Here is a 72,089-nt window from a genome sequence, read left to right as displayed (position 1 = left end):
CGATGGTCGCCAGTGGGAGCCTGCTGAGCGCGTTAGCGCAATTTTCGATGCCTGGCCGGTGCCGTATGGTGTAGTCATACGCAGCCAGCGTGAGAGCCCATCGCTGTATGCGAGCTGACGCATTGGCATTGACAGCCTTGCTTTCGGACAACAGGGATGTTAACGATTTGTGGTCTGTTTCTAACTCGAACCTTCTGCCGAAAAGGTACTGGTGTATCTTTTTCACTCCATAGACACATGCGAGTGCTTCCTTTTCAATCATCCCGTAGCCCCTTTCTGCTTGGGGGAGCGACCTGGAAGCATAAGCCACAGGTTGGAGTTGGCCCTCATCATTACTCTGCTGCAACACGCACCCAACCCCATAGGATGATGCATCGCATGTCAAAACCAATTTCTTACAGGGGTCGTACAGGGTCAATAACTTATTAGAACAAAGCAGGTTCCGTGCCCGATTGAAAGCCCATTCCTGACAGTCCCCCCAAAACCAATTGCAACCCTTACGCAGGAGCACATGTAGCGGCTCCAGCAATGTACTTAAGTTTGGTAGACAGTTCCCAAAATAGTTCAAGAGTCCCAGAAATGAACGCAACTCTGATGTGTTGCTGGGCCTGGGTGGACGAGGATCGCCTCCGTTTTGGATTCGGTAGGCCGGATCCCAACTGTGGCAAAGCTCCTGCCCAAAAACTCGACCTCTGGGGCCAAAAACACACACTTGGACTTCTTTAGTCACAAGCCTACCCGGTCCAGTCGGCGTAGCACCTCCTCCAGGTTGTGGAGGTGTTCCTCAGTGTCTCGACCCGTGATTAGGATGTCATCTTGGAATACGATTGTTCCAGGGATGGATTTAAGCGAGCTTTCCATGTTCCTCTGGAAGATAGCGGCCACTGAACGAATGCCAAATGGACACCTGTTGTAAACAAATAGCCCCTTGTGCGTAGTGATGGTGGTCAGAATCTTGGATTCGTCAGCCAGTTTCTGAGTCATGTAGGCTGAGGTGAGGTCCAACTTGGTGAACAGTTTGTCAGCTGCCAGCGTGGCAAAAAGATCCTCCGCTCTCAGAAGCGGGTATTGTTCCTGTAGTGACACTCGGTTGATGGTGACCTTGTAGTTGCCACAAATCCTGACCAAGCCATCGACTTTAAAGACAGGAACGATGGGGCTTGCCCAGTCACTGAATTCAACAGGCAAAATTATGCCCTCTCTTAGCAGCCTGTGCAACTCACTCTCAATTCTCTCACACATCACATATGGCACGGCTCTGGCTTTGTGGTGCACCGGTCTGACGTCCGGGGTGATGTGTATCATTACTTTGGTGCCCTTAAAAGTTCCGACACCTGGTTGAAAAAGTGGCTCGAATTTCTGTAGGACACGTGAGCATGAACTTCGGTCCACAGATGAAATGGCGTGCACATCCCCCCATTTCTAGTTCATCTCAGCTAACCAGCTCCTCCCCAAGAGCACGAGACCATTCCCCGGGACAATCCAGAGTGGCAGCCGGTTCTCCGATCCATTGTGTGTGACCACCAAGTTTGCACTGCCTAGTACTGGGATGATCTCTCTGGTGTACATCCGTAACTTCGTGTCAATGCGTTCCAATTTGGGCCTGTTAGCTTTGTGTGGCCATAGTTTTTCAAATTGTTGGGCACTCATAAGTGACTGCCTGGCTCCTGTGTCCAGCTGCATGCATACTGGGATGCCATTTAATAGAACTTTCATCATCATAGGTGGCGTTTTATTATACGAGCTGTGGACGTCTGCCACATGAACCCTCTGGACTTCAGCATCCATGGCTTGGCCCCAAGCATCACCCTGCCTTGCAGACCCTCATCTGGTTCCTCTGCCTCGTAAACTAGCCTCGCTACGGGCTTTCTGTACATTCTGGCCAGATGTCCCTTGAAGTTACAGCTTCTACAGATAAATTGTTGAAACTTACAGGTTTTGGCAGTATGTCTGTCACCGCACCTTCAGCATGAGCTGAGATTGTTGTGAACAAATGAACTGTTAACAGGCATTCCTCTCTGATTGTCTCTTTGATTACTCCTGAGCACTCTGTTGCTGAGTGTCAATGGCCCAATCCCGGGACGCATTGTCCCTTGTGATGGCGTGAATTGCCGATCCCCCTGCCATTGTCTCTGTTGCTGGCCCACCCTCGAGTCTGTTGCTGCCTGGGCAGTGTCAAATTACCCTTGCCTGCCTGCGGGATTCTGAGTCTCGTTTACAATGTTAGCTCCCTGGTCCATCGCCACTTTGGAACCAGGGATGCACGCGTAAATTATCTTGGTCTCCTCTTCCCCTGCCATGAAGGTCTGAGCTATCAACGTTGCCCTTTCCAAAGTCAAGTCCTTGGTCTCAATAAGCTTCCTGAAAATCCCGACATGACCAATGCCCTCAATGAAGAAATCATTTAACATCTCCCCCCTGCAGGCGTCTGTGAACTTAGAGGCTAGCCAAATGCCGAAGGTCCGCAACGAAGTCCGATATGCTTTGTCCCTCCTGACGCCGGTGTGTATAGAACTGGTGCCAGGCCATGTGTATACTGCTCGCTGGTTTGAGGTGCTCACCGATCAGAGTGCTGAGCTCTTCAAAGGATTTGTCCACCGGCTTCTCGAGTGCGAGCAGGTCTTTCATCAACGCATACATCTTGGATCCACAGCTGGTCAGCAGATGCGCCCTCCGCTTGCCAGCCGCTTCCTCTCCCAGCCAGTCCTTCGTGACAAAGCTCTGCTGGAGCCTCTCAATGAAGTCGTTCCAGTCCTCACCGACACAGTACCGTTCCTCTGTGCTACCGGTGGCCATCCTCGTGGGTCATTGATTCCTGTTTCTCGTTGCCAAATGTAGTGTCCTTACACCTTGCTACAGAATCACATGAGGCATGCACTGCAGAAAAGGTCACTACGTGACCTGAACCTTTAATCCCAGGACCAAGAAGTGCTGACCCTGCATGGGACCTCCCTTTATATACCTGGATGACCAGGTGAGGAGTGTCTCCCACAAGTTCACCCTCTGTGGTCAAGGTATGCATTACTCAGGTGTATACAGTGTACAGTGTTGTTACATAAAGGTTACAGTTATGTGAACTTTACAAACATGACACTTGTTTGGAAGACCCGTGTAAACGTTTAGTACTAGCTTGTGATGCATCTTCGTACGGGGTCGGTTGTGTGTTACAACAAGCCAATGTGCCAGGCAAACTGTAACCGGTTGCATATGCGTCCAGAATTCTATCTAAGGCTGAAAGAGCCTACAGTATGGTTGAGAAAGAAACATTAGCATGCGTATACAGGGGTAAGAAAATGCACCAATATCTATTTGGGCTCCAGTTCGAGCTCGAAACCGACCACAAACCGCTCATTTCGCTGATCTCAGAAAGCAAAGGTATTAACACCAATGCTTCGTCCCACATCCAAAGATGGGCACTAACGTTATCTGCGTATGACTTATGTAATCCGCCACAGACCAGGCACTGAGAACTGTGCTGATGCCCTCAGTCGGCTACCATTGCCCACCATCAGGGTGGAAATGGCGCAACCCGCAGACTTGCTTCTTGTAATGGATGCTTTTGAGAGCCAGGGGATCACCTGTCACAGCTATCCAGATCAGGACCTAGACTAGCCAGGACCCTGTACCATCACTAGTAAATAACTGCATCCTTAATGGGAGCTGGTCGGCTGTTCCCAGGGAAAGGCAAGATGAAATTATGCCGTTTTACCGACGCAAGGATGAAATGCCCATCCAACTGGATTGTCTCCTATGGGGAAATCATGTGATTTTGCCAAAAAAAGGAAGGGAAACGTTTATACGCGACCTACACAGTACCCACCCAGGCATAGTTATGGTGAAGGCTATCGCCAGGTCGCACATTTGGTGGCTCGGCATCGAATCAGAATTGGAGTCATGCGTACACCAATGTAACACTTGCTTACAGTTGAGCAATGCACCAAGGGAAGCCCCACTGAGTCTGTGGTCATGGCCCTCCAAACCGTGGTCCAGGATCCATGTAGATTTCACTGGCCCCTTTCCAGGAAAGATGTTCCTAATAGCAGTGGACGCCTACTCTAAATGGATTGAAAGTGTAATAATGCCATCATGTATGTCCACTGCCACTATTGAAAGCCTCCGGGCCATGTTCGCCACCCATGGTTTGCCCGATGTCCTTGTTAGCGACAATGGACCATGTTTCACCAGCTCGGAATTCAACGAGTTCATGACCCGCAATGGCATCAAACATGTTATGTCTGCCCCGTTTAAGCCCGCATCCAACAGTCAAGCGGAATGGGCAGTCCAAACTATCAAGCAGAGCTTGAAACGCATAACGGACAGTTCCCTGCAGACCCGGTTATCTTGGGTTCTGCTCAGCTACCGGACGCGACCCCACTTGCTTACCAGGGTCGCCTTGGCAGATTTGTTAATGAAGAGAGCACTCAAAACCAGGCTCTCCTTAGTCCACCCGGATCTCAATAACCATGTAGAAATCTGGCGTCACCGGCATAATATGTATCACGATCACGCGGCTGTATCGCGTGACATTGAGGTTAATGACCCTGTATTTGTTCTTAATTATGCTCATGATCCCAAATGGGTTGCTGGCACTGTTTTAGCCAAGGAGGGGAATAGAGTGTTTGTTGTCAAACTTCTGAATGGACAAATGTGCAGAAAGCATTTAGATCAGACCAAACTGCGATTCACTGACAACCAAGAACAGTTTGAAGAGGACATTACCATCATTGATCCACCAACACACACCCAACCAGCAATTGACCTCAGGGTCAATCATGAGGATGAACCCACCATGCCCGTCAGTCCAATCAGACCAGCAGCGCTGCAGTGCAGCAATGATCCGACCAACTCACCCATGCCAGGATTTCAACTCAGGCGATCAACCCGGGAATGAAAAGCCCCGGATCGCCTCAACTTGTAAATAACTTGTATCTAAGACCTCGGGGGCGGGGGGGGGGGGGGAGGGGCTAGTGATGTTATGTATGTAAACTTTGTAATAGTGTAAGACTTGCCATCAGGGAGCGCACCTGTTGGAGACCCAAGGGTCACCTGCACACCTCGTGCAAGCAAGTATAAAAGGTTTTCTGCCATGCTGCTTCTTCACTCTGGAGTTAAATTAAAGAGACCAAGGACACATCAGTTTAAGCTTACAGCACACAGTCTTGTGGAATTATTCTGAACATAATACTTAGTCTTCAATGTTATGTTAATTGTTTCCTCCGTGTTCTTTCCCATTATCAGCCTATTGACAAAAGTGGCCTTCTAACTCTCAATGCCTGATTCAGGTTGCTGTAATGACCAACCTGATATGAATTGATTCAAAATATGGTTTGATGTAGAGTAAAGATCTACCAACTGAGAAGTAAAGAAAAAAAACTAAAAATCAGAAGGCACCATTTTTGATAAAAATTTTAAACTTTCCATGATGTGCTCCTGACCACCATAAGAATGTGTTCACTGTAGTGGGGGGCAGAGTGGGGGGACTGGTGTAAGCAGGCATTACTTGAAAGTTGTGTCCACAATTTTACATTGCTCCCTATGCTTCTGGCCATTAGGTGTTACCTGTATGTCAGGGATGTGAACCGTTGCTCATAGAACACAGTTCAGTTCTTGGTCCCATAGAATATTAATTTCGAATGAGTTGATGCCTCCATCAAAGCAGAAGTGCAAATATTGTTATCACACGACTTGCCCATAAAATTTTAGGGGGCAAAGTTACTCCTTGACCTGATTAGAGGTGGTAACCTTCCGGGGCCAGGACTTTTATCACTTGGCCCAGAAGTCCCACCCTCAACGCGGAATTGGACAATATGAACCCTCAAAAGAAGCGGAGTGCCGGCTCCCGTGCTCTGCTTCCTTGAAGGGCGCGCACGAGGCAGCAGCGTGGTGCTGTATCCAGCACAACGCTGAGCAGGCCAGTGCTACAATGTCCCTCCCCTTCAATTACACAGGAGGGCTGCTCTGCACTCTTTTTTTTTCAAAAATATACTTTATTCATATAACATTTTCACAAAATAGCTCAGTACCGTGCGGTCAGCAATTCCATACAATTCGTTTGGATGCTGACAGCAGTTCCATACAATGCACTAGCAGTTTAGTACAATCCGTAAATCACATTACATGTAATACTGTGAAAATGAGAGTATTACATGGAGCAGATGAGAACAGGTTTACATTAGATTCCATGATACATTTCAATATCGATCACGAGTCACATTGCATGTAGCACTATGCAGATGAATGCAGGACATGGACCGGATGGGGATACATTTATATATTCTTTACAAGTTACTAAACAGTGCAGAGACTTTCATTATACATGGCACAACACAGGTGTTTTTCAGTCCATGATGCTCTATGTATACAAGCAGATTAACAAGTACAGCCGAGGGGGTCTGATTCCATACCCTGGGTTTACTGTGGCGGAAGGGCCTTAAACTGTGGATCTTGCCCATCATGCCTTTAGTGCGTCCCTCAGCACGTACTCCTGGACCTTGGATTGCGCTAGTCTGCAACACTCGGCCGTGGATATCTCCTTGCTCTGGATGACCAGCAAATTTCGGGAAGACCAAAGTGCATCTTTCATCGAGTTGATGGCTCTCCAGCAGCAGATGATGTCTGTCTCGGTGTGCGTCCCTGGGAACAGTCCACAGAGCACAGAGTCCTGTGTTACAAAGCTGCTTGGGATGAACCTCGACAGCAACCATTGCATCTCCTTCCAGACCTGCCTTGCAAAGGGGCAGTCCCAAAGGAGATGGATGACAATCTCGTCCACACCGCAGCCAACTCGGGGGCAGAGTGCCGTGTCTCTGAAACCCTGGCTATGCATGAAGGATCTGACGGGTAGGGCCCTTCTCACCGCCAACCAAACTACGTCTTGGTGCTTGTATGAAAGTTCTAGCGATGAGACATCCTGCCAAACGAGTTCGACAGTCTGCTCGGGGAACTGTCCGACAGGATCCATTATCTCCTTCTTTTGTAGGGCATCCAGGACCTTGCGTGCCGACCACTGGTTTATGGCCTTGTGGTCAAAGGTGTTTTTCTTGAAAAACTTTTCCACGAAGGACAGGTGCTGAAGCATGGTCCAACTGGTTGGAGCATTCCGCGGCAGCCTGGCCAGACCCATCCTTCGCAACACCGGGGACAGATAGAATCTCACCACGTAGTGACACTTGGTGTTTGCGTACGAAGGGTCTATGCACAGCTTGATGCAGCCGCACACAAAGGTGGCCATCAGGATGAGGGCCACGTTCGGAACATCCTTTCCCCCCTTGTCCAGAGATTTGTACATCTTATCTCTGCAGCCACGGTCCATTTTTGATCTCCAGACGAAATGGAAGACGGCTCGGGTGACTACCACGGCACAGGAGAGGGGTATGGGCCAGACCTGCGCCACGTACAACAACACTGAGAGCACCTCACTCCTGATGACCAGGTTCTTTTCTGCAATGGAGAGTGAGCGCAGCTTCCACCCCCCCAATTTATGTTTCGTGTTAGCCACGGTTGAGCCACCTACCGCATTTTATTTTTACTCTAGACAGGGATGTACAATTGTTGAAGATCATCCATGTGATCTGTAAATGTTTGCCATTGCCTATCCACCATCAACCCTTTAAGAATCATTCGCCAGTCTATTCTAGCCAATTCATGTCTCATACCATCAAAGTTACCTTTTCTTACGTTCAAGACCCCAGTCTCTGAATTAACTGTGTTACTCTCCATCTTAATAAAGAATTTTACCATATTATGGTCACTCTTCCCCAAGGAGCCTCGCACAACAAGATTGCTAATTAGTCCTTTCTCATTACACATCACCATGTCTAGGATGGCCAGCCCTCTAGTTGGTTCCTCGATATATTGGTCTAGAAAGCCATCCCTAATACACTCTAGGAAATTCTCCTCCACCGCATTGCTACCAGTTTGGTTCGCCCAATCTATATGTCGATTAAAGTCGTCAATGATAAATGCTGTACCTTTATTGCACGCATCCCTAGTTTCTTGTTTGATGCTGTCCCCAACCTCACTACTACTGTTTGGTGTTCTGTACACAACTCCCACTAGCGTTTTCTGCCCTTTGCTATTCCGTAGCTCCACCCATACCGATTCCACATCATTCAAGCTATTGCGTTAATTTTCTCTTTAACCAGCAACGCCACCCCACCTCCTTTTCCTTTCTGTCTATTCTTCCTGAATGTTGAATACCCCTGGATGTTGAGTTCCCAGCCTTGCTCACACTGGAGCCATGTCTTTGTGATGCCAATTATATCACATTCTTTACTTGCTGCTTGCGCAGTTATTTCATCCAACTTATTACGAATACTCCTTGCATTGAGGCACAGAGCCTTCAGGCTTGTCTTTTTAACACACTTTGCCCATTTAGAATTTTGCTGTAATGTGGCCCTTTTTGCTTTTTGCCTTGGGTTTTTCTGCCTTCCACTTTTACTTTTCTCCTTTCTATCTTTTGCTTCTGCCCCCATTCTATTTCCCTCTGTCTCCCTGCATAGGTTCCCATCCCCCTACCATATAAGTTTAACCCCTCCCCAACAGCACTAGCAAATACTCCCCCTAGGACATTGATTCCGGTCCTGCCCAGGTGCGGCCCGTCCAGTTTGCACTGGTCCCACCTCCTCCAGAACCGTTTCCAATGTCCCAGGAATTTGAATCCCTCCCTTCTGCACCACTCCTCAAGCCACGTATTCATCTGAGCTTTCCTGCTATTCCTACTCTGATTAGCACATGGCACTGGTAGCAATCCTGAGATTACTACCTTTGAGGTCCTACTTTTTAATTTAGCTGCTAGTCCCTAAAGTCGTCTTGTAGGACCTCATTCAATTTTTTACCTATATCGTTGGTATCTATGTGCACCACAACAACTGGCTGTTCACCCTCCCCCTTCAAAATGTCCTGTAGCTGCTCCGAGACATCCTTGACCCTTGCACCAGGGAGGCAACATACCATCCTGGAGTGTCGATTGCAACTGCAGAAATGTCTACCTATTCCCCTTATGATGGAATCCCCTACCACTATATCTCTCCCACTCTTTTTCCTGCCCTCCTGTGCAGCAGAGCAACCCACGGTGCCATGAACTTGGCTGCTGCTGCTCTCCCCTAATGAGTCATTTCCCCCCCCTCCCCCCACCATCTCTGTTGGAGACCTAAGGGTTACCTGCACACTGCAGGTAACCCAGTATGTAAAGGAGCTCACAGCTTGGCGGCCTCACTCAAGGAGCTGCAAATAAAGGACTACAGGTCTACACAATTTCAGTATCATATCCTACCTCATGGAGTCATTGCTAAAGGTACCTACATACAATACACAATCAATAAATAACAAAAAAAAATGGAAGGAACCCTGCACCTAAAGCACCAAAATCAATCAGTATATAATAAATAAAAAATAGAACTCCTGCTTTAGGGAACGCAGCGGGCCGCCGATGAGGGAGTCCATTCGGCCAGGGCTAGGGACAGCGATCTTCGGCCCACACAGCCTGCAGCGCGTGTTTGCAGAAACGGCCTGCCAGGAGCTACTGCACATGCGCGCAGACTCTAGCTCGCATGTGCAGGGATCCCGGCACTGTTTTCAGCGCTGGCACCTAGCTCTACCCCCCCTCTTTGTTCTGCACCATGCCAGCTCCACAGACTGCCTAAGAATCGGCCATGGTCGCAAGTACATTTTTTGGTGCTGTTTCTGATGTAAAATGTCGGCGGGAGTCTCAGAGGTACGCCGAAAAAACCAGAGGGCCAAATTTGGGTCCTATGTTCTGTAATATCTTTACTGCGTGGCATGACCCAAGGCTAAACAATGAATTAATTGCAGTCATTGCATATTGCATTAAATTGTAGCTATGTGCTATCGCTATCTTTTTTATTTTGATATAACCTTCTTTTAACATTCAGCTAAAACAAGCTAAAATAACAAATATATCTATTTGAAGCTAAATCAAAACATGCACCATAAAAGTTTTGTCAACTATTAAAAGTACAATTGATACAATGAGAATCATAGAATGGTACAGGACAGAAGGAGGCCATTCAGCCCATCGTGCCTGTACTGGCTCTTTGAAAGAGCTATCCAATCAGCCATGTCAATTTTTCAACTTCAAGTATTTATCCCATTCCCTTTTGAAAATTATTATCGAATCTGCTTCCACTTCCCTTTTAGGCAGTGCCTTCTCATCATGACCATTCACTGAGAAAGACCATAATGGGTAAATTACCCCACGAACAAACAGTTTCAACTATGAAAGGAAAGTCCTCTATCTACTAGTGAGATGTGAAATCTCACTGGGGCAGGCTCAGTCCAGTTCCAAACAGGCATGTTCCTACAACACAAAACTGATTATAATTAGCAATGTCACTCAGAAAGGCCTATTGGTGCAGGAATTGGAAAAGGTGCCATACTGGTCAAGGCGGGGGCAGGCGGGAGCACGGCACTCACCTGCACTTGGAGTGGAAAGCGCATTGTTGGGGTTACGTAATGGGAGCTTCAATTTGTAGTTAGCTGCACTTGTCGCTGAAAGTGATCATACCCCAACACTAACAGCCCTCACTTTGATGAGATTAACAAAAAAAAACATTTAAACAAAGGAAAATTATTTGTTTTGCAATGGTGAACTTCATCTGTTTCCGTCTTCTCGCTCCAATTACAGTTTCCATTGTTTTGAGTCATAACATAGGCCACACACGGAGAATGAAACAAAGTGCTTCATCGGATCAGATACGATAATTTCAGACGGTGCTGTTGTATTGTTGCCGAGCTGTGTTTTCAACTCCTTCATTTTTAGATTAGAAATACGTACAGACACAGAAGTGTAAGATTCACTTAATCCAATTAAAGCATTTCATAACACAAAAGCAAAATACTGTGGATGCTGGAATCTGAAATAACAACAGCAAATGCTGGAAATACTCAGTAGGTCAGGCAACATCTGTGGAGAGAGAAACAGAGTTAACGTTTCAAGTCGGTGACCCTTTGTCAGAACTGGGAAAAGTTAGAGATGTAACCGGTTCTTAAGCAATTGTAGTGGCAGGGAAAGTGGGGAGGGGAGGAAAGAACAAAAAAGGTCTGTGATAGGGTGAAAGGCAGAAGACATTAACAGACAAAAGGGATAATGGTGCAAAATGAGATGGTAATGGGACAAGTTAAGAAACAAAAGGTGAGTTTAGATAGGGTGTAAATGGAGATGACAGCATCATCATCAGCTGCAGTGGGAAAGAGAAAAAAAATAAAAACATTTAAAAATTGGTGCAGAGGTTGTGGTTTGAAATTGTTGAACTCGATGTTGAGTCCAGAAGTCTGCAAAGTGCCTAAACAATATATGAGGTGCTGTTCCTCGAGCTTACGTTGAGCTTCATTGGAACAGTGTAAGAGGCCGAGGACAGAGAGATCAGAGTGGGAGTGGAGCGGAGAATTAAAGTGACAGGCAACGGGAAGCTCGGGGTCACGCTTGTGGACTGAACAACTGCGTTTGGTCTCCCCAATGTAGAGGAGACCACATTGTGAGCAGCGAATACAGTATACTAAATTGAAAGAAGTACAAGTTAATCGCTGTTTCACCTGGATGGAGTGTTTGGGGCCCTGGATAGTGGGAAGGGAGGAGGTAAAAGGGCAGGTGTTGCATCTCCTCCACTTGCAAGGAAAAGGTGCCGTGGGAAGGGGAGGGGGTGTTGGGGTTAATTGAGGAGTGGACTGGGTTGTCGCGGAGGGAGCAGTCCCTTTGGAATGCTGAAAGGGGAGAAGAGGGGAAGATGTGTTTGGTGGTGGGATCACGCTGGAGGTGGCGGAAATGGTGGAGGATTATCCATTGAACGTGGAGGCTGGTGTGGTGAAAGGTGAAGACAAGGGGAACCCTATCATGGTTTTGGGAGGGAAGGGAAGGAGTGAGAGCAGAAGTGCGGGAAGTAAAACAGACATGGTCGAGGGCCATGTCAACCACGGTAGAGGGGAATCCTCAGTTGAGGAAAAATGAAGACATATCGGAAGCACTAGTATGGGAGCTGGCGTCGTCAGAGCAGATGCGATGGAGATGGCGAAACTGGGAGAATGGAATGGAGTTCTTACAGGATGCGGATTGCGAGGAAGTGTAATCCAGGTAGCTGTGGGAGTCAGTGGGCTTATAGTGAATGTTTGTCAACAGCCTTTCCCCAGAAAATGGAGACAGAGAAGTCAAGGAAAGGAAGGGAAGATGAGGGAAGGGTGAAAATTGGTGCAAAGTGAATTAAATTTTCTAGTTCAGGGTGAGAGCAGGAAACAGCACCGATATAGTCATCAATGCACCAGAAAAAGAGGTGAGGGAGGGGAACAGAGTAGGACTGGAACAAATAATGTTCCACATATCTCATGAAAAGGCAGACATAGCTAGGACCCATGCAGGTTCCCACAGCCATACCTTTAATTTAAAGGAACTGAGTGGAATTAAAGGAGAAGTTGTTCAATGTGAGAACAAGTTCCGCCAGACGGAGGAGAGCGGTGGTGGATGGGGACTGGTTGGGCCTCTGCTCAAGGAAGAAGCGGAGCACCCTCAGGCCATCCTGGTGGGGGATGGAAGTGGAGAGGGATTGGTCAGTTATATAAAGCTTTCCATAAACTTGTAGAAGTGCAAAACTACCAACTCTCTATCAAAACATTTACCCACCTTGGAATTAAAATCAATAAATCTGATTTATGATCAAAAAACAAATGAACTGCGAATGTGTGGCACATTTCCAATTGTATATTTTGTATTTGCAAAAAAAATCTGCTAATCAAGGTTGAGTATATGCTGGAAAATGGATTACTATCTCAACTATACAACAACAACTTACATTTATATCCCGCCTTTAATGTAGTAAAACATCCCAAGGCGCTTCACAGTAATGTTAAAAAAAAGAATAAAAGACTTGCATTTATATAGCCGCTTTCACAAACACTGGATGTCTCAAAGTGCTTTACAGCCAATGAAGTACTTTTGAAGTGTAGTCTCTGTTGTAATGTTATCAAACAAAATTTGACACCAAGCTACATAAGGAGATATCAGGGCAGATGCCCAAAAGCTTGGTCAACGAGAGAGATTTTAAGAAGCGTCTTAAAGGAGGAAAGAGGCAAGGAGGTTTCGAGAGGGAATTCCAGAGTTTAGGGCCTCGGCAACTGAATTTTAGTACCTTCTATCAGTAGCTATAGCACAGACAGCTTCAGAATAAAAGTTCCTCCACTTGGCTCCTGCATAAACTTTCACATTTTCCGCACTAACTGGCCTTGGGACTTCTTCAGTTGAGACTGCTAATTTGCACCTAATGATGGGCAATTTTTAAAATATGGGCTGTTTGACAGGGGCCCCTTCCCCTTGACGGATAGTCATTCAAAAATATCTCAGCCAATCTGACCTTGTTCCCAATAGTGAAGTATTAATGCAGTCAGCCTTTAGGAGACCTGACAATCACATGCAATTCAGCCTGTGTTTCAGTTGGCTCCTACTTGTGGGAGATTATATTGGATGCTCAAATAGATCAGGATCTTACCCTGATTAATTGACTGGCAATGTCAAAACCAGTTATTGTAAGCGATTCTTTTGCCTCTGCATTCTGTTCGGCTGGCATAAGTCTTTATTCCCGTGTGTAAAATACTGATAAGGAATAATAAGCTGTTGCATTGAGCTTCAGGTCACTGTTATTTCTTTAATGTTGTAGTTAAGGAAGGCTGCCATTTCTTAAAACCTCAAGCTATTGATAATTCATAGCTGGACTCTTGCAAGGATAACAGGCTCAATGTAATGTGAGCAAAACAGCAACATTCACAAGTATCTGTCTTCAGGACATTGGAATGAAGATTTCAAACCAATTTTATCTATGACCTTTCGGTCTTTAACTCCAATTGCCTAACACTTCAAGATAGCAAATCTGCTTGTTTGATACTATTCCAGAAATTGAAAATACTGAACTGAAATGGACATTTAAGTGCACCACAAAAAGACAATTACAAAGTCAAAAGTCTTTATTTCAGGTTGTCACTGAAGAACAACAAAAGCTTGCACTTATGCAGCACTTTTAACGTAGTAACTCATCCTGAGGCGTTTCACAGGAGCATAATCAGACAAAAATACTTGACACCGAGCCAAAGAAGGACACACTAGAACAGGTGACCAAAAGCTTCATCAAAGTGGTAGGTTTTAAGGAGTATCTTAAAAGAGGAGAGAGAGGTGGAAGGTTTGGGGAGGGAATTCCAGAGCTGACAGACTAGATAGCTGAAGGCAAGGCTGCCAGAAAAGGCATCATTTTCGCACTACTGGTCTTATTTGGAAACTCTCAGCAAAGATACCTGTCACAGTTTGGGATTCAGTGACCATGCCTTAAAATGTATTGAGCAGAAACTTGGCTAAAAGTGGTTACCTGCTCCTGACAGTCCCATCTTGAGTTGTCACTTCAGTGGCAGTGTTAAATGCGGGATGAAGAGTTCCCAAGCAATGACCCATTTGTTAGCGAAATCTGGAGACACCTAGCACCTTGGTGAAGGTGCTGTGAGTGTATTGTGGTGGAAGAGCGCTGAGAGATTGTGGCGGAGGTGCGGCGAATGTTTGTGGCAGAGGAGCAGCGAGAGATCGTGGCGGAGGTGCAGCAAGTGAGGGTACGGGACCCAGGAGAGCTGAGGGCCCAGGGGCAGCTCGTGCCTGCCCACCCTGCATACGTGTGCGCACTAGGTCCATGCAGCAGAGCAGGTCTCCAGTCGTCCTGGTTAACCCTTGCCACTGGATAAAGGCCTAGCTCTGTCAAGCCCGTGTGGTGGCTGATGTGCAACGGTCACCACACATTAAAAAAATCTACGCACAGGCATCTTCCACCCACTCAATTGGAGTTCAGGGCTGGACCATCGGGTCCTTCATTGAAACATCTCTGAACTCATGTGGAAGCACATCATCCTCGTTCGAGGGACAGCCTATGATGATGATGATGAACACTTTGGGCTTGAAAAATGTATTTGATTGCTGCTTCTCTTTGTAGAGAGGCTTCTTAAAAATGAATGCAGACACCAGAATTCAGCAACGCAGTTCAAAGGCAGAGAAAGGGAGAAAAGCAGCAGAAAAGCCGTGAGGGAGAAATAACCTTGGCACTGTCGGCAGAGTGAATCTATCTTTCTATGTGACGGAAGAATCCTCCCAAATTAGCAAGTTCTTCATTTTGTAAGGGTAGGTAAACAGATGTTGAGTTGATTGTATCAAGTGGCTTTCATCACACTCACGTTCTGCATTTTGTTTCAACCATAGAATAAAGCCCGTTATGAACCGATGCAAATGACACCTCGCTGAGTCTTAATTTGGTCCACCTTTGGAGAGATTAAAGGATTACACGTGCTTAAGATGCAGAGAACTGGTCCACATCACAGGGGAGTTTTAATGTTGCACTCCCAGGGCCCACTCCCGCACCAGCAGTTACATTTCTACAACGCCTTTCATGACCTCAAGATGTCCCAAAGCCAATGAAGTACTTTTGAAGTCTAGTCACTGTTGTAATGTAGAAAACGTGGCAGCCAATTTGTGCACAGCAAGCTTCCACAAATAGCAATGTGATAATGACCAGATAATCTGTTTCTGTTATGTTGATTAAGGGGTAAATATTGGTCAGGACACCAGGGATAACTTCCCTTCTCTTCTTCGAAACAGTGGTGTGAGATCTTTTATGTCTGTCTGAGAGAGCAGATGGGGCCTCGGTTTAACATCTCATCTGAAAGATGGATAATAAAACAAACATAATGCAAATGACAAAATTCAATCATTGCAAGTAAGTAACTTACAAATCAAAAGTGGAAAACCTTTAACAATTAGCAATATTCTGTCAAACTGAAGTTCAGTTATCAAGATATCCTTTGGGTCAATCTGGAGCAACCCAGGAATATAAGGAATACTGTGAAATACAGCAGGTGCAAAGAACAGGCAACTAACTGAAGGACCTGAGGAAGAAAGGAGGAACACGGCTGCATGCAGAATGAAATGGGTGAGACTATGACAAGGAAATGGCTAAAAATCACAAACAAAAGATAATGGCCCAGGTTTTCCTGTCAGAGTAACAGTGGGGTTAATGACGCTCTCTGTTATTTATGCGCAGATCGCACAGCAATTTCAGGCGATGGCTGATGCGAGGTTGCTGTCCGAGATGCATTGTTTTGCCATTCGCTTCACTGTCTGACTCACCATTGAAATGCATTGAGCGCCGTGAAGTTCTTATACTTGCGTGGTAGGTACAAAATAAACATGCCACAGAAAGTTATAACTTGTCCATTTCAGTCTAAGAACCCTTTTTAATGGTGTGATAAGTGTTAATTACTGCCAAAATTACTGCTCTGACACTGAACATGAGCTTTTACAAGTGTGGTGTCTCATTGCTTTAATTTAATTTAGCTTTTAATTGTTGTTGGAGATTTGAAAAGAAATGGAATTCATTTTTCTTTTAATTTTCGTTTCTGTCACTTTTATTCTCTCACTCTTAATCCGATCTTTCTTTCCCTCTCTTTATTTTGCTTTCTGTACCTGATTTGATATTCAATTCACTATTGTAACTTTCACTTCCTGGTTCAGACTGTGCACGGTGCATTTCACAATCCTTCAATCTGATTGGTTAAGGAGATAAACAGTTGCTTGACCTGTTCACACAGGTCCCAGATGAGGGCACCGGGCCATTTCCATCTCCCACGTACTGCAACTTGCAGTGCAGGGTCTCACAGAAATTAAACAGGCAAGGACAAGTCTAACTTACAGTGGGCCCTGTTCATTGACTGGCTACAGCAAATTCTGGGCCAATGCTTTGAAGAGAAAGAACAATTGATATGTTTGGAACCACATAATGGTACTTCAATTATCAACAGCTGTACAGTTGAACTTAAAGACCTTTAAAGGCTGTCACCTCCATCTAGAAAAGCATTGTGAACTCAGCTGGTTGAGATGTTAACTTTGGAACTGAGCCATACAATCCTGGAGGTATTGATGGACAATGCAGATTCAGGAGTGGCAGCTTTCAATGTTTACTGAGGCCCTACTGCAGCCGAAGCAGAAGCAGATCCCCGTCTGTGATCAGTGAAGTTGTGATTGGCAGTACAATTGGCCAATAGGCTGAAGGGGTGGGAAAAAAAAGAGGTTTCTGACTCTTGATTGCTGTTCAGTGAGTCCTGAATTTCTTTTAGCAGGTCAGGATTTGATCAGACACAGTTGTGACATCCCTTTGGACCAAAAACCAGTTGCTGGTCCTGTCTAGGGCACATGGGTGAAATACTGAAATGGGGCAGCTCCAGTGGCACCATACCCCAGTGATAGTCAACGCTCACACAGGAAAGGAGGTGAGAAAATTGTGTAGAAAGAAAAAACAGAAGGAAAAATTACTCAAGCAAATGACAGTGGTAAAAAGCTATGATTGCTTTCCTGACATTCCTGGAATACAAACAGATTGTCCAATAAAATTTTCACGATGCCATGTAATGTGCAAATTATTCTTCTGTGACAGCCACGTCAGAGAGAATATTTCCTTTTCCCATCACATAAGTTGAAGCACAACAACAAAGCTCGATGTGGAGATAAAAGATGTGAACGGCTCAGAGAATCTTAAAGTAGGGCAGAATGTGTTAAAAATCAAGGCAACTTCAAAACTGGTAACTTATCCACATCTTGCAGACATTGCATAAAAGGAGCCCATCTCCTGTGGTGTTCCCTGCAGTGAGTTGGAGGTTATGTTCAAAGTTTGTGAGATGTGGAGAAGGAATGAAATAGGTCTCATGCGGTGAAGTATTTCTTGATTGGCTTAAATCTCCCATGAATCCATTGGAAAAGTGCAACAGATTTTCTTTGTGTTGTGGACATCGTTTGACACATACACTATTTTCAAGACTTTTAACACATCTTCCAACCCATTATTCACGAATAGTCCGGGTTCTGGAGTATGCAGTCCAATGTTTACCTATAGTCCTGCTGCAGCCTAAGTGGGACAATAGTTTGCCTATGGCTGTAATGCAACATATTTATTGAAGCATTATATCCCATGACGAACGCAAGTTAAAAATAGCACTCACTCTCCTGATACTAAAAGGTCCTGGGATACTGGGCCTCACTGATGCATTTGTAATACTATTATAGCTTGCAAGCAAATTTATTTGCTGTTCAGTCCCTGAAATGTATTAGCTTTTTACATTATAAAATATTTTGTTCTAACTTCCACAGAGAATTTTCAGTATTTCCTTATGGTGTTTTTCATTTCCTCTTCCTTCCTCAAAAGCTTCCTCCTTTTTCTCAGTGATTGACATGACTATTAAAGGTTTTTTAATTTCCTTCTCTACTTTCTCATTGGGGAATTGTCCTTGCTGAGGCTTGTTTGGTGCCACTGTAAGATTTGGATCACAGGTCACACACAGATTACCCACAGGGTCTTAGAAGTTGTAGGGTATTTTAAGAACATAAGAACATAATGAATAGGAACAGGAATAGACCATATGACCCTCGAGCCTGCTCTGCCATTCAATAGGAACATTGCTGATCTGATCTTGACCTCAACTCCACTTTCCTGCCTGCTCCCCATAACCCTTGACTCCCTTGTAGTTCAAGAATCTGTCTACCTCAGCCTTGAATATATTCAATGACTCAGCTTCCACAGCTCTCTGAGGTAATGAATTCCAAAGATTCACGACCCTCTGAGAGAAGAAATTCCTCCTCAACTCCGTCATAAATTAGTGACCCCTTATTCTTAAACAATGCCCTCTGGTTCTAGATTCCCGCACGAGGGGAAACATGCTCTCAGCATCCACCTTGTCAAACCCCCTCAGAATCTTATATGTTTCAATAAGATCACCTCTCATTATTTTAGACTCCAATGAGTAGAGGCCCAACCTTTCCTCATAAGACAACCCCTTCATCTCAGGAAACATCCTAGTGAACTTTCTCCGAATTGCCTCCAATGCAAGTATATGCCTCCTTAAATAAGAAGACTAAAACTGTACACAATACTCTAGGTGTGGTCTCACCAATGCCCTGTACAGTTGTAGCAAGATGTTGCTACTTTTATAGTCCATCTCCCTTGCAACAAAGGCCATTTTATTAGGGAGCAGCAATTATAAGCAAAATCAGACACAATGCGGGATTAAAATAGATATAGTAGACATACAACCTGTGACCGATGAGAACGATCTATAGCCCTGGAATGAAATTGGCGGACATTGAGGCAGAACGGTGGTCTCAGAATGGATCCCTGCAGCCTGTAGCAGCGCTCTCTTCTGTTTGGTCATTACCCGACCTGATGGAGGTGTTTGGCTGAAGCCAACATGAGGTCCACTTCAGACAAGATTTCCCTCCCATCTCTGCCTGTTTTTCTCTCTCGGTTGCCCGTTTTTATTACTTATTCCGGTGGACTGCTGGATACCTTGCATCAATAATTTTTACCCATTTCATGGTCCAATTACAGGGGAGTGAGTAGTGCTGGCAGTTCCCTCCTGTCCTCATGAGGTCAGCTTTTTCCTTATTTCTGTTCTAAATGTCTTGTTGTTCTTCTACAGCCAGTTTGCTTACTCTATGGCTCCTTGCTACCTCCGTTATCAGTTTAGTCATGTCTGCTGGGAGATCTGCTTTTTGTATCCTTACCTCGTAATAACCTTAGCCCTCTGTGTAATTATTATTTGATGTGGCTGCAATTTCTCTGGTGCCATCAACTGCTCCCATCTGCTGAGTTGGTATACCTACTTTGTTTATAGAATTATTATTTATTTTATAATTCGCAGTTTCTTCGGATTCATGATTTCTTACAGCACTGACAGTTCTCCAATGGCCAGCATGTTGAGTCGGTTATAATTCATCATCATCGTCATAGGCAGTCCCTCGGAATCGAGGAAGACTTGCTTCCACTCTTAGCATGAGTTCTTAGGTGGCTGTACAGTCCAATACGAGAACGACAGTCTCTGTCACAGGTTGGACAGATAGTCATTGAGGGAAAGGGTGGGCAGGGAGCCTGGTTTGCCGCACGCTTCTTCCGCTGCCTGCGTTTGATTTCTGCATTCTCTCGGTGCCTTTCGAGGTTGGAGTAAAAACCCTCTTTGGTCTCATCTGTTGCATCGAGTGTTGGGGTATAAGCACTGATGACTGTGGTGCACTGGTTCCGGGATAGGGTGAGTTAAAGCGTCATGAGGCGTTCGTTAGTCCCCAGGGGGAGTCTTTGAGGCGGTCGACCAGCTCGTTTTTGATGGCGAAGCCGACTCCGTAGGGGTGGCGTTCCTCCTCTGGTTTCCTTTTCCAGAAGAAGGTGTAACCTCCACCTTGTTCCTTGAGCTGGCCTTCGCCTGCCCACTGGGCCTTGCTCAGGGCTGCGATGTCGATATCAAAGCATCTAAGTTCCTGGGCAACTATGGTGGTGCAGCGTTCTGGTCTGTCGCTGTTGGGGTTGTCCATGAGGGTTCTGCTGTTCCAGGTCCCGAACTTCATGTTAGTGGAATGGAAGATGCCTGTGCGTGATTTTGTTTAATGTGGGGTGATCGTTGCACGGTCCAGGACAACTGGAGACCAGGCACTGCTATATGGGCCTAATTGCCTACGGCGAGGTGTTGGCCGCAGGCTCGGCGCTGGGTAGTGCCTTTGATGGTAGGTGGTCCAAGGTTTGTTTGAGGGCAGGCATTGGGAGGGCCAGCGGTGCACTGGGGTTCAGAAGGGGGGTGCAGGGGGGTCACAGCCATTGTACTCACCAGGTGCTGCGGTTATAATTCACTGTGGTTCTGACCTGGCTGACTAACTCTGGTTGTGGCGATGTCAAGGCATCTCATAAACAATCTTTGGGCAGGACAAAGAAATTAGTTCCCCTCAGTCCCTTCAGCTCAGAATTTTTATCTGAACTTTATAAAACATGGAAAAAAATTGGAGGTGGTGGTTTATCTGACATTGCCCATACCCAGCCGTACATTTTCAAGAACAAATGAGCAAAATCCAAGGATGAAGACCAGGTGCCAGGTCTCCTGATGTTGCTCCAGTCTGTAATGTATGCACCTATGAGGATGCTCACAGGTTTGCGTGGCTGTTGAGTTGCGAGTGGCTTAGCCAGTCATGTGATGTTCACAAGACTCAATAAAACCCCAGCCAGTTGGGTTCAGGGCATCCACGATGAAGCAAGTGGTTGCGAGCCTAGTGGATGAACTGGTAATGTGTGGTGTGATTGTTAAATTGTTGCTAATAAACCAACTAGTTCTTAATATCAATTTGTTGCTATGAATTCTTAAGCAAAGAACTCGTGAAGCAAATACATTACACAGACATTCTGGGATTTTCCCGTGGAGGGAGGGATGGAGTTATAGCGATACGGGGGTGGGGGTGGGGGGGGGTGCATTTCCGAGAGACTTCTCTGGTTCCTCCACTGTAACGTCGAAGGAAACCTTGTTAATGAACAATGATTTCCATTGAAAGTTCGGCAACGGAGCGGGGGTAAGCCCCGTGGAATATTCACTCTCGTGGATACGCGACTGAGTATGAGCTGTCTGCAACACAATACTGAAAAGCAGAGAAGTTATGTTAAACTTGTATAGAACTGTAGTTAGACCACACTTAGAATATTGTGCACAGCACTGATTCTCCATTTTACAAAAAGGACATAGAGGCACTGGAGAAGGTGCAAAACAGATTTATATTGATGACACCAGAACTGAGAGGTTATACCTATCAGGAAAGAACATAAGAACATAAGAAATAAGATCAGGAGTAGGCCCTTCGAGCCTGCTCCACCATTCAATAAGATCATGGCTGATCTGGTCATGGACTCAGCTCCACTTCCCCACCCGCTCCCCATACCCCTTATCCCCTTATCATTTAAGAAACTGTCTATTCCTTTCTTAAATTTATTCAATGTCCCAGCTTCCACAGCTCTCTGAGGCAGTGAATTCTACAGATTTACTACCCTCTGAGAGAAGAAATTCCTCCTTATCTCTGTTTTAAATGGGTGGCCCCTTATTCTAAGATTATGCCCTCTAATTCTAGTCTCCCCTATCAGTGGAAACATCCTCTCTGTATCCACCTTGACAAGCCCCCTCATAATCTTATACGTTTCGAGAAAATCACCTTCATTCTTCTGAATTCCAATGAGTCGAGGCCCAACCTACCCAACCTTTCCTCATAAGTCAACCCCCTCTTCCCCGGAATCAACCTAATGAACCTTCTCTGAACTGCCCCCAAAGCAAGTATATCCTTTTGTAAATATGGAAACCAAAACTGCACACAGTATACCAGGTGTGGCCTCACCAATACCTTGCATAGATGGACCAAGACTTCACTGCCTTTATACTCCATCCCTTTGCAATAAAGACCAAGATTCCATTGGCTTTCCTCACACTTGCTGTACCTGCATACTATCCTTTTGTGTTTCATGCACAAGTACCCGCATGTCCCGCTGTACTGCAGCACTTTGCAATCTTTCTCCATTTAAATAATAACTTGCTCTTTGATTTTTCCTGCCAAAGTGGATGACCTCACACTTTCCAACATTATATTCCACTTGCCAAATGTTTGCCCACTCACTTAGCCTGTCTATGTCCTTTTGCAGATTTTTTGTGTCCTCCTCACACATTGCTTTTCCTCCCATCTTTGTATCATCAGCAAACTTGGCTACATTGCACTTAGTCCGTTCTTCCAATTCGTTAATATAGATTGTAAATAGTTGGGGTCCCAGCACTGATCCCTGCGGCACCCCATTAGTTACTGGTTGCCAACCAGAGAATTAACCATTTATCCTGACTCTCTGTTGTTTTGTTTGTTAGCTAATCCTCTATCCATGCTAATATATTACCCCCAACCCCATGAACTTTTATCTTGTGCAGTAACCTTTTATTTAGCACCTTGTCAAATGCCTTCTGGAAATCCAAATACACCACATCCACTGGTTCCCCTCTATCCACACTGTTCGTTACTTCCTCAAAGAACTTGAGCAAATTTGTCAAATACGACTTCCCTTTCATAAATGCATGCTGACTCTGCCTGACCGAATTTTGCTTTTCCAAATGTCCTGCTACTGCTTCTTTAATAATGGACTCCAACATTTTCCCAACCACAGATATTAGGCTAACTGGTCTATAGTTTCCTGCTTTTTGTCTGCCTCCTTTTTTAAATAGGGGCATTACATTTGCAGTTTTCCAATCTGCTGGGACCTCCCCAGAATCCAGGGAATTTTGGTAAAAAGACTGAACAGGCTGCGGATCTTATCTCTAGAAAAGAGAAGGCTGAGGGGGTGATGTGATAGGGGTCTTTAAAATTATGAAGGGGTTCGATAGGGTAGACAAAGGGAGGATGTTTCCATTTGTGGGGAGTCCAAAATGGGGTCATAAATATAAAAGTCAATAATAAATGTAATAGGGAATTCAGGAGAATCTTCTTTACTGAGAGAGTGGATAGAATATGGAACTCGCTACCACAGGGAATAGTTGAGACGAATAGCATAGATGTAGTTCAGGGGAAGTTAGATAAGCACATGAGGGAGAAGGGAATAGAAGGATATGTTGATAGGGTGAGATGAAGTAGGGTGGCAGGAGGCTCGTGTGCATAGAACAGTTGGGCCAAATGGCCTGTTGTGCGGTGTAAATTCCATGTAACAGTTCTGCAGGCTAGATAAACTGCTTCTTTCTTCTAGTTTCCAACCCCGGCAGTGTTGTAGTCTGGAAAGAAACTCCCAGATGGTTGATACTGTCTTTATGTTACTGTACACAATGCAGGAGTACAAACTGGGACTGGAGAAACTGAGTTTACTGTCATAATCGATTATCCCCATTCTCGCGTGTCATTAATCTTTTCCATGCTGCCACAGACACAGTCAATGCGGTTGCCCTCTGGGTTGCTTTTATTACACGGTGCAGAGACTTCTATCTCCTCAGGACAATTCCTTTTTAATTTCCACAGTCGCCTCGTAATCTCTTGGGTTATTTCTGAAAGGTTTTACCGGTTCCCTGGGCCAGCTCCTGCCATCTGTTTTCATCAAACTATACCAGCTCCATGGGCAACTAATTGGTCATCTTTGTTTCACACACTTAAGGTTTATATCCTCTACAATGCACAGCATATAAGATGAAAGCCTCAGAGGGCTCCAAGTCTGGTGTTCAATCCTAAGAATTTTGTTGACTGTACAAACCATTTGACTTCACTTTCTCTTTCTCTTTATGATGCTACTGGAGCCTTTCCTTTGGAAGTAAAACCCCATAAAGAAAGTCTTGCATTTATATCGTGTCTTTCATGACCTCAGGGCTTCCCAAAATACTTTACAGCCATAAAATACTTTTGAAGTATAGCCACTGTTCTAATTTAGGGATATTTGCACACAGCAAGTTCCTACAAACAGCAACGTAATAGTGACCAGATAACCTATTTTAATGATGCTGGTTGAGGGGTAAATATTGACCAAAGCACTCCCTCGCTCTTCTTCAATTATCGAGCCATGGGATCTTTTATGACCATCTGCGAGGGCAGACAGGGCTTTAGTTTGTTTCATCTGAATGATGGCAATTCTGAAAGTGCAAGACTCTCTTAAAAGTAGAAGGAAAATAATAATTGATTTAAACTTATTTTATTTTTGTCAACTAAATTGAAATTAGGATTAAATTTGTTAGGATGAATAAACTAAAATTATCTTGATCCATTGGTCAGCTTGATCCTCTCCCTCTTCATCATAGCCTTCCTTGGCATCATCAAGAGGGTTGTAAACATGTGGAATTCTCTGCCCCAGAGAGCTGCGGAGGCTGGGTCATTGAATATATTCAAGGCGGAGATAGACAGATTTTTGAGCAACAAGTGAATTAAGAGTTATGGGGAACAGGTAGGGAAGTGGAGCTGAGTCCATGATCAGATCAGCCATGATCTTATTAAATGGCGGAGCAGGCTCGAGGGGCCAAATGGCCTACTCCTGCTCCTAATTCTCATCATTCTCATAACCCACAAAGAATAATTTCCTTCTACCCTGCTCCTCATCTTTTCATTGTTTGCCCCCTATTTCTGTGATGGATGGTGCAAGTTAAGAATGGGTGATCACAACCCATTGGAATAAAGGAGACAGGGAAATGTCATGCTGAGTGTGTAGTTGTACTCCTAATAACCCTTTGCCAGCACTGTGTCACTGGCCTCACCCTGTCCGTGGCTGTAATAGAGAGCCTATCCATTAGCTCCGTGGCCTATTGCTTGAAGGGGTGAGATCTTTGGTGTTGGGGATGGCCAATATTGGGGATGCATCTTGTCTCTCGCAGGCATTGTGCACAAGTTTCTCCTCCAGCAAGACTGAGTGACTTAGGTGAAAGCTAACAATTGAGAGGTGTCTCCCAGGTCGAAGAGCCCTGATGTAAAAGACCTGGTGGTATCATTCTATTAAAGTGAAGGAAGGGGTTTTATGGTTCTGCATGCATATAGATACTGTTAAAAAAGGTGAGTGCACATAATATAAGATGCCAAGTTAGTGTCCTCCTTAACCAAAGTGCACTGAGAAGGGTTAGTTGTACAGCTCTTAATTTAAGTGGGTGTAGAGCATATTGGGTATCCAGGGAGAAAAAGTAACAATGGTTGGTGTGTTACCTTGTTCACTCTGCTCAGGTCATTGAACTTTTTGCAACATTTCACTGTAATGGGGGGTGAGATATTTGGCACTTCGTGCCACTGCCACCTCCCTCCACATGGCTCCAATGGGGACCCAGCAGTCTGTCTCCCCTCTGCTCAGTCTCCTCGAGGAGCGGTTTGGAGATCGATCTCACTGAAGCCGTGAGCTCTCCCTTTGTTCCTCCTTGCAATGCTCTTGTCCCTTCTTTGTCTGTCTGTGCCGAAACCTCCAGTGGAAGATATTATTTGAAAAGAGGGACAAAATCACACAAGAGTGCAACTACCCGATAGTGAACCCAGTTATCCAAACGCTTCCCTGCCAACCTGCTGCTGCAATCTTTATCGGAACATGGCGTTGTAAAGGCAGCACTCTCATTTCCAAGCGGCCACCAGCAAATTGCATCCATTCTACGCTGGCTTTGCACTGGCAAACGGGCAATAAATATTTAAATGAGGTGGCCCAATAAATCTTGGCAAACTCGGATCTACAGGGCATCGGCGGGTGCAAGTGAAGACTCGCTGATGCAAACCCGGTCCATTTCACCATGTGTGAGTTGTGGCTCCTGTGCTGTAATTTTACTGACTGAACTCATCCGGTGCAATTATTCTTGTGAGCTTGATTCAAAATCTCTTTATTGTTGAAAAGCATGCCTTTTTGTATCATGTATTCAGTAATAAAATGTGTTTACTGATAAAATATGTCACTGTTGGTCATGGGGAAGATTATCATTTTGAACAGTAGAGCATGCATATTCATGATGATATGCATTTGGGCATTTTGTGCAGGAACTCACTGCTACACATATTTTATTTACCAAAATGAGTCCTTCAATAACTCTTCAAAAGTCAGCACTGTTCTTCCTCTCCTTACTCTTATTATTGTAGAATATTTATGACCGTGTCAGAAAGTAGCCCCCAAGAGCCTTGCGGCTCATTTCTAATTCTGCAAATTCCCAAATTTGTACAGGAAGTAATATGAAAAATCACATCAGCTTTTAAAAAACTGACATCCAGGTTACTTCTATCTCTTGTGTGCTTGCGTGTCCCCGCATTTTAGTATGTTTGGGAAACAAAACCTCCATTATTCAAGAATCTTTGACATGTCGGTTGCAACTGCTTTGTGCTACTAAATCATTACGATGTGTTTATGTCTTATTTTAGACCCCAGTGGCACAGTTGGTAAATGCACTGCCTAGTGTAGAACCAGACAGACCAATGAAATCCTGATCTGATTCCCAATCTGTGCTGAGTTAACAGATCTCAGCTGGAGTGATGTTGTGGACCCTACATTGCTACAGTGACTACACTCCAAAAGTACTCCATTGGCTGTAAAGCGCTTTGAGACGTCCAGTGGTTGTGAAAGGCGCTATATAAATCCAAGTCTTTCTTTCTTTCTTTACAACTTAAGGCAAGGGAGAGAAAAAAATCAGCCGGGTTTATGATCCAGTTGCATTTTAGGCGAGGACAGGTACAGGTACTTAAGGGGATCTTTCTCAATCACTCTCCCTCCCTTCCCCCTCTTAAAGGTCTATTTCTGTTTTTGTTTATCTCTCATTCTCACTCCCCCATCCACTCAAACAATGTACTTTCTCCTCCCTTCAACTGGGCCTTTAAGGGGGTCTCTCTCTTTCTCCACTGTGTCAGCTGTGGCTCAGTGGGTAGCACATTTGCTTCTGAGTCAGAAGATTGTGGGTTCAAGTCCCACTCCATGATTTGAGCATATAAATCTACGCTGACACTTCAATGCAGTGTTGAGGAAGTACTGCACTGTCAGAGTTGCTATCTTTCGGATGAGGTGTTAAACTGAGGCCCTGTCTGATCTCTCAGGTGGATGTAAAAGATCCCATGGAACTATTTTGAAGAAGAACAGGGGAGTTGTTCCCAGTGTCCTGGCCAAACTTTATCCCTCAACTGCCTTAACAAAAACAGATTATCTAGTCATTATCTTATTGCTGTTTGTGGGAGCTTGCTGTGCACAAATTGGCTGGCGCGTTTCCCACATTACAACAGTGACTACACTCTAAAAGTACTCCATTGGCTGTAAAGCCCTTTGAGACATCCGGTGGTCGTGAAGGCACCATATAAATGCATGTCTTTATTGTCTTTCTTTCTTTCTCCCCCATCAAAGTTTCTCACTCTTACACTTCATTTCCCCTCCCAAGAAAGACTGTCTCATTGTCCCTTTCCTCCCTGTACTCCTCTTCTTCATTCCCCAAGCCACAGCTAAACTGAAATAAATAAAGTCAAAAGTCTTTTCATTGAACATGGAGTCGTGAGCATATCGCAGTGGTTGTTGGTTATATGAACAGAGAAACATGTTGCTTTTCACATGTCTGTTCATTTTGGGGCCTGTTACATGGGCCTTCTATTGTGAAGATTGAGCTGGTCTGGTGGGAAACATAAAGTATGGTCAAGAAGATGCACTCAAAGGCTAGGATGTTGAGAGGTCTGGTGGAGTGCATTGTGTTGTTTACGGGGTGAGGGGAGAAAGTTGTTGTTAATGACTTACTCTATAAATTCTGTTTGTTACATCATCATAGAATCATACAGCACCGAAGGATGCCGATTGGCTCATTTTGCCTATGCTGGCTCTTTGAAAGAGTCACTCCTCTGCTTTCCCCACAGCCCTGCAAATGTTTCCTTTTCAAGTATATATCCAATTAGATGATAAATTTGATTTTTAGCGGCAGATAGCAGAGTGGGTCTGGAACTGTTATGGCGTCGGTATCTTGGAGAGTAATTTTTTCAGGAAATGATTGGGTAAAATGCAGTAGTATGAATTTATATTTTGCTGGATTGTGATTGGATAGAAAGGTTTCACACAATGTGATTATTTTCTACATTTGTAGTATACCAATCAATTGGAAAAACGAACACCACAAAAATTTAAAGGGGAGGAAGAAAAATAATCTGCCATGCTCAACATGGATAACATACATCAGAGATTTTAAGCTAAAGATGCATAATTGTAACCACTAGCTAAATGTACCATTGATTTCTAAAGAGTTTTAACAAAAACATGTGTTTTGGTGATATGTGGATGTAACATTGTGGGTCAGGAGAAAGGAAACAACATCCTCTGATCAGTTGGTCATTTTGTAGTGACACTTGACACTGTGAAACATTGAGGTGAATATCGTTTGATTTGTGGCAGAAGTTGAATGAAGATCGACATATTTGAATCTTTCAGGACCAAAATAATTCTTCCCCTTTTATGAAAGCTTTGAAAGTCTGAAATAACTGGAAAGTTAGATTGTTTGTCAGTAGCCATGAGCTATGATAGCATGGTGGTTATGTTACTGGACTAATAATCCAGAGGCTGGGACTAATAATGAACACCTCGGCAGCTGGGGAATTTTGAACTCAGTTAATTAAATAAAGTTGGAATAAGAAGCTAGTGTGAGTAATGGTGACCATGTAACTAGCGGATTGGGGAAGGAAATCTGCCTTCCTTATCTGCTCTGGCCTACATGGGACTCCAGGCTCACACCAATGTGGTTGAGGATCCAAAATTGGCTCAGAGGCAGGAAGCAAAGGGTAATGTTTAAAGGGTGTTTTTGTGACTGGAAGGCTGTGTCCAGTGGAGTTCCACAGGGCTCAGTGCTGGGTCCCTTGCTTTTTATGGTATATATCAATGACTGGGAATTGAATGTTGGGGGTATGATTAAGAAATTTGCAGATGACACTAAAATAGGCTGTGATGTTGATAATGAAGAAGAAAGCTGTAGACTGCAGGAAGATATCAATGTACTGGTCAGGTGGGCGGAAGATTGGCAAATTGAATTCAATCCGGAGAGGTTTGAGGTAATGCATTTGAGGAGGTCTAACAAGGCAAGGGAAAACACATTAAATGGTACGATACTGAAAAGTGTCGGGGAACAAAGGGACCTTGGAGTGCAGGTCCACAGATCCCTGAAGGTAGCAGGCCAAGGTAGATAGGGTGGTAGGAGGCAGATGGAATTTATTAGTCGAGGCATGGAATACAAGAGCAAGGAGGTTATGCTTGAAGTGTATAAAACACTGGTTAGGCCGCAGCTGGAGTACTGTTTGCAGTTCTGGTCACCACATTACAGGAAAGATGTGATTGCACTGGAACGGGTGCAGAGGAGATTTACAAGAATGTTGCCTGGACTGGAGAATTTGGGCTATGAGGAAAGATTGGAGAATGCTGGGTCGGTTTTCTTTGGAACAGAGGAGGCTGAGGTGGGGCCTGATTGAGGTGTATAAAATTATGAGGGGCCTGGATAGAGTGGATAGGAAGGAAATGTTTCCCTTGGCAGAGGGGTCACTAACTAGGGTACATAGATTTAAAGTAATTGGGGAGAGCTTTCGAGGAGATATAAGGGGAAATTTATTCTCCCAGCAGGTAGTGGTGGGTCTGGAACTCACTGCCTGAAAGGGTGGTAGAGGCAGGGAACCCTCACCACATTTAAAAAATACTTGGATGTGCACTTAAAGTGCCATAACCTACAGGGCTACGGACCAAGAGCTGGAAAGTGGGATGAGGCTGGATAGCTCTTGGTCGGCCGGTGCGGACACGATGGGCCAAAATGGCCTCCTTCTGTGCTGTAAATTTCTATGATTCTGCTCTATGATTAACGTCCTCTGAAATGGCCTAGTTAGCCACACAGTTGTACCAAAGAAGTATCATGGTCTGCAGCGGTTCAAGAAGGTGCTCACCACCATCTTCTCAAGCGCAATTAGGGGTGAGCAATAAATGCTGACCTTGCCATCGATGCCAACAGCCTGTGAACATTTAAAAAATTAATACGTGAATGGGTTACATTTGATCTACAACATTTTGTTCTTATTTTGAATATTGAACATGAGCTTCATTGTTATCTAAAAGGAGGTGCCTATTGCAGCATACTGCCTTCTCCTCCAAAGGTAGACTTATGTAGGACTTAAAATCTGTACAACCAATGCAAGAATTTGATATTGCCATGCAAGAATCTGAACATTGCTACCCAGTGTGTGTTAAGTTATGGCAGCCAGGGGACTCTGGTTTGTAATGAAAAGAGAGAATTGACTGAAATGAATTAAACCTTTTAAAATGTTTTCAATTAGACCAGCCGAGTAGATTAATCTAAATTATACAAGTTCAGATGCCAGAGATAAATGAACTTGTTAGTTTTATTAATATCGACAGAAAGTACAAGCAAGTAGGTAAAAAGGAAAAGATTAGCAAAAGTAAATGTGGGTCCTCTACAGGCTGAGACAAGAGAAATTATAATGGGGAATAAGGAAATGGCAGAGAAATTAAACAAATACTTTATGTCTGTCTTGACAGAAGAAGACACAAAAAACCTCCCAGAAATAATGGAATATCAGGAGTCTCGCGAAAATGAGGAACTGAAAGAAATTAATATCAGTAAGAAAAGAGTACTGGAGAAATTAATGTGACAGAAAGCTGATAAATCCCCTGGACCTGATGGCTTACCTCCTAGGGTTTTGAAAGAGGTGGCTATAGAGATAGTGGATGCATTGCTTGTCATCTTCCAAAATTCCATAGATTCTAGAACGGTTCCCGCAGATTGGAAGGTAGCTAATCTAGCCCCACTATTTAAGAAAGAAAGCAGAGAGAAAATGGGGAACTACAGACCAGACATCAGTCATCGGGAAAATGCTAGAATCTATTATTAAGGATGTGGTAACAGGGCAATTAGAAAAGCATAATAGGATTAGGCAGATTTAACACAGAGTTATGAAAGGGAAATCATGTTTGACAAATTTTTGAGGTTGTAACTAGCAGAATAGACCAGTGAATGTGGTTTATTTGGATTTTCAGAAGGCATTCAATAAGGTGCCATACAAGAGGTTAGTGAACAAAATTAGAACTCATGGGATTAGGAGTAATATATTAGCATGGATTGGGGATTGGTTAACGGACCAAAAACAGAGAGTAGGAATAAACGTGTCATTTCCGGGTTGGCAGGCTGTAACTAGTGGGGTGCCGCAAGGATCGGTGCTTGGGTCCCAGTTATTCACAATCTATATCAATGATTTAGATGAGGGAACCAAATGTAATATGTCCAGATTTGCTGATGGTACAAAGCTAGGTGGGAATGTAAGTTGTGAGGAGGATGCAAAGAGATTTCATGGGGATATAGACAGGCTAAGTGAATGGGCAAGAACATGGCAAATTGAACATAATGTGAAAAAATGAGAAGTTATCCACTTTGGTAGAATATCTAGAAAAGCAGAGTATTTTTTTAATGGTGAGAGATTGCGAAGTGTTGCTGTTCAGAGGGACCTGTGTGTCCTTTTACACGAATCACTGAAAGTTAACACGCAGATACAGCAAGCAATTAAGAAAGAAAATGGACATCATGACAAGAGGATTTGAGTACATAAGAACATAAGAAATAGGAGCAGGAGTAGGCCATTTGGCCCATCGAGCCTGCTCCGCCATTTAATAAGATCATGGCTGAGCTGATCATGGGCTCAGCTCCACTTCCCTGCCCACTCCCCATAACCCTTTATTCCCTTATCGCTCAAAAATCTGTCTATCTCCAACTTAAATATATTCAATGACCCAGCCTCCACAGCTCTATGGGGTAGACAATTCCACAGATTTACAACCCTCTGAGAGAATAAATTCCTCCTCATCTCAATTTTGAATGGGCAACCCCTTCTTCTGAAACTATGTTTCCTAGTTCTAGAATCCCCTATGAGTGGAAATATTATTCTCATTGCATCTACCTTGTCGAGTCCCCTCATTATCTTATATGTTTCAATAAGATCACCTCTCATTCTTCTGAACTCCAATGAGTATAGGCCCAACCTACTCAACGTATCTTCATAAGACAACTCCCTCATCTCCGGAATCAACCTAGTGACCTTTCTCTGAACTGTCTCTAATGCAAGTATATCCTTTCTTAAATGAGACCAAAACTGTACACAGTACGCTAGGTGTGGCCTCACCAATACCCTGTACAGTTGTAGCAGGACTTCTCTGCTTTTATACTCCATCCCGTTTGCAATAAAGACCAACATTCCATTGGCCTTCCTGATTACTTGCTGTACCTGCATACTAACTTTTTGTGCTTCATGCACAAAGAACCCCAGGTCCCACTGTACTACAGCATTTTGTAATTTTTCTTGATTTAAATAATAATTAGCTTTTTTATTTTTTCTGCCAAAGTGGATAACCTCACACTATCCCACATTATATTCCATCTGCCAAATTGTTGCCCACTTAGCCTGTCTATATCCCTTTGCAGATTTTTTGTGTCCTCCTCACAACTTGCCTTCCCACCCATCTTTGTATCGTTAGCAAACGTGGTTACATTACATTCGGTCCCTTCATCCAAGTCATTAATATAGATTGTAAATAGTTGAGGCCCCAGCACCATTCCCTGTGGCACCCCACTAGTTACTGTTTGACAACTGGAAAATGACCCATTTATCCTGACTCTCTGTTTTCTGTTAGTTAGCCAATCCTTTATCCATTCTAATATATTACCACCAACTTTAATCTTGTGCTGTAACCTTTTATGTGGCACCTTATCGAATGCCTTCTGGAAATCCAAATACACCACATCCACTGGTTCCCCCTATCCACCCTGCCCGTTACATCCTCAAAGAACCCCAGCAAATTTTTCAAACATGATTGATGTGTATAAGTATAAGAGTAAATACGCCTTATGGCAATTATATAAGGTCCTGGTGAGACCGCACCTGTTGTATTGTGTACAGTTTTGGCTCATTACCAAAGAAAGGATATACTTGCCATTGAAGGAGTGCAACAAAGGTTCACCAGACTTATTCCTGGGATGGGGGGGATTGTCCTATGAGGAGAGACTGAGTAGACTAGGCCTATATTCTCTAGAGTTTAGAAGAATGAGAGATGATCTAATTGAAACATACAAAATTCTTATCGGGCTTGACAGGGTAGATGCAGGGAGGATGTTTCCTCTGGCTGAGGAGTCTAGAACCAGGGGTCACAGTCTCAGAATAAGGGATCGGCCATTTAGGACTGAGATGAGGAGAAACTTCTTCACTCAGTGGGTGGTGAATCTCTGGAATTCTTTATCCCAGAGGGCTGTGGAGGCTCAGTGAGTATATTCAGATGGAGAGCAATAGATTTTTGGATATTAATGGAATCAAGGCATAGGGGGATAGTGCAAAAAAGTGTTGAGGTAGAAGATCAACCATGATCTTATTGAATGGCGGTGCAGGCTTGAGGGGCCGAATGGCCTACTCCTGCTCTTAACTCTTATGTTCATATGTTATACATCTGTACACTTTGGTATGTGTGAGCTAGTAACCAATCCAGGTGAGTTTGCAACATGGCATATCAAAGAATTGCTGAAAGTGAACCTATTTATAGACCTAGATGGACAATATCAGATGATTTGCTCGAAACTGATCAATTCTGAGATTATTGTTATGTGTCTTATGCGACTGCACCGGTAGATGGCTATGTCACACGAAATACATTCCATTCTCACTGGAATTTGGCTGGTGGTTCATTTCTCATCAGTGGAAGCTAAGACAATTTTACAATTATAAACATCACACCGTAACAGAATTATATCAGCTGATACGCAGACATGTTGGCTCCAAACTAGCTATATTTCTTGCATAAATGCTTTGATGCTTCTTAAATTGCATTTACCTGAAACTCTGTTGCTTACTTAGCATTCTGCTGTGGAATCCGAAGAACCTAATCTAAACAATGTGTTAGCCTCGATCACACAGAGTACATTCTCATGATACAAAGATAGTAATACCGACTTCTGTACTGTTAAGCTGTTTTTCCTATTATATTACACACTATCCTTAATTTTCTTTTTTCTATGTGTTCGGTGGTTTAAAATGTTGCAGTTCCCACAGCTCCCATGTTATTGATGGTTGGATTAAGCACAGACATCTTCAGAATTCTTAAGTTGTCATCTCTCATTTAGTTACACTGAATTCTCTGAGTTATGTTGTGATGCTGTAACACAATCTGACTCCTTTTGTCACACTAATTGGACAACAGACAGCTAAGGCGGATCCTAAATGCACTGTATTTGAAATCATATCTATCTTATGCAGCAATTTTCAAGCCTATTCAATTAAAGAGAGGGGAGCTTGGTCAGAAAATCCATCAGCTTGCGGTTAAATATGCTTTCAATTCTAAGTTATATACAGACGGCCCAAACACATTAATATTGGAATGTCATAGTCAATGAAAAAAAATCAATCATTTTACTAGGAAACTGCATGTTCCATTATGTACGCATGCAACAATCTCTGGAAAAAGCGGGATCGAATGCTTCCTTTTCATGCTTACCTTGAAACGATTTTCATTTGTAAAGAGTTTCTACAGAAAAATTCACCCATGTTTCCCATTCAGTTTGTCACTTTACGAACTGTCTCAGTACTGTACATGAATGAAGATTAGTACAGACAGAACTGTACATAATAGCAGCCTGATTAAAACAATTCTACGGAGATCCAGGCATCAATGGAGCACAATAAGGAATCAGTTTGCAAAGAATGCAGTAATTACAAAATGAAGTGATGTGAAACTGATTTGTCTCATTTTTTTTTAAATCTGGCATCTACAGATGTAGTAAAAATGAAAATGAATTTAAAAAGGTGAATGCTATATTTTAAAATATATTTCTGTTCAACTGCCCTGTGTTTAAATTCAAACTGGGGGGCTCAATATTATACATAAGAAAAAAGCCACCGAGAGAAAGTAAATAATGATATGGTGATAGCATTTACTGTTTGTGAATATTAATCCGGACATGTTTGTTACAAGAATTAATTTTATATTGCACTTGATGCAAGATGGAATATTCATTAAAAAAGGTACCGTGGAAGAAGGCAGCAATGTACAATTTAGGACGCTTTGTTGCAGTTGAATGGAATGTTTTCCTTGGGGCAGAAAACAGTTTGTCAATTTTATTTGGCTTTGTGTTCAAGTGCAATCATTCATGCAATTCAAATCTTGTGTTCTGTTTTAAAGTGCATCTCCAGGAACACTCAGACAGATGGAAGTAGCAGAAGATTACTTTAATAGCCTGTAAACTTTCATCTTCTGGTGTCAAATGGGGTCAGATTCAGCTGATTGGAGCTGACAGCGAGGAGGACAATGTAGTACAGGAGCCCGATTGGAAAAGCACACTGAGATAGAAAGGAAAATGCAGATTGCTAGGAGCATGAAAGCTCAAATACTTCAAAACAGACAACCTTCCATTCACCTAGCATCAACTCAGTCAGGCTTCCCCAAGTATTTTGCAATGGGAGATAGATTTTATTTTATACATTGTCTTGAGTGAGGCCACATCAAAATAAAGAGCAGAAATCGCATGCAAAATGTAAGGGGACTTCCACAATGATGACGTGATTACAGAAAATGCCATCAAGAGGAACTCCTTGTCCACAACAATCAAAAACGAAGACTCCATTTGACCTGAAAGATGACTCAAGACAAAATTAATACAATTGCGTCAAAAGGCAGTAGGGCCTCATCTTGAAATTGTGCTGGCCGGTAGTAAGCTATGGTTACTTCAGGCCGGAGTTCTGATCTGGTCGAGTTGGTGTGCACAGTGAACATAAACATAAGAACATAAGAATTATGAACAGGAGTAGGCCATCTAGCCCCTCGAGCCTGCTCCGCCATTCAACAAGATCATGGCTGATCTGGCCGTGGACTCAGCTCCACTTACCCGCCCGATCTCCATAACCCTTAATTCCCTTATTGGTTAAAAATCTATCGATCTGTGACTTGAATACATTCAATAAGCTAGCCTCAACTGCTTCCTTGGGCAGATAATTCCACAGCTTCACAACCCTCTGGGAGAAGAAATTCCTTCTCAACTCGGTTTCAAGTTGGCTCCCCCATATTTTGAGGTTGTGCCCCCTAGTTCTAGTCTCCCCGACCAGTGGAAACAACCTCTCTGCCTCTATCTTGTCTATCCCTTCTATTATTTTAAATGTTTCTATAAGATCACCCCTCATCCTTCTGAACTCCAATGAGTAAAGACCCAGTCTACTCAATCTATCATCATAGGGTAACCCCCTCATCTCCGGAATCAGCCTAGTGAATCATCTCCGTACCCCCTCCAAAGCCAGTATATCCTTCCTTAAGTAAGGTGACCAAAATTGCACGCAGTACTCCAGGTGCGGCCTCACCAATACCCTATACAGTTGCAGAAGGACCTCCTTGCTTTTGTACTCCATCCCTCTCGCAATGAAGGCCAACATTACATTTGCCTTCCTGATTACCTGCTGCACCTGCAAACTAACTTTTTGGGATTCATGCACAAGAACCCCCAGGTCCCTTTGCACCGCAGCATGTTGTAATTTCTCCCCATTCAAATAATATTCCCTTTTACTGTTTTTTTTCCCCAAGGTGGATGACCTCACACTTTCCGACATTGTATTCCATCTGCCAAATCTTAGCCCATTCGTTTAACCTATCTAAATCTCTTTGCAGCCGCTCTGTATCCTCTACACAACCCGCTTTCCCACTAATCTTTGTGTCATCTGCAAATCTTGTTACACTACACTCTGTCCCTTCTTCCAGGTCATCTATGTATATTGTGAACAGTTGTGGTCTCAGCACCGATCCCTGTGGCACACCACTAACCACCGATTTCCAACCCGAAAAGGACCCATTTATCCCGACTCTGCTTTCTGTTAGCCAGCCAATTCTCTATCCATGCTAATACATTTCCACTGACTCCGCGTACCTTTATCTTCTGCAGTAACCTTTTGTGTGGCACGTTATCGAATGCCTTTTGGAAATCTAAATACACCACATCCATCGGTACACCTCTATCCACCATGCTCGTTATATCCACAAAGAATTCCAGTAAATTAGTTAAACATGATTTCCCATTCATGAATCCATGCTGCGCCTGCTTGATTGCACTGTTCCTATCTAGATGTCCCGCTATTTCTTCTTTAATGATAGCTTCAAGCATTTTCCCCACTACAGATGTTAAACTAACTGGCCTATAGTTACCTGCCTTTTGTCTGCCCCCTTTTTTAAACAGTGGCGTTACATTAGCTGCTTTCCAATCCGCTGGTACCTCCCCAGAGTCCAGAGAATTTTGGTAGATTATAACGAATGCATCTGCTATAACTTCCACCATCTCTTTTAATACCTTGGGATGCATTTCATCAGGGCCAGGGGACTTGTCTACCTTGAGTCCCATTAGCCTGTCCAGCACTACCCCCCTAGTGATAGTGATTGTCTCAAGGTCCTCCCTTCCCACATTCCTGTGACCAGCAATTTCTGGCATGGTTTCTGTGTCTTCCACTGTGAAGACCGAAGCAAAATAATTGTTTAAGGTTTCAGCCATTTCCACATTTCCCATTATTAAATCCCCCTTCTCATCTTCTAAGCAACCAACATTTACTTTAGTCACTCTTTTCCGTTTTATATATCTATAAAAGCTTTTACTATCCGTTTTTATGTTTTGCGCAAGTTTTCCTTCGTAATCTATCTTTCCTTTCTTTATTGCTTTCTTAGTCATTCTTTGCTGTTGTTTAAAATTTTTCCAATCTTCTATTTTCCCACTAACCTTGGCCACCTTATACGCATTGGTTTTTAATTTGATACTCTCCTTTATTTCCTTGGTTATCCACGGCTGGTTATCCCTTCTCTTACCGCCCTTCTTTTTCACTGGAATATATTTTTGTTGAGCACTATGAAAGAGCTCCTTAAAAGTCCTCCACTGTTCCTCAATTGTGCCACCGTTTAGTCTGTGTTTCCAGTCTACTTTAGCCAACTCTGCCCTCATCCCACTGTAGTCCCCTTTGTTTAAGCATAGTATGCTCGTTTGAGACACTACTTCCTCACCCTCAATCTGTATTACAAGGGTTGGAGGAGCGCAGACATCGCCGGGGGCCGGGGGGGTGCTGGGGGGGATTGTGGAGGTGGGGAGGGGTGGGGCCATGGAGGGATTTGGGGATAAAAATGATAATTTTGAAATCGAGGCGTTGCAAAAATTCGAACGCAGAATATTATCTGAATGGTGGAAAATTAGGAAAAGGCAAGGTGCAGAGAGACCTGGGTGTCATGGTACATCAGTCATTGAAAGTTGGCATGCAGGTACAGCAGGTGGTTAATAAGGCAAATGGTATGTTGGCCTTCATAGCTCGGTGATTTGAGTAGAGGAGCAGGGAGGTCTTACTGCAGTTGTAGAGGGCCTTAGTGAGGCCTCACCTGGAATATTGTGTTCAGTTGTGGTCTCCTAATCTGATGAAGGACATTCTTGTTATTGAGGGAGTGCAGCGAAGGTTCACCAGACTGATTCCAGGGATGGCTTGACTGACATATGAGGAGAGACTGGATCGACTGGACCTGTATTCACTGGAGTTTAGAAGGATGAGAGGGGATCTCATAGAAACACACAAAATTCTGACGGGACTGGACAGGTTAGATACAGGAAGAATGTTCCCAATGTTGGGGAAGTCCAGAACCAGGGGACATAGTCTAAGGATAAGGGGTAAGCCATTTAGGACTGAGATGAGGAGAAACTTCTTCACTCAGATCGTTTTTAATCTGTGGAATTCCCTACTGCAGAGAGTTGTTGATGCCAGTTCATTGGATATATTCAAGAGGGAGTTAGCTATTGCCCTTACGGCTAAAGGGATCAAAGGGTATGGAGAGAAAGCAGGAAAGGGGTACTGAAGTGAATGATCAGCCATGATCTTATTGAATGGTGGTGCAGGCTCGAGGGGCCGAATGGCCTATTCCTGCACCTATTTTTCTATGTTTCTATGTTTCTAAATTCAACCATACTGTGATCACTCATTCCGAGAGGATCTTTTACTCGGAGATCGTTTATTATTCCTGTCTCATTACACAGGACCAGATCTAAGATAGCTTGCTCCCTTGTAGGTTCTGTAACATACTGTTCTAAGAAACAATCCCGTATGCGTTCTATGAATTCCTCCTCCAGGCTACCCCGTGCGATTTGATTTGACCAATCGATATGTAGGTTAAAATCCCCCATGATTACTGCCGTTCTTTTTTCACATGCCTCCATTATTCCCTTGATTATTGCCCGCCCCACCGTGAAGTTATTATTTGGGGGCCTATAAACTACACCCACCAGTGACTTTTTCCCCTTACTATCTCTAATCTCCACCCACAATGATTCAACATTTTGTTCATTAGAGCCAATATCGTCTCTCACAGCTGCCCTGATATCATCCTTTATTAAAAGAGCTACCCCACCTCCTTTCCCTTCTTGTCTATCTTTCCGAATCGTCAGATACCCCTGTTTGTTTAATTCCCAGTCTTGGCCACCCTGCAACCACGTTTCTGTAATGGCCACCAAATCATACCCATTTGTAATGATTTGTGCCGTCAACTCATTTACTTTATTTCAAATGCTGCGTGCCTTTAGGTAGAGTGTTTTAATACTAGTTTTTAAACCATGATTTTTAGTTTTGACCCCTCCTGCAGCACCTTTACATTCAGTGGCCCTTTTTGTTTTTTGCCTTGGTGCCAATAGGCAGTGTCATTCCCAGGGAGAGACCTGATGAGTTTTGTTGGCATATGTATTTCATAAATCTCAGCCAAATGCTCTGTTCATAGCGTGATTCACACTGGGTTACACAAGCCCACTTGACTTTTTCGTATTGACGCTTTTCATACAGTAATTCATCAGCATTTTTTTAATGACCTATTGATGTAAATGGGACCATCTCCTTGTTTTGAGATTGGTTGTTTCTTGTCATTTGTTGGATTGGTTCTGCCATGTCCCTTGACACATCCACCTGATGCCCACGGCCGATGTTTTGCGATTACGCCAGGAGACCGCCCTCATCTTTTCGTTCTCCTCTTGTTCGATCTCCTCTTCTCCATTGACGGTGTAAACCAAATCCGAGCTCTGACCTTCAGTCACCGAGTCTAGATCCTCCAAGCTGATCAGCAATCGACCCACCTCTGCACCACTTCCAGGTCTACAGCCTTGATGTTCCATCTGTGCAGTCCTAAACTCGGAACAGAGCACTCTTTACACCGATCGCAGTTTGTTTTTGTTTTTGTCACCAGTCGGAGCTTGCAGAGGCAAATTGCTGTAGAGAAAGGTGGCCTGCTCATGTAGTTTACACTAGACCCTTTAATGCCATCACTAATTAAGAGTCAATTCTACAAGAGATAAACCAGTTAGCAGAGCACCTAGACTCTCCTGAGTGGCTCCAGCAGGATACCTTTATAGTAGCTGGTTACAACAACCCTGCTGCTCCAAACTGTCAGAATGAGATATGGTTTATTCAGAGACCTTGAGCAAATCATTCATATCTGGTATGGAATACAGACCTTGTGCAGTGACCCATTTTGTGAAAATGCGAGTGTAATATGTGATAGCATGAGCTTAAATGTAAACTTGCATAAGTAACTGAAATGTATGCAACCTTCATGTAACTGTAACCTTCATGTAACAACACTGTACACTGTATACACCTAAGAAATGCACATCTTGACCACAGGGGGTAAACGTGTGGGAGACACTCCTCATCTGGTTATCCAGGTATATAAAGGGAGGTCCCACGCAGGGTCATCACTTTTTCGTCCTGTGAATAAAGGTACAGGTCACAGATTATCCTTGTCTCCAGTATGTGCCTTGTGTTGATTTACAGTAGAGTGTAAGGACACAACATTTGGCGACGAGAAACGGGAATCAACGACTCACGAGAATGGCCACCGGTAGCACAGAGGAATGGTACTGCGTTGGTGAGGACTGGGACGATTTAGTTGAGAGGCTCCAGCAGAGCTTTGTCATGAAGGACTGGCTGGGAGCGGCAGCGGCTGACAAGCGAAAGGCGCATCTACTGACCAGCTATGGACCTAAGACGTTAAGACGTACGCGCAGATGAAAGACCTGCTCGCACCCGAGAAGCCGGCAGACAAGACCTTTGAGGAGCTCAGCAAACTGATCGGTGAGCACTTCAAAACGGCGAGTAGTATACACATGGCTCGACACCGATTCTATACACACCGACGTCGGGAAGGACAGAGCATACCGGACTTCGTTGCGGACCTTCGGCGCTTGGCCAGCCTCTGGAAGTTCACAGAAGCCTGCGGGGGGGGGGGGGGGGGGGGGAGATGTTAAGAGATTTCTTTATTGAGGGCATTGGTCATGCCGGGATTTTCGGAAAGCTAATTGAGACCAAGGACTTGACCTTAGAAGTGGCGGCATTGATGGCTCAGACCTTCATGGCGGGGGAGGAGGAAACCAAGACAATATACGCATGCAACTCTGCTTCCAACGTGGCGATGGATCAGGGAGTTAACATTGTAAACACGACTCAGAACCCCATAGGCAGGCAAGGGCAATTCAACACCACCCAGGCAGCAACAGACTCTAGGGTGGGTCCGCAACAGAGACAATGGCAGGTTGAACGGACATTTACACCATCACAAGGGACAATACGTCCCGGGATGGGGCCATTGACACCCATGAACAGAGTGCTCAAGAGTAATCAAAGAGACAATCAGAGAGGAATGCCTGGTAACAGCTCTTTTGTTCACAACAATCTCAGCCCCTGCTGGAGGTGCGGGGGAAGACATGTTGCGAAAACCTGCAGGTTTCAACAATTTATCTGCAGAAATTGTAACTTCAGTGGACATTAAGCCAGAATGTGCAGGAAGCCCGTGGCGAGGCTGGTTTACAAAGCGGATGAACCACAAGAGGGGTCTGCAAGGCAGGGTTATGCTTGGGACACAGCAATGGACGCTGAAGTTCAGCGGGTTCAGTTGGCAAACATCTACAGCTCATACACAAAGACGCTACCTATGATGATGAGAGTACTGTTAAACAGCATCCTGGTACACATGGAGCTGGACACAGGAGCCAGCCAGTCACTTATGAGTGTACAACAATTCGAGAAACTATTGCCACTCAGAGCTAGCAGACCCAAACTAGAACGCATTGACACGCAATTACGGACATACACCAAAGAAATCATCCCAGTGCTCGGCAGTACAATGTTGGTGGTCACACATAATGGATCATAGAACTGGCTGCCACTCTGGACTGTCCCGGGAAATGGTTCCGCGCTTTTGGGGAGGAGCTGGCTAGCCGAGATGAACTGAAAATGGGGGATGTGCACGCCATTTCATCTGTGCAGCGAAGTTCATGCTCACAGGTCCTACAGAAATTTAAGTCACTATTTCAACCTGGTGTCGGGGCTTTCAAAGGTACCAAAGTAGTGATACGCATCAACCTGGACGCCAGACCAGTGCACCATACAGCCAGAGCTATGCCGTATGTCATGTGGGAGAAAATTGAGAGTGAGTTGGACAGGTTGCTAAGAGAGGGCATAATTTCGCCCGTTGAATTTAGTGACTGGGCATGCCCCATCGTCCCTGTCCTAAAAACAGATGGCTCTGTGGTGACTACAAGACCACCATCAACCGAGTGTCACTACAAGAGCAATACCCACTTCTGAGAGCGGAGGATCTTTTTGCCACGCTGGCAGGCAGCAAGCTGTTCACCAAGTTGGACCTCGCTTCAGCCTACATGACCCAGGAACTAGCCGAAGAATCCAAGCTACTGACCACCATCACCACGCACAAGGGGCTGTTTGTCTACAACAGGTGTCCATTTGGCATTCGTTCAGCTGCCGGTATCTTTAAAAAGAACATGGAAAGCCTGTTAAAATGCACCCCTGGAACAATCGTATTTCAGGACATCTTTATCACGGGTCGAGACACCGACGAACACCTCCACAACCTAGAAGAGGTGCTACGCCGACTGGACCGGGTAGGCCTGCGACTAAAGAAGTCCAAGTGTGTGTTTTTGGCCCCAGAGGTCAAGTTTTTGGGCAGGAGGGTTGCCGCAGACAGGATCCGGCCTACCGAATCCAAAACGGAGGCGATCCGTCGTGTGCCCAGGCCCGGAAACACATCGGAGTTGCGTTCATTTCTGGGACTATTGAACTATTTTGTGAACTTTCTGCCGAATTTAAGCACATTGTTGGAGCCGCTACACGTGCTCCTACGTAAGGGTTGCGATTGGTTTTGGGGGGACTGTCAGGAACGGGCTTTCAATCAGGCGCGGAACCTGCTTTATTCTAAAAAGCTATTGACCCTGTACAACCTCTGTAAGAAATTGGTTTTGACATGTGATGCATCGTCCTATGGGGTTGGATGCGTGTTGCAGCAGAGTAACATTGAGGGCCAACTCCAACCTGTGGCTTATGCTTCCAGGTCGCTCTCCCAAGCAGTATGGCGATATGGGATGGTTGAAAAGGAAGCACTCGCATGTGTCTACGCGGTGAAAAAAATGCACCAGTACCTTTTTGGCAGAAGGTTCGAGTTAAAAACGGATCACAATCCATTAACATCCCTGTTGTCTGACAGCAAAGCTGTCAATGCCAATGCGTCAGCTTGCATACAGCATTGGGCTCTCACGCTGGCTGCGTATGACTACACCATATGGCACTGGCCAGGCACCGAAAATTGTGCTGACACGCTCAGCAGGCTTCCACTGGCCACCACTGAAGGGGCAGTAGAGCAAAGCACTGAGATGATCATGGCTGTCGATGCTTTCAACAGCGCAGGCTCCCCCATCACAGCCCGCCAGATCAAAATCTGAACCAACAGAGATCCCCTCCTATCCTTGATTAAGAAATGTGTCCTGACTGGGGATTGGGCGCCCGCACACAGAGCATACCCTGAAGAGGTCAGACCGTTTCACAGACGGATGGATGAACTCTCCATCCAAGCCGACTGCCTACTATGGAGCAGCCGGGTAGTCATGCCCCAGAAGGGAAGGGAAGCATTCATCAGGGAACTCCACAGCGAGCACCCAGGCATTGTGCTAATGAAGGTCTTTGCCCGGTCACATGTATGGTGGCCGGGAATTGATGCAGACCTGGAACACTGTGTTCGCAGGTGCATGACGTGTGCCCAGCTGGGCAATGCCCCCGTGAGTCTGGCCCACCAAGACATGTTTACGTATTCACGTAGACTACACGGGCCCATTCATGGGGAAAATGTTCCTCATTGTTGTTGATGCGTACTCGAAATGGATCGAGTGCATCATATTGAATTCGTGCACGACATCCACCACTGTGGAGAGTCTTTGCGACCCACAGCTTGCCGTACATCCTGGTTAGCAACAAGACCTGTGCTTCACTAGCTATGAATTCCGGGAGTTCATGTCGGGTAGTGGCACCAAACATGTCAGGACAGTACCGTTCAAGCCAGCTTCCAATGGCCAGGCGGAACGTGCGGTCCAAATCATAAAACAAGGCATGCTCCGGATTCAAGGACCCTCCCTCCAATGTCGCCTATCGCACCTTCTGCTGGCCTACAGGTCCCGACCGCATTCACTCACGGGAGTCCCGCCAGCGGAACTACTCATGAAACGCACACTTAAAACTCGGCTGTCCCTCATTCACCCAGTCCTGTCAGACATTGTTAAGGGCAAGCGCCAGTCCCAAAATGATCGTAACTCAAAGGGGAGATGTATAGAAATCGATGACCCTGTATTTGTTCTTAATCACGCTTTGGTGCCCAATTGGCTTGCGGGTACTGTAATTGGCAAAGAGAGGAATACGGTCATAGTGGTCAACTTAACAATGGACAGATATGCCGTAAGCATCTGAACCAAGTAAAAAAAAAAAGGTTCAGCATGGACACTCAGGAACCTGAGGAAAATCATGAGATGCTGCCCACACCACTGCCAGTGAACGAGCAACAGAACCTTCAGCAGCATGCACAGTCCCTGCAGCCAGCCCGGACGAGCCAGAATCACCACAGAGACGCATGCCAAGGATCAACAACCAGAGCCCCATTGCGGCGCTCCACGAGAGAGCGTCGACCGCCTGAAAGACTCAATCTTTGACCCAAAGGCGTTGGGGGGGAGTTAATATCATGTATGTAACCTTAATGTAACTGTAACCTTCATGTATCAACACTGTGCATGTATAAACCTAAGAAATGCACACCTTGACCACAGGGGGTGAACTTGTGGGAGACACTCCTCACCTGGTCATCCAGGTATAGAAAGGGAGGTCCCACGCAGGGTCATCACTTCTTGGTCTTGTGAATAACGGTACAGGTCACAGAGTGACCTTGTCTCCAGTATGTGCCTCGTGTTGATTTACAGTAGAGTGTAAGGACACAACAGTAACAACTCAAAACCCCAGCACAATGGGCTCAAGTTACGGCCCGAGTTGCTTCTATTTTTTTGGAGCAACTAGTTTAGAATGGAGCATCTTAGAAATTGCAATTCTCAGCATTTAATTTGCTCCAGTTCTAGTGGGTTAAAATAGTTTCATTTTAGGACAGATTTATTTTTTCAAAAGGAGGCGTGTCCAGCCACTTACGCCTGTTTTGCAAGTTTAGGCAGCGAAAACGTACTCCAAATTAACTTAGACTGGAGTAAATGTAGATTTTTGTATGCTCAGAACAACCTTGCCTACACTTATAAATCAGGCGTAGGGAACGAGAGATGGGGGGGAAGGGGAGTTTACAAATATTAAACACTTCACTTTTATAAATAAAAAGCCATCATCAATAATAAATGATAAATAAATCAATAAATCAACCAATAAATCAATCAAAAAAAATTAAAAAATTAAAAAAATTATTAAAAATCAATCAATAAAAAAAAATTAAGTTTCTACTCGTCTACTGCAGCACCGGGAGCTCCTCAACAGCGTGCTGGGACGGGACGCTCCCCCCCAGAGTCTCTCTCTCTCTCTGTCAGTGTCTCTCTTTCTGTCTCTGTCAGTGTCTCTCTGTGTTTCTGACAGCGACGGCTGGGGGGGGGGGGGGGGAAGAGAGGTGAGGAGGGGGAGGGAGGGGGAGGGAGGGGGAGAGGAGGGAGGAGGAGAGGAGGGGGACGATGGGGCAGGCCCAGACACTAACGCATGGTGTAACTGGTGTCAAATGGGTGGGAATAATCTGAATAATCTGAGATGGCAGAAGCAATTTGTGTAAAAATTCGTGAGGTAACAGAATGTATAGAACGTTTCACAAGGAAGGACATATTAACCTTCCCTCACCTGAAGTTGGATTTGTGCACCTGCTGCAGAGCTCTGCCTGCTGGGAACACATATCAGGAAATTGGGCATGGAGATCAGAGAACACCACAAGGATTTCTGTCTGCAGTGTATTTGCTTCGTGGGTTCCTTACTTAAGGATTCATAGCTACACATTTGCTATAAAAAAGTAGCTGGTTTATTAGAAAAGGTTTAACAATTAAACTGAACACTACCAGTTCATCCATCAGGGTCACAACTGCATGCCTCATCGTGGAGAACCTGAACTCAATTAACTGGGTTTTACTAAGGCTTTTGAACATCATGTGACTGGCTAAGCCACTCACAGTGCAACAGCTCCACAAGCCTGTGAGCATGCTCACAGGTGCATACATTACACTGTCCACAACAGCTGGGAAATGCTACAAGATTGCTGACGCGCGCACCTAAATTACCAATGTGTGCACCCAGCAGAGCACAAACTCTGCACTGGAACCATAATTTGGTCAAATGTACTGCATTGTGTCTTGTAGTAACAGTTTGTAATTGTGTAATAACACAGCAACAAAATTGAGTTACTTCTTTGAATCAAAATAATTGGTAGAACAGGGTCACATGTATGCGACTGACGCATCCATGTGATCCTTCTCAGACCCAATGGACAAACAATTGCTGTTGACTGCGCAGAAAACAAGAAGCTAATTAATTATATTCACAAGTAAGAGAGCCCGCAGTGAATCAATATGTGACAATCACAGGGGATTTCAGCGGCCCAGAAGTTAAGTCAACACATTAAAGATGAGCAAGAGAGATGGGCAGCACAAGCATGGGCACCCGTTTTACAATGGGGCCATTTTGGTGTGGAAAAGTAGTTGGACTGTGAGCGGTGCCTTTAGTTTGTTGGCAAATGGCAATACCATCGAAGAGTTTGATGTCACCACTTGAAAATTGAAGGCCAGTTGAGCATGCTTTTTGCACGCTGGCCGCATTTGTGTGGATAAAAAGTAAATGTCAGAAGTGGGATTGGAAACCACGTCGCTAGAAGTGGGTTTGGCACCCACGTCCCAGAATACACCAACCTTTGGTAAGGTAAGGATTACAGTCTTTGAGTTTGGCACCTTAAACCACTCGGCCACCCTGACAATGAACCGACTGTAACTGCAGAAAAATGTGCTCCAAATTCTGCACATTTACTGAGTTGCATCACAATCCTTCCTCCTGTGCAATCACCCTGCATTCGATCATACAGGTGATAAATAAGTCTATTGTAAGAAGGAGTCACCCGATGATGCAAAGAGAGGCTCAAAATGATTAAATGCAGAAAGTTCTAAGCAGACAGATTGTTCAGGGAAATGGGCAAGGGTTTCTTTACTTTTGTCCTCTGCCAAAACAGATGAAGGTTGCTTGGCAAAGGTGAATGCCACAGGTAGCAAAAACAAGTTAAGTAAAAGGAATTGGAACAAATTGATAATTAATGAATGAAATAAATCCTAAAAAAAAGTACGGTCATGTTAAACTGTGAAGCAGGGCTCAAGAAAATTGGGAATTAAGAAATGACACAGCGAAGTAGGTTTCTTGGGCAGCAGGGATTAAATGACAGTATCTTGGGCAGGTGATGTGGTGCGGGCAACAAAGTTATAAACAAAGTAAATGAGCTGGGGAAACAAGCAAGTTGGGGAACAAATGTAATAAATTTTAACAAGTCATCATCATAGGCAGTCTCTCGAAATTGAAGAAGACTTGTTTCCACTCTAAAAGTGAGTTCTCAGGTGACTGTGCAGTCTAATACGGGAACTACAGTCTCTGTCACAGGTGGGACAGACAGTCATTGGACGAAAGGGTGGGTGGGGAGCCTGGTTTGCCGCATGCTCCTTCCGCTTGTTTTCCGCATATTCTTGGCGACGAGACTCGAGATGCTCAGCGCCCTCCCGGATGCTCTTCCTCCAATTAGAGTGGTCTTTGGCCGGGGACTCCCAGGTGTCAGTGGGGATGCTGCACCTAATCAAGGAGGCTTTGAGGGTGTCCTTGAGGTGGCATTGTGGCAAATCAGGAATCAGAAATAAGGAATTAATGAAAGCCATTTTTTTCATGGGTTGGGGAAAACAGAAATGGGGATTAAGTAGAAGAAAAGTTTAAATGAATTGAAAATGAAAGAAAAATATTACAACAGGGTATGCTGTCTCACAATGTTTGACCTATTCAGCTGGTGATAGGAGTTCAGAGTTGGGAGATGGAGCTGGGCGTGTTTGGGCACTTGGACAGAATTAAGAAGTCAGCAAATGTTCATAAACAGTGAAAACATTGGAACAAAGTGTTTAATAAAAGTGTCAAAGCATTATGCCACCCCTTGACACTGAGATGTAACACTCAGGCCTGACCAAATTATGACACAAGTATGTGTGACAAAGAGCAGGTACAGGCAAAATGGAAAACTTTACATTTAATCTCCCAAGGTGCTGCACCTAGAGAGGCAAGGCCAAGTGTTGTCTCGGGGTGAAAGGGGAATAGAGGGTGGGGACAGTTGGACCAGGGCATGCAGGCTCAATTCAGTCACCATTTTAAATTCATGTTTTTTGTTCTTATTTTTCTATAATACTTTTACTTTATATTATTCTTAGCTAAGTAGGAAAACATACAACAACTTGGAAAGTATAGAAGCGCAGTTAATGGGAACATCAAAGTGTCTCTGCAGCACAAGCTGAAGAGCTGTGTAAAGCAAAACTGAAGTACTACAGTGCCACCACTGGCCAGAGGGTGTAATTACAGGATGACAACTTACTGTCAGCAGATCCCATTATAAATGTGGAGCCAGGAACAGACCAGCGAAATCCCCATGGAAATGGCTCAAAAGAGTTTCGGGTCGGGGGGATGAAGAGACCAGTAAAACCGCCAGGAAATTTTAGGGCCACGATTTGTAATAGATTCATTATATTGATAGATGGTACAATAAATGACCAAGTATTGAAATGTCTTCCTTGCTAATGTTTAATTTGCCTCTAAAACTAATGCTCTGCATCATGATAACACTTTCATTGTTTCAACTGAGCTGACTCTGCTCATTATTCTCGGATGATTCGAGTGGCTATAAGAACATTACCATGAGTGAAGTCTTGGAAAAAAATTATCTTAACTTTAAATCTCTGCTTTAAATAAAATATGGAACATCGTTTGCCATTTTGTTGTGCGCTATCTCTGCAATAATGTTTAATGGGTGACGTGGAAACTAATGTTTTTGTTTTCAACATCTCACTTTATTTTCGATAAGGTGATCGTGCTTGCCGTTTTCTTCTGCAGGATTTTAGAGCTCAGCCTGAGGGAAATGAGACACATGTCAGACTTGAATTAAATTGTTAAATTAAAATAAACTCAGTCCAGTAGTTTTAAAGATTGAATATATCACCATAAGTCATGTTTTATTTTTTGCAGTCCTGTCTCTTTCCTTCCAATTTTCTTCCTTTCTCTCTGATGACATCGCCTCCTGCTTGAATGTGGATTTGTCGGTACCAGTAGCCTTCTGATCCTTAAGTAAGTAACTGCTCTTCTTGTATGAGTCCAGAAAGTGATTGTTGGCAAGTTTTTTGACTGTTGGGACATCAGAGCTGAGCCAAATGCTGTTCACAGGAGCAAGTTCAAGTAGAGTCTTTGGGCAGCAAACAGGAGTGAGACACTTTTTTTTCCTTCTCTCTGGCCCAGGGAATAGTGAGGCGAGTTGCAGCTCCCCAACTGATGTCTTGGCAGTGCTTGGCTATCTCAGCAGGAACTTGGGACCCTTTTGTCTGTATGGCTTAGCATTAAATTGGGCAGTCATGGATAAGGTAGCATAGTGGTTATGTTACTGGACCAGTAATCTGCAGATATGAGTTCAAATACCACTGTCAGCTGGGGAATTTGACTTCAGTTAATTAAAGAAATCTGTAATAAAAAGCTAGTATCAGTAATGGTGACCATGAAACTACCAGATCGTTGTAAAAACCCAATCTGGTTCACTAATGTCCTTTTGGGAAGGAAATCTGCCACCCTTATGCAGTCTGTCCTATATGTGACTCCAGACCCACAGTTAGGTGATTGACTCATACCTGCCCTCTGAAATGGCTTAGCAAACCACTCAGTTATATCCAAGATGGCGGCTCACCATCATCTTTTCAAGGGCAATTAGAGATGGACAATAAATGCTGGCCTTGCCAGCGATTCCTACATCCCGTGAATGAATTAAAAATAAACACTGAGCCATCGTAGTTATTATATTTTAATTACATTTTTATACATTGGAAATTAAAAAGGTTAATTTAAAAAGGTTAAACTCCTGTTTGCTGCCCAAAGACAGCTACTATGGGGGAGGAGAATATTTAATTTTCATTATTCGTGTGGGTAATTTTAATGTGTTCAATAAGCATCTATTGAATTGATTCCCCGCTGCTGACCTAGCTAGTGATAGCACTAATACTGGGTTAATGGCACCCTCCTTCTGAACAATGTACTGCCAAGGAAACGCAGTCAGACATGCGAGGGTAGATGGAAGCACATAGCTGAAGAACAGCTGAGCACAGCTTAGATTAATTACTGTATATTTTAAAAGTATCTTGTTTAATCAGTAATTTAAATTTTAACTTCACTGGTGGTAAAATTGCATAATTATTGATTCCCCAGTGAAGACTAATCCTGGGATGGTTTGAGTTGACAAGAAGATATAATGGAACAAGTAATCTAAGTATTTACATAAAACGCTCTGAACATTAATCAGATCCTTGCATTTATAAAGGAAATTTAAAATATTTCCACCAAATCAAATTTGAACCCATAACTTAAAAAGGCAATGGGCTCAATTTTCCCCAGTGATATGCGGCGTTTTTTTGGAGCAGGCCGCTTTTTTTGTCTTAAATTAAAAAACCACAGTTTCCTCGATCAATTTGCACCAACAAAACTCAGTTAGTTACGATTTGTTTTAGGTATTTCTTTTTCAGCCAAAGCGGGTGTAACTTGCCACCCGCGCCAATTCTGGCCATTGAGGCAAGTTTGGCCAGCTGAGAGTTATTCCGGTTCTTCTTAGGCCAGCGTATGTGACCTCTGCAGAAAAACGTTCTGGAGAATTAAGGAAATTGGCGCAGGTAAGGAAATCGACGCAGGTAAGTGCAGCAGATGCCCGGACAGCAGCAGCAGAAGAGGTAAGAGAGAGGGGGAGAGAAGGGATGGAAACTTTTCGGGTATAGTTAGATGCGGGGGCCGGGAAGGTGGAGGCCATTCGGTCTAGGATAGGAGCAGGGGAGCGGACCGGGAGGTCCTTCGGCCAGGGCTAGGGGTGGGGGAAGCAGACCGGCAAGGCATTCGGGGCTAAGGGCAGGTGGGGGAGTGGACCGGCAGGCCACTCAGCCAGGGCTAGGTGTAGGGGAACGGACTGGCAAGCCACTCGGGGCTAGGGGTAGGCGGGGGAAGCAGACCGGCAAGACACTTGGGGCTAGGGGTGGGCGGGGGAGCAGATCGGGAGGCCCTTCGGCCTGGAATCAGGGTGGGGATTGGCACCGGCATTGGGAGAGGCGGGGGCACTTTAATAATTGGAGGTAAGTTGCTGCATTGTATTTTAACATGTTTTTAAATTGCTGCAATGTATTTTAATGTGTTTTCAAGTTGATGCAATGTGTTTTAATGTGTTGCAAGCTGGCTGTATGTTTCACTTTGCAGCCTCAGCATGCATTGTGTACCTGGTTACCGTGGCAACCCCATCTTTTTGGCGCAGATCAAGGCTCCACCCCCAAAACTAAAGGACAGGTTAGGCTGCACTAAAATGAAGAAATCAAATGGGGAAACTTAGAACATTTTTTTTTTGGCATACTTGGGCCTCCAAAAAATGGATGTAACTTTTCAAGTATGCCAAAAAAAAGGTTTGGGGAAAATTGAGCCCTTTAAGTGCAGTACATACTGGAAATGTTGGTTCTCTTTGTTTTCCATTTCCTGTTCATCCACTTCAAAGGTTCAATTCTACTCGCTCTGTTTCTCAAAGTTTAATTACAGAATGGATAATGGCATAATGATGGATTGGAATGTCACAGTATATCTAGCTGTTAATTCTTTATTTAAAAGCACTCTATTATTATTGCATACCAGGTAAGGGAGGTGTTTTGTTTAATATCTATTGTACTTGCTTTGAGAGCTTTGATGAACACTTTTCCTGTATTGATTTGGACTGGGATTTAAAGAGTCCAATTCTTTTGTTTTTTATGTTATAAGTACTTGGCACATGTTATCTCCTGCCACAATGTTCTTTCTTTGAAGCACAAAAATGAAATAAAATAAGCTGGCAAGATGAACCCAACCTCTGGCAACTTTGTGGATGTTTTAACCAGAGAAATGAATTTTGGCCCGGAAGTCACACCATGGAATTCGAGCGAATGAATGCTTTGCAAGTTCATCTGAAATTCCTCTAATTATTATTGTAACACTCGCATCATATCAATTTCAAACAAATTAATACCTCAGCTAAAAAAGAAAAGGGAAATTCCAGACAAATGCTTTAAGAGTTCTTCTGCTAATATCCGACGGAGTCATTCCAGGGCCTTCCATCTGTTCATTTCAAACAAAGGTTTGTCAAATGGTTATGCTCTGTGCAGAATTGTGTTGCTTACTTTCCTGTTTGTTAGTATATGGAGACCAGAACTGTCTGGACAGTGGTCTTTTCATCAAAGTGTCACCCTCCACTATTGGTGAAAATGAGATTTGCTCCTGTGGGCTCGGCCAGTTTTGTTCATTTTTACACCACTTCAAGATGGAATGAAATACTCCAGCTAAAGTGACCAGAGTCCATAAACTTGTAAAGCTCAACTGCACTGAGGGAAGTGAAACTGAAGTGAGAGTAGTCAAGTGAGATTCAAAGTTTGACGTACGAAGTTAGCACCCGAACTCAAGACCACCCTCCAATGAATGTTCAATTGGAGAAAGCTAATATTGCGCGCGGAATTCTGGAAGCAATAAAGTTCTAATTAAACAAAAGATTCCCATGTCATAAAGGAAGAAATTGTAATTTGGATGGTTTATGGACATCATTTAAATATTAAGTGAACGGCCATAATGTAGTCATGTTATTTTCTAATCTATGTTTTATCATCTCAATTAAATGAGAGGAATGCTAATAGTTAATTGAAGCAATAGCATTCTAGAAAATGCAGAAATTATACTGTTGCAACAGTCATGTACAAATGCTGTCACTTATTCCTGAAAGGGTACAATTGGGGAAATGTTTTGCAGCTGTAAAGAAAAAAAGACAGAATAATTGATCTTGTACTTTATCTGACTGGTTTTTAAAAACCAATGGTAAAATAACCACAACATACAGTTCTGTAGCCGGATTTTTGGCTTTCATAGAAACATAGAAAATAGGTGCAGGAGTAGGCCATTCGGCCCTTCGAGTCTGCACCACCATTCAATAAGATCATGGATGATCATTCACCTCAGTACCCCTTTCCTGCTTTCCCTCCATACCCCTTGATTCTTTTAGCCGTAAGGGCCATATCTAACTCCCTCTTTAATATATCCAACAAATTGGCATCAACAACTCTCTGCAATAGGGAATTCCACAGGTTAACAACTCTCTGAGTGAAGAAGTTTCTCCTCATCTCAGTCCTAAATGGCTTACCCCTTATCCTTAGACTTTGTCCCCTGGTTCTGGACTTCCCCAACATCAGAAACATTCTTCCTGCATCTAACCTGTCCAGTCCCGTCAGAATCTTATATGTTTCTATGAGATATTCCTCTCATCCTTCTAAACTCCAGCGAATAAAGGTCCAGTCGATCCAGTCTCTCCTCATATGTCAGTCCAGCCATCCTGGGAATCAGTCTGGTGAACCTTCGCTGCACTCCCTCAATAGCAAGAACGTCCTTCCTCAGATTAGAAGATCAAAACTGAACACAATATTCCAGGTGAGGCTTCACCAAGGCTTTTCGAGATTTTTCGGCAAAAACGGTAATAATATGTGAAACTTACTGTTTTCACTGCACTACCGGTTTTAGGCTGAACTTTCGGCCTTTACGTCTGCATCGGTAAGGGGGGCGTTGCACAAGCAGTCGCGGTGCAAAAACGCAAGTTTTGCTAAATTTAGTCCGGGGCCGAGAGCACTGCGAGAGAGGGAGGGGGATAGAAAAATTCCAAAAAACATTCCAAAAACATTTACAAGACCCTTAACTATCTATCACTGCAAAAAAATTTTAAAAAATTAAACTTTAACTTACCTTTTTTGCAGCTTTTCGTACTTACCGCAGCTGGCAAGGCTGCACCGACAGGTTTGATCTGTTGGTATTCTGGGCGCGGCATATGGTTGGGAGAGTGCTGAAAATCAGATGCAAATGCAATGCGAGTCATTGCACATCGGTGCACCTCTCCCCGGTGGTACTTGGAAGCGCCGCCGCAAACGAGGATCCTGCCTGGGCTTTGCAACCAGGTTTTTGCCGCGGAGGGTCAAATCATGGCGAAAACCCAGTCGCAAACTTCTCAAAAATCCAGCCCCTGAGATTTTACATATCTATCATCGAAATCTTATAAAATTCTGAGTTTGCACATCCAGCAGAAAGTACAAACTAACTTCATGACTCACATTTTTTGTGCCTTAAAATGAGGAGCTGTCTTTTACTTTCCGCCCAAATTCTAAAAGGAAGGGTTATTTCATGCAATGCAGTTTAACTCTCAAATTGTGAGCAATATTGATTAAACATTTTTTAGCATGACAATGATTTATGATATTAAATGCAAATTAGAAAAGCTACTAAGTTGTTTTCATTTTGGAAAATTTCCATGAATTTGTGATGCACATTAATCTTGTGGGAGTGAAGGTAACAATTCAAGACAATATTGGAAGTATAAAGAGCTTAAAAAGTTTCACTTCTTTTTTGTTGATTAACTGTTTTCATAGGATCCAAGTGTGGAAGTCAAATGAAGCTAACTTGAAATCTTTCACCGTGTCCCTCTCCCAACTTTACTTGAAATAATGCGCGCAATCGGAAGTGAGACAATTTCCAATGCAATTGAAATGCTTTTCAAAATTGCACCTACTGTGAGAATAACAGAATCTGTCCTAAAGGTGATGTTATTAAAGGATCAGCTCACAATCGTGAGTTGGATCAGACCTGAGTCAGAAGGATGTGGGTTCAAGTCGCACTCCAGAGACTTGAGCACAAAATCTAGGCTGACACCCCAGTGCAGTGCTGAGGGAGTGCTGCATTGTCGGAAGTGCTGTCTTTCGGATGAGACTTTAAACCAAGGTCCCGTGTGCCCTCTCAGGTAGGTACAAAAGATTTCATGATTTCCCGACTAATATTTATCTGTCAACCAAAAGCAGATTATCTGGTCCTTATCCCATTACTGCTTGTGGGAGCTTTGGCTGCCGCAATTCCTACATTATAATAGTGGCTATACTTCAGAAGTACTTCATTGGCTGTAAAGCAGTTTGGGATGTTCTGAGGTTGTGAAAGGTACTTTATAAATGCAAGTACATTTCTTCTCCTTCTTTCACTTGCACTATTCACTTGGCTTCTGCCTCCTTTTTAGAATCTGTGGGATTGTTCTGGTTTCCTCAGTAATTGTGTGAAATCTCACAAGATATTTTTATTATCTCATAAAACTATAGCTAGTCCATGCTGCTAATAGTATCATCAAAATGAATTGCTGCCTGAACTGGGCATGAGGTCAGGACTTGTACATCTTGGGGGCTGCAAGCACTTCTGGTTAAAGGCACAGATTTAACAAGGAACATTTTGTATTAAAAAAAAATGACCTAAACATAGAAACATAGAAAATAGGTGCAGGAGTAGGCCATTTGGCCGTTCGAGCCTTCACCACCATTCAATATGATCATGGCTGATCATGCAACTTCAGTAGCCCCACTCCTGCCTTCTCTCCATAACCCCTGATCACCATAAGGGCCATATCTAACTCCCTTTTGAATATATCCAACGAACTGGACTCAACAACTTTCTGTGGTAGAAATTCCACAGGTTCACAATTCTCTGAGTGAAGAAGTTTCTCCTCATCTCGGTCCTAAATAGCTTACCCCTTATCCTTCGACTGTGACCACTGGTTCTGGACTTCCCCAACATCGAGAACTTCTTCCTGCATCTAACCTGTCCAATCCTGCCAGACTTTTATATGCTTCTATGAGATCCCCTTTCATTCTTCTAAATTCCAGTGAATATAAGCCTAGCCGATCCAGTCTTTCTTCTAAAGAAACCTGGAAGCCATCACCAGGGAAACCAGGTAAAGAAGCATCTTGAAAGTGGCAAGGACTTTGGGTTATGATGAACACCTGCCAACTTCAGTTGCATATGACATTAGCTGGGATGTAGAAGGGTTACTGGGGCCTGTGATGTGAGTAAGGTGGCTCAAACAAAATCAAAGAGTACATAGTAAAAAATTGATGTTGCCATTCATTTTGTGCATCTTTAAACTTCAAGAACAGCTCAAAATGTTTAAAAGATATTAAAGAAAGAAAAAAAGAAAGACTTGCATTTATATAGCACAGTTTAATGACCAACGGAAGTCTCAAAACGGTTTACAGCCAATGTAGTACTTTTAAAATGTAGGCACTGCTGTAATGTAGGAAATGCAGCAGTCAATTAGCACACAGCAAGCTCCCATAAACAGCAATGTGATAATGCCCAGATGATCTGATTTTATGATGTTTTTTAACAATTCGTTCTGGGATATAGGCGTCGCTGGCTAGGCCAGCATTTATTGCCCATTCCAAATTGCCCTTGAGAAGGTGGCGGTGAGCCGCCTTCTTGAACTGCTGCAGTCCATGTGGTGAAGGTACTCCCTAGGGAGGGAGTTCCAGGATTTTGACCCAACGACGATGAAGGAATGATGATATACTTCCAAGTCAGGATGGTGCGTAAATTGGAGAGGAACTTGTAGGTGATGGTGTTCCCATGCGCCTGCTGCCCCTGTCCTTCTAAGTGGTAGAGGTTGTGGGTTTGGGAGGTGCTGCCGAAGAAACCGTGGTGAGTTGCTGCAGTGCATCTTATAGATGGTACACACTGCAGCCACGGTTTGCCGATGGTGGAGGGAGTGAATGTTAAATGTGATGGATGGGATGCCAATCAAGTGGGTTGCTTTATCCTGATGGTGTCGAGCTTCTTGAGTGTTGTTGAAGCTGCACTCATCGAGGCAAGTGGAGAGTATTCCATCACTCCTGACTTGTGACTTGTAGATAGTGGAAAGGCTTTGACGAGTCAGGAATTGAAACACTTGCCACAGAATACCCAACCTCTGAGCTGCTCTTGTTTGCTTGTTGCCACAGTATTTATGTGGCTGGTCTAGTTAAGTTTCTGGTCTATGGTGACCCCCAGGATGTTGATGGTGGGGGATTCAGTGATGGTAATGCCATTCAATATCAAGGGGAAGTGGTCAGACTCTTGCTTATTGTAGATGGTGATTGCCTGGCACTTGTGTGGCGCAAATGTTACTTGCCACTTATCAGCCCAAGCCTGAATGTCGTCCAGCTCTTGCTGCTTGCGGGCATGGACTGCTTCATTTTGTGAGAAGATGCGAATAGAACTGAACACTGTGCAATCCTCAGTGAACATCCCCACTTCTGACCTTATGATGGACGACTGGTCATTGACGAAGCAGCTGGAAATGGTTGGGCCTAGGACACTGCCCTCAGCGATGTCCTGGGGCTGGGATGAATGACCTCCAACAACCACAACCATCTTCCTTTGTGCTAGGTATGACTCCAGCCAGTGGAGAGTTTTTCCCCTGATTTCCATTGCCTTAAATTTTACTAGGGCTCTTTGCTGCCACACTCAGTCAAATGCTGCCTTGATGTCAAGGGCAGTCACTCTCATCTCACCTCTGGAATTCAGCTCTTTTGTCCATGTTTGGACCAAGGCTGTAATAAGGTCTGGAACCGAGTGGTCTTGGCAGAACCCAAACTGAGCATCGGTGAGTAGGTTATTTGTGAGTAAGTGCCGCTTGATAGCACCGTCGACGACACCTTCCATCAATTTGCTGATGATTGAGAGTAGACTGATGGGGCAGTATTTGGCCGGATTGGATTTGTCCTGCTTTTTGTGGGCAGGACATACCTGGGCAGTTTTTTATATTGTCAGGTAGATGCCAGTGTTGTCTGGAAGTGCTTGGCTAGAGGCGTGGCTAGTTCTGGAGCACAAGTCTTCAACATGACAGCCGGGATGTTGTCAGGGTCCATAGCCTTTGCTTTATCCAGTGCACTCAGGCACTTCTTGATATCACGTGGAGTGAATCGAATTGGCTGAAGACTGGCTTCTGTGATGGTGGGGACCTCAGAAGGAGGCCGATATGGATCATCTACTCGGCACTTCTGGCTGAAGATGGTTGTAAACACTTCAGCCTTGTCTTTTGCATTTGCGTGATGGGCTCCACAATCATTGAGGAAGGGGATATTCATGGAGCCTGCTCCTCCCGTTAGTTGCTTAATTGTCCACCATCATTCACGACTGGATGTGGCAGGACTGCAGAGCTTTGATCTGATCTGTTGAATGTGGGATTGCTTGTTTATAGCATACTGCTTTCGCTGCTTAGCATGCATGTAGTCCTGTGTTACAGCTTCCCTGGGTTGGTACCTCATTTTTTAGGTATGCCTGGGGTTGCTCCTGGCATGCTTTTTTTACACTCCTCATTGAACCAGGTAATGGTAGAGTGAGGGATATTCCGGGCCATGAGGTTACAGATTTTGGTGGAATACAATTTTGTTGCTGTTAATGGCCCACAGTGCCTCACGGATGCCCAATTTGTTGATTGATGCCTGTTGATTGTTGCTCAATCAGGGCACCAGGGATAACTCTGCTGCTCTTCTTTTGAAATAGAGCCATGGACTGTTTTACGTCCACCAGAGAGAGCAGACAGGGCCTCGGTTTAATGTCTCATCGAAACGACGGCACCTCTGACAGTGCAGTGCTCCCTCAGCACTGCACTGGAGTGTCAGCCTAGATATTTGTGCTCAATTCCCTGGAGTGGGACTTGAACCCACAACCTTCTGCTACCCACTGAGCTACAGCTGACACATTAAATGGTGCTCATTCTTCCAAACCTTCGCAGTGGGATAGGCTGATTGTTTTCCTGTCGCGGATATCCGAAAATATATCCTGAGAATGGTGCATTCTCCCTCTGGGTTAGAGTGTAACCCTCCCGACAACAATCATGGAGCTGAAGCAATGGGGGACATATCCCTATTGGAATGATGGAATAAGACCAATCAATTTGGAGTCCATTCAGGGAAGCTCACCAGGTCATAACCACCACCCCTCACACAAGGTTGGAGGAGCAGCAGCCCTCCGATAACATGAGTGAGGGTGGATGAAGTCCATTCATAAAGATGAAGTCAGAAAGTTTATGCTTGTACATGTTTTGTCCAAAAATGAATGATCTCCAAACACAAAGTTACATACAGGGAGAAATTTGCATATAGATTCCAAAAATAATGACAAGGACGAAATTGCACTGAGCTATGGTGCTCTTCTGACATCAAGCCTTTATCTATATTTTTCATTTCCCATTCAAGTACTTGACATTGTCAGATGTTCATGACACAAATAAACTGATGATGCCAACAATGAGTTATGTTGTGACTGAAAATGAACCACAAACCAATGAAGTAGTCGTTTGTTTTTGGTGCCGATTTATCACTAATGTTATCCTAGTAAAGGATTGTTGGGTACTGTCGGGAGGAATATAAGGAACCTTGGTGTGTTATCAATCTTACCTCTAACCATACCAGACATCACTGTTGTATGATAGACTGACACAAACAAAATAACAGATGCCCACAGTATAGGGAAAGCTAGCCGTTCAGTCCTATTTCTGGACAGGATTACAGAAACTAATAGGATTTGGAAACCATTAGAGAATAGATCTAACAACTCTTAGTTAGATAAAGTTAGATAAACCTGCCTTGCTGAGGTTACAGGCAGACTGTGATAGATGAGATGGTGCTGGGAACAGAGTTATAAATAATTTATTTCTTGCAAAACAACGCACACTGCCTCTTCTATCTGATTTATTATCAAAATGGTCTCTCTTGACGAAACAAAATTAGACGCCATTACTTAATTCACACCATCGTTCTGGAGGAACAGCACAAAAGATGTAACTGTTGAGTACTGGTGCCGGATGTTATTTGCAACTTTGGAAGTGATGAAATAACATAAAATAAATCACAGAGGTGCATTCGTGAGTTTAGGGGTGACAGTCGGGTGTGTAGAGTTTGTCACTCACTTTGACTGAAGCGAAAGCACATCGGTGTTGTGTTGAATATAGTTTGATGGTTAACAGACCAGCAAATGTAAATCCTCTGCTTGCTTGAACTACACCTTATGGCGTGCTACTGCACAGCACAGAGTAGATTCTCTATGCAGAGCTCCTTCACAGCAAATGAGTCAAAGGTGCGCAGCGGAAACATTACAAGGGCACCCTCAAAGCCTCCCTGGTAAAGTGCGATATCACCACTGGCACCTGGGAGTCCCTGGCCAAAGACCGCCCTAGGTGGAGAAAGTGCATCCGGGAGGGCGTTGAGCTCTTCATGCTTTTGGCGTTGAGACTCGAAAAGATCAAGCGCAGACAGCGGGAGGAGCACGTGGCAAACCAGCCCCACCCACCCCTTCCCTCGACGAATGTCTGACCCACCTGTGACAGAGTCTGTGGCTCTTGTATTGGACTGTTCAGCCACCAAAGAACTCACTTCAGGAGTGGAAGCAAGTCTTCCGCGATTCCGAGGGACTGCCTATGATGATGATGATGATGACAGAGCAGAAGGGATCACTGCTTCATCTCCTAGTCTGTGTTGAGATAGCAGTTCTCAGCTGGGCAACATCTGGTGAACCACAATGAGCTTCAGCACCTCTGGGCTAGGGACAGTAAAAGCCAGCTTGGGTTTGGGATCCTACATACTATTCCATGCTCTGTGCTGGAAAGCGGTTATATTTGGGCATCGGCTGTGGGGAACATTGGGCTTATTACATCTGATGCCCCACAGAGTCAAGCAGCCTGATTTTTTTTTTAAATGACATGTAAATAGCCAGAAAACAAAGAACTTAGTGATGCGTTCATCTAACAACACATATTTAATCATTTTTCGACTTCATTCTGGAGACCGTTTTTACCAGATAGATCCTTTCCCTGTGGCAGGATGCTCAACTGATCTAAATGTGCCACTCCCCTATTTATATTAGCATGATTTTTCTCCCTGTAGCCCTGTTAGAGGCTGATTCACAGTACAGAGAACTGACTTCATAATACAAATGTGCGTCATAACATGATGTGCAGGAAAGGCGGGTCACCAAGTATTGCAGAGTTAGTTGTGTGTGCTTTCATCTTGAAGCTGTTTAAACGCACAGATGCATAGAACCTGGTTCTGCGCACTTACAGCTCACATCAAAGTACAATGAGATGTTCAAAGAGTTTGGGATCATTTTCAAGGTCAAAATTGGTTTCTAGGCATCCACTAAATGACCTTACTTTGGACTAATTATCTTAGACTACAATTTCATAAATCACAGGACTAGCATTGTTATTGACTGGTTTTTTCTGTTTCCTAGTTATTTGAGAGCTGCAAGTAAAGGTCACAATAACAGCCAAATTGGATTGCTAACAATAGTCCCTGCACTTCAAAGTCATTCATTGTATGTGAGATGTTTCTGAGATGCAAGTCTTGCTCATTTACTGCGCAGTTTGCTGCGCACATTTCCTCCCATCCACACCCTCCTCGACACAGCAGTGACATGGTTGCCGCCTTGCTTTGCTCCTTTCTTGAACCTTAAACTACCAGTGACGGCCATCCGCATTTCACGCTGTGCCATGACAGCATCACATGGACCTATTCATCTACCATTGCAGAGTAAGGTAGTGCTCCTGACTGAAAATATATAACTTGTAAAAAAAACACTCTATAAATAGAATGCTACACGAGTTTCATGTGAACCTGCTCAGATGTAACACACTGACAAGTTGATCACTTGCTTATTGCGTACCCAATCTCTCATGGTGTTTAAAGGTTACATCACACGGGGCCCCTATCCCTATAGATTCTGATCTTTATCTGGTTACAAGAGGTGCAAAAAGCAGCTTGGAGTGGCCCGTTTGCTGATTTCCCTTCCATCTCTGTAGGGAAGCAAGTATTCCCTTTGTATCATCTCCTGATAACAGCCAGTGTGAGATAGCGAACTTGCCATTTGTGTTAAGATGGGCGTGAACTGCAAGAAACCAATCCGTGGTGCAGTGCCATAACTCGAAGAATTACAGAGGATTTTATTTGTTTTGATCTATTAGAATACGGAAGGTAAAATACCACTGAGGTGAATAGCACAGATTTGTTTAGGGGAAAGTTAGATAAGTACACAAGGGAGAAAGGAATAGAAGGATATGTTGATAAGGTGAGATGAAGTAAGGTGTGAGGAGGCTCGCGTGGAGCATAAACAATGGCATAGACATGTTCGGCCAAATGGGGCCTGTTGCTGTGCTGTACGTATTATGTGATATTTTTCCTTACATTAGGAAATGATACAGTAATAGTTTTCTGGTTTTTCTCCGATGTAAAAAGTTACTATAGTTCTTAACAGGTTAAGGAGTTAGAACATTAATTCCTCATAGAACACAAAATTGCCTTTTTATTTAACGTTTAAGGATTGGGTTTACAAGATTCCTGTCTCTATGTGAGAACATAAAGCCGGCAATGGTCTGTTAACAGCCAAGTCCCATTTGGGCAATAACACTGACACAACTAATGCACTTTATTCATCAGCAACTGTAATTACAGCCTAATTGCAGCCCTTATATCATGGCCTAAGTAGGCTTTGCATGGTGGATTGTTAAATAACAATTTGACTTGTTGAATTTTGTCTTAAAATAATTTTTGCTTCAATCTCACAATGAAAAAATGACTCGCATTTTATATCAGCTGAAAGAGTAACCCCTCAATTGCCTGCTTCTCAAAGGGTTTAATGCTTTGTATCTGTTTATCAGAACTGTATGCCAGCAATGGGGAGAATTGTTCCAACATTGTGACTGCTTTCAAAAAGGAATGGGATAGATTTTGACTTTGTACAATAGTATAAAATGATTGATAGCCAATCGGCAGCTTGTTTTACATCACTCCCAATTTTTATTTCAATTGAGTCATTGACTTCAAAATCAAGTGAGGTAATGCTCTCCTGGCCGGTCTTACACCTTGCACCCTCCAAAAATATGAGTTCATCCAAAACCCTGCTGCCTGTGTTTCAACTCCCATTCACCCATCACCCTTGTGCTCGCTGATCTGCATTGACTCCCGGTCCGGCATCGCCCCTCCCCAACATTGTAACTTCCTTCAGCCTTACAAGCCTCCTAGATCTCTGCGCTCCTCTGTCATGTATCTCACATTACTGTATATAACTGTATCTTACCATGCTATACATGACTGTAACTGGATATGACCTGTAACAATAAGCATAACTTACCACCAGGGGTGCAGTAGCAGGAGACACTCCATACCTGTACCACTGTAGTATATAAAGGGAAGACTCAGGCAAATGCAGCACTGGAGAGCTGGAATTAAAGGTGCAGGTCCTCAGTGACCCTGACTTCAGCATGTGTCTCGTGTAAGTCAGTACATTAGAGTCAGGACTTAACAGTGGCGACGAGTTACGGGATCACAGAATCCACAGAATGGCTACCAATAGCTCAGATGAGAAATACAATGCTGGAGACAATTGGGATGAATTTATAGAAAGGCTCCAGCAAAGCTTTGTGACCAAAGACTGGCTGGGTGATGATAAGGCAGACAAGAGAAGAGCCCACCTCTTGACCAGCTGTGGCTCAAAAACATATGCTTTAATGAAAGACCTGCTGGCACCCGAGAAACCAGCAAGCAAGTCGTTTGAGGAGTTGAGCACACTGGTGAGAGACCACCTGAAGCCAGCGAGCAACCTACATATGGCCAGACACAGGTTCTACAACTACAGACGGTGTGTGGGCCAAAGCATACCCGACTTCGTGGCGGAACTTCGGAGGCTGGCTAGTTCATGTGAGTTCCCCGATGAACTAAGGAGAGAAGTACTGAGAGACTTTTTTATTGAAGGAATAGGCCACGCAGGCATATTCGAAAGCTTATAGAGACTAAGAACTTGACTCTAGAGGCAGCAGCACTGGTCGCACAGACGTTCTTGGCAGGCGAAGAAGAAACGAGGCTGATCTATACTTCGGGTATGACAACCAACGAGGCATCGGAACAAGGGGTTCACATTGTGAAACAAACCGCTACCCCCACACACAGACAACGGCAGGAAAGCAGGCCTTCAACAGCAGACAATGGCGCCAGAAGCCATCAAAATCAAGGGCCACATGAACGGCCGATCATACCTCATCAACCCACAATGCGAGCAATCAACAACAGATTGAGAGAAGCTCAAGGGAGATCAGTCAGACGCAGCTCATCCTTCGGAAACAATGGAAACGGTCTGTGTTGGAGATGTGGGGGAAGGCACTCAACCAGGGTGTGTCGATTTCGGTATGCCATTTGCAGAAACTGCAACTACACAGGGCATCTGGCTTGCATGTTCAGAAAAATAGCAGCTGGGCTGGCATACGAATCGGAAGGGTCGGAAAGCGGACCAGAAGACGGTTGGAACAGTGCACGGGACGCCGAGGTACAGCGGGTTAACACGATCAATGTCCACTGTTCTTACACCAAGACGCCTCCAATTATGATGAGGATTCTACTCAAAGGGATACCCGTCAACATGGAACCAGCCAATCCCTCATGAGCGTTCAACAATTTGAACAGCTGTGGCCGCACAAAAGCAACAGACCAAAACTCACAAAGATCGACACCAAACTAAGGACCTATGCTAAAGAAATAGTCCCAGTCCTTGGCAGCACCATGCTCTCAGTCACACACAAAGGGATGGTGAACCGACTTCCCCTGTGGATTGTCCCCGGGGATCTCCCAGCCCTGTTGGGGAGAAGCTACCGAGCAGAACTTAATTGGAAATGGGATGATGTTCACGCCATGTCGTCAGAGGAACGGACCTCCTGCTCAACAGTTCTAAGCCGTTTTGAACATCTCTTTCAGCCAGGTGTGGGAACCTTCAAAGGGGCTAAAGTTAGAATCTACATCACACAGAATGCCAGACCGGTCCATCACAAGGCTAGAGCTGTGCCTTATGTGATGAGGGTAAAGATTGAAAACGAACTGGACCGGCTTCTGCGGGAAGGCATAATTTCTCCCGTAGAATTCAGCGATTGGGCAACTCCCATCGTCCCCGTCATGAAACCTGATGGATCCGTGTGAATCTGTGGGGATTACAAGTCTACCATAAACAGAGTCTCCCGACAGGACCAATAACCGCTGCCTAGAACGGAGGACCTATTTGCCACGTTGGCTGGAGGAAAATTTTTCTCAAAACTTAAACTCACATCTGCGTATATGACGCAAGAACTGACCGAATAGTCTAAGCTACTCACCACCATCAACACACATCGAGGCCTTTTTGTGTACAATCGATGCCCATTCGGCATCAGGTCGGCAGCTGCTATATTCCAGTGCAACATGGAAAGTCTGCTCAAGTCCATCCCGGGGACGGTTGTGTTTCAAGATGACATACTCATCACGGGCAGGGACACCAACTCTCATCTGCGCAATCTTGAGGAAGTACTAAGTCGATTGGATCGGGTAGGCCGAAGAGTTAAGAAATCCAAGTGTCTGTTTCTCGCGCCTGATGTTGAATTTTTGGGCAGAAGGATTGCCGCTGATGGAATCCGCCCAACCAAATCCAAAACCGAAGTGATTCGCCTGGCACCCAGGCCCCGGAATGTCTCGGAACTGCGCGCCTTTCTCGGGCTACTCAATTACTTTAGGGACTTTATGTAGAACTTGAGCACGCTGCTGGAGACTCTCCACGTGCTACTCAGAAAGGGGTGCAATTGGTTTTTGGGGGGACACCCAAGAACGCACCTTCAATAAGGCACGCAACCTTCTATGTTCCAAGAGTGTTTTCGCCTTTTTTGACCCAGGTAAAAAGTTAGTCCTTACGTGTGATGCGTCAGCGTATGGGATTGGGTGCATTTTACAGCATGTCAATGAAGCGGGTAAATTGCAGCCCGTTGCTTATGCCTCCAGGTCACTTTCGTGGGCGGAGCGCGGGTATGGTATGGTTGAGAAGGAGGCGCTCGCGTGCGTGTGCGGTGTAAAAAGATGCACCAATACCTTTTTGGGGCCAAATTTGCATTTGAAACTGACCACAAACCCCTCACGTCCCTACTATCTGAGTGCAAGGCAATCAACGCCAACTCCTCGGCGCGCATTCAGCGGTGGGCACTCATGCCAGCGGCTCATGAGTACATGATAAGGCACAGACAACTGTGCCAACGCGCTTAGCAGGCTACCCCTGGCGACCACAGAAGGGTCCGACGAACAGGACTGTGAGATGGTCATGGCAATCAATGCCTTTGAATCCACAGTTTCGCCCATGATGGCTCGCCAAATCAGAGCCTGGACGACCAGCGACCCCACGTTATCCCTAGTAAAAAGATGTTTCTTAACTGGTGACTGGGCAGAGGCTCGCGATGCCTGCCCCGAGAAGATCAAACCCTTCCATAGGCGCATGCATGAACTCTCACTGCAGGCAGACTGCCTGATGTGGGGCAGCCGAGTAGTTATGCCCTTACGAGGAAGGGAGGCGTTTGTCCAGGAGCTCCATCGCGAGCACCTGGGGATCGTCCTTATGAAGGCCATAGCCAGATCTCATGTCTGGTGGCCTGACATTGACGCGGACTTGGAGCTCTGCATCCGTCGGTGCGCCATTTGTGCCCAACTCAGTAATGCCCCCAGGGAGGCCCCTCCTAAGCTCCTGGCCCTGGCCCATAAAACCGTGGTCGCCGGTGCATGTAGACTATGTGGGCCCATTCATGGGCAAAATGTTCCTCGTAGCGTGATGGATCGAGTGCACCATTTTAAACTCGAGCACCACCTCCACCACTGTGGAGAGCCTTAGAACCATGTTTGCAACGCACGGCATTCCTGACATATTGGTCAGTGATAATGGTCTGTGCTTCACCAGCGCAGAATTTCACGATTATATAGTTGACCATGGTATAAATCACATTAAGATGGCACCTTTCAAGCCGGCCTCCAATGACCAGGTGGAGCGAGCAGTGCAGATCATTAAATAAGGCATGCTCAGAATCCAAGGTCCCACGCTGCAGAGCCGCCTGTCGCGACTGCTGCTGGCATACAGATCTCGTCCGCATTCGTTGACTGGGGTTACCCCCGTGCAGCTATTGATGAAACGAACCTTAAAGACCAGGCTCTCGTTAATCCTCCCAGACATGCATGAAATTATTGAGGCTAAACGTCAAAAGCTAACTGAGTACCATGACCGAAATTCGAAGGGGAGGTGGGATGAGATAGGGGACAAAGTGTTTGTGCTAAACTATGGCCAGGGTCCCAAATGGCTTGCAGGGACAGTAACAGACAAAGAGGAAAACAGGCTACTGGTTGTACAAATGGACAATGGCCAAACCTGCCGGAGGCATGTCGACCAAGTAAAAAGTAGATTCACTGATAACACTGAAGAACCAGAGGCAGACTACAATGTGGAACTTACACCACACCTGGTGGACAGACAGGTGGAACAACCTGAGGAAAGGGCAGTCTCAACAGACAGCCCAGGCGAGATACAAGCAATCACACTGAACGAAACAGACAGCCCAGGCAAGATACCAGCAATCACACCGAACGAAAAACAGGCACCAAGGCAAACAACTGAACCACAACTAAGACGCTCCACGCGAGAGCGCAGACCACCTGAGAGACTGAATCTATAAAGGCAGTAAGACCTTGGGGGCGGGTGATGTCATGTATCTCACATTACTGTATATAACTGTATCTTACCATGCTATACATGACTGTAACTGGATATGACCTATAACAATAAGCATACCTTACCACCAAGGGTGCATTGCAGGAGACACTCCATACCTGTCCCACTGTGGTATATAAAGGGAGGTCTCAGGCAAGTGGAGAGCTGGAATTAAAGGTGCAGGTCCTCAGTGACCCTGACTTCAGCATGTGTCTCGTGTAAGTCACTACATTAGAGTCAGGACTTAACATCCTCCAATTCTGGCCTCTTGTGCATCCCGGATTTTAATTGCTCCACCTTTGGTGGCCATGCGTTCAGCTGTCTGGGCCCTATGCTCTGAGGTTTCCTCCTTAAAACCTACCTCTTTGACCAAGCTTTTGGTCACCTGTCCTAATATCTCCTGCTGTGGCTTTGTGTCAAATTTTGTTTGATAACGTTCCTCTGATGCGACTTGAGATGTTTTACTACGTTAAGGGCACTATATAAATGCAAACTGTTGTTTTGTAACAACCAGATGATCTGATATGGCCAGTTTTTTGCCCTCAAAGAAGTTCAAAGTTACCCCCAAATAAAATAAGCAGGTGATCCCATGTGTTCTAAGTGTCTGTTTTTACAGCGAGAACCAAGAAAGAATAAACAGATCTGTATCTTTCACTGTTTTTGCAAATATTTCTGGCAGAGTACTTCACTAAAGTTCTACTTAAACTGGAGTTTCCACTTTCAGGCAATCGGTGATTCTGGCGAAAATTGCGCCCAAAACTGCACCAGTTTTGAAAAGAGTATTTTTCCCCCCGACTTTCTGCTGAAACTCATTTGCATATAGTCGTCCATGAACGAGCACAATCGGGCAGCATTTTAAAACGTAATTGAAAAAAGATTGCTTTATAAAGTATTCCCTGATATAATTAAGAATGGTAACGTGGTGCATTTTGATTAATACAGCTGAAAATGTTTTTTTCACAAAAAAATAAGCATTTTAAATCACCACCTGTGAGTAACCTGATTTTAAATGACTGAAAATGACTTAAAAAAATATCTACAAGTATTTTCTCGTTAGATGTGTCAGTCAGTGGCTCAGTTGGTAGCACATGGTACAGTAGCAATGTGTATATGTTACTGGATTAGTAATCCAGAGGCCTGCACTAATGATATGTGTGACGTGAGTTCAGATCCCACCATGACAACTGGGGAAGTAAATTTCTGTAAATTAAATAAAACTGCAATAAAAAACTAGCATCAGTAATGGTAACCATGAAACCACTAAATTGTTGTAAAAACCCATCTGGTTCACTAATGTCCTGAAAGAAAGGAAAGCTGCAGTCTTTACCCTGGTCTGGCCTAAATGTGACTCCAATGTTCAGCCATGAACTCATTGAATGGCGGTGCAGGCTGGAAGGGCCGAATGGCCTGCTCCTGCACCTATTTTCTAAACCCACAGCATTGTGGTTGACTCTTAAATGTCTTCTGAAATGGAGCTTTGCAGTAACATTTCGTGATCAACTGAGATTATTGAAAGTTTGCCCCACTGCAGCCAGGTCCTCCTGATGACATCCCTGTGTGTGTCCTTCTGTGCAATGTGCACCCAGGCTGCGTTGATCTCCTGGGGAGATCTCTTCTGCCAATTGTAAGGGAAGAGAATCTTCCTGCATGGGACAGCCTGGGTGCAGCCGCGTATCTTTGCGCAGTGTTTGCAGCACCTCAGTGCTCTAGAACACTGACAGCACAACTGTCAAAGTCCCTTAAAGGAAACTGGTTGATGATGTGTCATCAGACGCGCTTCCTTTTAATTGGTCAGGAATCTCGCTGGCTTGACTTAACAAGCCCCATCAGGATAAAATCACTTCAACAGAGCGAGATGGAACCCGCAGTGGGCTGGGACCCCACTACGGACATTGCCCACCTTGCTCCCAACCCCATAGGTGAAATGGGGGCCCAGGACTTGAGTGCAAAAATCAAGGTTGATGCTCCAATGCAGTACTGAGAATGCAGTCTTTCAGATGAGACGTTATACCTGCCTGCCCTCTCAGGTGGACGTAAAAGATCCCATGGCACTATTTCGAAGAAGAGCAGGGGAGTTATCCCTGGTGTTCTGGTCAATATTTATCCCTCTCCCGACATCACTAAAGCAGATTATCTGGTCATTATCGCACTGTTGTTTGTGGGAATTGTTTGTATTGTGTTCCTAACACAGATGAGGCTGCACACAGAGAGGTTAAAGTAACAGTGAACTCAGTCTTTAATAAGACACTCCAGAGTGAGGAACAGGCCTGAGGGACCGGCTTATATACAGTGCTCCCAAGGGATGCTGGGATCCCTTGGGACTTCAGGGGATGAGCTCCCTGGTGGCGGAACATGGGTGTGCATGCTTTACAGATACACAACATCACTCCCCGCCCAAAGTCAAAGTGAAAACTATTTACAAGGTGAGGCGGTCGGGAGCCTTTCTTTCCCTGGTGGACCGCCTCGGTACAAATGTCTGTTCTGGTGTGTTGGCTGTGCCCTCGCTGGGCTGGCGTGTTGTTGGCCCTGCAGGGCTGCTGGGTGAGCCTGGCCTTGCTGGGCTGTTGGGTGTGATGGGTTTGATTTCCTGGTCCGGCGTGGTGTCGTTGATCCTTTGGTTGTGTGTTGTGGGCTCAAAAAAGGTGGTGTCTGCTGTGGGTTGTTCATTGCAGTCTGTGAACCGCAGCCTCGTTTGGTCCAGGTGCTTTCTGCAAATTTGTCCATTGTCTAGTTTGACTACAAACACCCTTTTCCCTTCTTTAGCTATCACCGTGCCCGCGATCCACTTAAGACCATGTCCATAGTTTAGCACATACACAGGGTCATTCAGATCAATTTCCCGTGACACAGTGGCGTGACCATCATTTACATTTTGTTGCTGCCGCCTGCTCTCTACCTGATCATGCAGGTTGGGGTGAACCAGCGAGAGTCTGGTTTTAAGTGTCCTTTTCATGAGAAGCTCAGCCAGGGGCACCCCTGTGAGTGAGTGGGGTCTTGTGCGGTAGCTGAGCAATACTTAGGACAGGCGGGTTTGGAGTGAGCCTTCTGTGACTCATTTAAGGCTCTGTTTGATGGTTTGTACTGCCCGCTCTGCCTGCCCATTGGAGGCTGGTTTAAACGGGGCCGAAGTGACATGTTTGATCCCATTGTGGGTCATGAATTCTTTAAATTCGGCACTGGTGAAACATGGCCCATTGTCACTGACCAGTATGTCAGGCACGCCATGGGTGATAAACATGGCCCTCAGGCTTTCAATGGTGGCATTGGTGGTGCTTCCCGACATTATTTCACAGACAATCCATTTTGAAAAAGCATCCACCACCACCAGGAACATTTTACCGAGAAACAGGCCCATATAGTCGACATGATTCCTCGACCATGGTCTGGAGGGCCAGGACAACAAACTTAGTGGTGCGACTCTGGGCATGTTGCCCAACTGAGCACACGCGCTGCATTGCCGTACACAGGACTCTAAGTCAGAATCGATACCAGGCCACCACATTACTATACCCGGGTGTGTGCTGTGCAGATCCGAGATGACGTCTCCCTGCCCTTTATGGGTAGCACTACACGGTTATCCCACAACAGGCAGTCTGCCTGAATGGACAGCTCGTCCTTTCGCCGCTGGAATCGCTTGATTAGCTCATGCATTTCAACGGGGATGCTGGCCCAGCTCGCATGCAGTACACAGTTTTTTACTAGGGACAGCAGAGGATCTTGGCTGGTCCAAGTCCTAATCTGGCGGGCCGTGACA

The 72,089-nt window shown here is 44.6% G+C and overlaps 1 pseudogene; it reads right to left on the bottom strand.

Annotated features, from left to right (window-relative positions):
* Window positions 1–35,957: 35,957 nt before the first annotated feature.
* Window positions 35,958–40,476, bottom strand: LOC139232745 (heme-binding protein 1-like; annotated as a pseudogene).
* Between the last annotated feature and the right edge of the window lie 31,613 nt (window positions 40,477–72,089).

This window comes from Pristiophorus japonicus, chromosome 20 (assembly GCF_044704955.1).
Source record: "Pristiophorus japonicus isolate sPriJap1 chromosome 20, sPriJap1.hap1, whole genome shotgun sequence".
NCBI lineage: Eukaryota > Metazoa > Chordata > Chondrichthyes > Pristiophoridae > Pristiophorus > Pristiophorus japonicus.
Note: the sequence above shows the minus strand (reverse complement) of the source record. Positions and strands in the feature narration are given on the sequence as shown.